At 32.8% G+C, this 72,089-nt stretch overlaps 12 protein-coding genes across 12 annotated transcripts; 2 read left to right on the top strand and 10 right to left on the bottom strand.

Annotated features, from left to right (window-relative positions):
• Positions 1–1,630: 1,630 nt before the first annotated feature.
• Positions 1,631–2,223, bottom strand: HO133_006936 (uncharacterized protein; the record flags this gene model as incomplete). The annotated part of the gene is given in 3 exon segments (XM_037297832.1): positions 1,631–1,783; positions 1,893–2,188; positions 2,205–2,223. The coding sequence occupies 3 exon segments, from the start codon at positions 2,221–2,223 to the stop codon at positions 1,631–1,633; spliced, it is 468 nt and encodes a 155-aa protein (XP_037146855.1).
• An 18,610-nt stretch (positions 2,224–20,833) lies between these two features.
• Positions 20,834–21,265, top strand: HO133_006935 (uncharacterized protein; the record flags this gene model as incomplete). The annotated part of the gene is made up of 3 exons (XM_037297831.1): positions 20,834–20,904; positions 21,025–21,186; positions 21,259–21,265. The coding sequence occupies 3 exons, from the start codon at positions 20,834–20,836 to the stop codon at positions 21,263–21,265; spliced, it is 240 nt and encodes a 79-aa protein (XP_037146854.1).
• Positions 21,266–22,506: 1,241 nt separating this feature from the next.
• On the bottom strand, positions 22,507–23,080 carry HO133_006934 (uncharacterized protein; the record flags this gene model as incomplete). The annotated part of the gene is made up of 2 exons (XM_037297830.1): positions 22,507–22,694; positions 22,939–23,080. 2 exons carry the CDS (start codon positions 23,078–23,080, stop codon positions 22,507–22,509), a joined length of 330 nt encoding a protein of 109 aa, XP_037146853.1.
• A 2,004-nt stretch (positions 23,081–25,084) lies between these two features.
• On the bottom strand, positions 25,085–25,569 carry HO133_006933 (uncharacterized protein; the record flags this gene model as incomplete). The annotated part of the gene is made up of 3 exons (XM_037297829.1): positions 25,085–25,243; positions 25,303–25,365; positions 25,414–25,569. The coding sequence occupies 3 exons, from the start codon at positions 25,567–25,569 to the stop codon at positions 25,085–25,087; spliced, it is 378 nt and encodes a 125-aa protein (XP_037146852.1).
• A 1,895-nt stretch (positions 25,570–27,464) lies between these two features.
• Positions 27,465–28,767, top strand: HO133_006932 (uncharacterized protein; the record flags this gene model as incomplete). The annotated part of the gene is made up of 2 exons (XM_037297828.1): positions 27,465–28,630; positions 28,698–28,767. The coding sequence occupies 2 exons, from the start codon at positions 27,465–27,467 to the stop codon at positions 28,765–28,767; spliced, it is 1,236 nt and encodes a 411-aa protein (XP_037146851.1).
• Positions 28,768–30,244: 1,477 nt separating this feature from the next.
• Positions 30,245–31,736, bottom strand: HO133_006931 (uncharacterized protein; the record flags this gene model as incomplete). Its single annotated transcript, XM_037297827.1, has 2 exons — positions 30,245–30,422; positions 31,123–31,736. The coding sequence occupies 2 exons, from the start codon at positions 31,734–31,736 to the stop codon at positions 30,245–30,247; spliced, it is 792 nt and encodes a 263-aa protein (XP_037146850.1).
• A 2,729-nt stretch (positions 31,737–34,465) lies between these two features.
• On the bottom strand, positions 34,466–35,364 carry HO133_006930 (uncharacterized protein; the record flags this gene model as incomplete). The annotated part of the gene is given in 3 exon segments (XM_037297826.1): positions 34,466–34,863; positions 34,921–35,053; positions 35,071–35,364. 3 exon segments carry the CDS (start codon positions 35,362–35,364, stop codon positions 34,466–34,468), a joined length of 825 nt encoding a protein of 274 aa, XP_037146849.1.
• Positions 35,365–36,607: 1,243 nt separating this feature from the next.
• Positions 36,608–37,580, bottom strand: HO133_006929 (uncharacterized protein; the record flags this gene model as incomplete). The annotated part of the gene is made up of 3 exons (XM_037297825.1): positions 36,608–36,963; positions 37,013–37,249; positions 37,313–37,580. The coding sequence occupies 3 exons, from the start codon at positions 37,578–37,580 to the stop codon at positions 36,608–36,610; spliced, it is 861 nt and encodes a 286-aa protein (XP_037146848.1).
• A 2,230-nt stretch (positions 37,581–39,810) lies between these two features.
• HO133_006928 (uncharacterized protein) lies at positions 39,811–41,171 on the bottom strand (the record flags this gene model as incomplete). Its single annotated transcript, XM_037297824.1, is given in 2 exon segments — positions 39,811–39,874; positions 39,889–41,171. The coding sequence occupies 2 exon segments, from the start codon at positions 41,169–41,171 to the stop codon at positions 39,811–39,813; spliced, it is 1,347 nt and encodes a 448-aa protein (XP_037146847.1).
• A 49-nt stretch (positions 41,172–41,220) lies between these two features.
• HO133_006927 (uncharacterized protein) lies at positions 41,221–42,907 on the bottom strand (the record flags this gene model as incomplete). The annotated part of the gene is made up of 2 exons (XM_037297823.1): positions 41,221–42,485; positions 42,508–42,907. 2 exons carry the CDS (start codon positions 42,905–42,907, stop codon positions 41,221–41,223), a joined length of 1,665 nt encoding a protein of 554 aa, XP_037146846.1.
• An 877-nt stretch (positions 42,908–43,784) lies between these two features.
• Positions 43,785–44,733, bottom strand: HO133_006926 (uncharacterized protein; the record flags this gene model as incomplete). Its single annotated transcript, XM_037297822.1, has 2 exons — positions 43,785–44,609; positions 44,662–44,733. 2 exons carry the CDS (start codon positions 44,731–44,733, stop codon positions 43,785–43,787), a joined length of 897 nt encoding a protein of 298 aa, XP_037146845.1.
• Positions 44,734–47,049: 2,316 nt separating this feature from the next.
• On the bottom strand, positions 47,050–52,961 carry HO133_006925 (uncharacterized protein; the record flags this gene model as incomplete). Its single annotated transcript, XM_037297821.1, has 4 exons — positions 47,050–48,119; positions 48,177–48,626; positions 48,689–51,579; positions 51,652–52,961. The coding sequence occupies 4 exons, from the start codon at positions 52,959–52,961 to the stop codon at positions 47,050–47,052; spliced, it is 5,721 nt and encodes a 1,906-aa protein (XP_037146844.1).
• Positions 52,962–72,089: the final 19,128 nt, after the last annotated feature.

Genomic DNA, 72,089 nt, shown 5'->3' with positions numbered 1-72,089 from the left:
AATATAAAGTTAGATATTAATTATATACTAAATTATAATATAATTAAAATTATAAAGATCTTTAACTTTATTTATAATTAATAATTCTAATAATTATTTCTTTATCTTAATAATATTATTAAAAAAATTATAATACTTATATAATCTTATAATTAAGATTTTAAAAATATATTTAATATAGAATTATAAGATAAGTTTAATATTTAGATTAAATAACGAGTATATAATATCGATAATTACTCGCCTTTTCTTATTATTCTCTTAATTAAATATATTATAATTATAATAAAAGTTAATATCTATATATCTTTCTTAAAATATAATTTAAATATTCTTTTATTTAATTAAAATAATCGAAATATTCTAAATATAATAAAAGAATTTAACTAATTAAAGCTAATTTAGAAAGCGCGATTAAAAGATAAATAATATCTTTTATAAAAACTAATCTACTTAAAGTTATATAGTCTTATATTACTTAATTATTTATTTAAAATTAAAATTAATAAGATTATATTAATTAGACTTTAAGTTATCTAAAAAACTATTTTTAGAAATCTTATTATTATTATAACGAAGCGCTTAATATTAAAATTACTCTTATTAATATTTATAATTTTTTATTTTTTTAATATTAATTTAGATTATTATAATAATATAATTTCTTTTATAATTAATATAAAAATATAATAATAAGCGCTAATTATAATTTTATAGAGATATTATTAAATTTCTAAAGTAATAAAATAGTTATTTAGCTTAAGACGAGCTTTAATTATTAATACTTTTAAATATATTATTTATCTATTTAAATAGACTAATATAAATTTATTAATCTCTTTAATTAAAAATATCTAATAAGAGTAATAAGAGTTTTCGATAATTAAGACTTTTATCTAATTATTTATAGATAAATAGCTATTAATATTATCTATAAATAATATTAAATTATTAAGTTTTTAAATATTCGATAGAGAAGTAATAATCTATATAATAATAATTAAGTAATTATTACTAGTCGAAAAGATATAATATAATATAGAATATTAATCTATTATATTATACTCTAATAAGTAAAGACCTATAAATTAAATTTATAAAGTTAAATTTTTCTAAGTTAAATCGAATTTTAGCTCTAGCTCTAAGTTAAATCGAACTCTAATCGCTTGCTATGCGTTTTTGACCTACTTCTACTACTATAAAATTAATTTAATCTATATAGTATATAGAATTGATCCGTAATAATTGCCTACAAAAAATAGAGAAAGGCTATATTCTTATGGCAAAAATTTCGAAATATCGAAAAGAAATGGAGATAACGTGCTAATTAGTGGTGTGAATCTTATAATATCTTCTGCCGCAGTGAAATTTTTCGAATAAGGAAATAGCTGTAAATATCGGACGGTTTCAATTCGTCCAAATATGCATCGTTCCGAAGTGATGATTTGATGTGGAACCGTGGAGAGCATCTGACGTGGGATCTTGGAGAGCTAAGCCGTGTTCTTAGTGCTGAGGGCCTTGTTGCCGCTTGGTTTCTCCGCAGTGTTCTCCATAGTGTTCTCCGCAGTGTTCTCCGCATTTGCCTGTTGTAGTTCCTCCTCTTACTCCTTAATGTAGTGGGGATGATAGGCTAAGTTGCAGTGGTGTTCTCCGCTTGCTGAGTGATGATTTGATGTGGAACCGTGGAGAGTATATGACGTGGGATCTTGGAGAGCTGAGCCGTGTTCTTGGTGCTGGGGGCCTTGTTGCCGCTTGGTTTCTCCGCAGTGTTCTCCGCATTTGCCTGTTGTAGTTCCTCCTCTTACTCCTCAATGCAGTGGGGATGACAGGCCAAGTTACAGTGGTGTTCTCCGCTTGCTGAGTGATGATTTGATATGAAATGGCCAAGTTACAGTGGTGTTCTCCGCTTGCTGAGTGATGATTTGATGTGGAACCGTGGAGAGCATATAACGTGGGATCTTGGAGAGCTGAGCCGTGTTCTTGGTGCTGGGGGCCTTGTTGCCGCTTGGTTTCTCCGCAGTGTTCTCCGCATTCGCCTGCTGTATTGACTTCTCTTGCACTGGCTGAGTGGATTGGTGTGAGATCGTGGAGAGTAGGCCTGTTGTGTCACTGCTGCTGATGACTGTCTCCGCAATGTTCTCCGCAGTGTTCTCCGCATTCGCCTGTTGTAGATCCTCCTCTTGTTTAACTGAGTGCGAGGGTACCGAGGGTAAATGTGTTCATATTGGTGGAATTGGTAGAATTGGTAGAATGGTGGAAGAAGAATAATTACACAAATAGGTGGAAGGATTATTATTCGATCCCGGACGCGTCTAATATAATTATCATATTTTTAGAAACTTCTTTTTAACGATGTTCAGGATCTAACACGCGTTGAGAGGCTATAAACAGAGTAATAAAGAACGGATAGAGAAGGAAAACGCGTCTTGGGAGGTAGTAAGGGGTGGCCTAAGGGCGTCAGTAGGGGCTATAAGAGGCGGGCAAAAGGGATATACGTGCCTTAGACGTTGAGTAACCTTTGGACGAGGGATACCGAGAACGATTATATTCATATTAATGAATTTGATAGAATTAATAGAGTAATGAAAGAAGAATAATTACACAAATAGGTGGAAGAATTATTATCCGATTCCGGACGCGTCTAATGTAACTACCATAACTATCATATTTGAATATTCATTTAATCCACTAATAGTAGGCCAAACTTTATAATTTTTACAGCGTTAGAAAGCGTAAAGCGAGCTCTATAATTTGAGGAATTATGAAGTAACTGTATGTATCGCAAGCTGAGTACTTTAAAGTATAAAACTTCTATATATAAATTTTTGATAAGAAAGATACGAAAGAGCTATCGAGCTAACTTAGTCGGTCTAACTAAAAAGCGTATAGAATCCGAATTTATAATTAAATGCACATATAAATTTAAGATTTTCAAGCTTAGTCCTATCTTATTCTTTTATATATATTGATATAGTATAAGTTATTAAAATTTATATAATTTCATATCTAATATAATATAGAATCTTAGCGAAATATATTACGATATAATATATTTATAATATTATATTATAAAATAATATATATATAAAATATCTTACTAAGATTTCTATATTTAGAAGTATAAGTAGCTATTCTAGTTATTATTCTAGTTAATTATAACTAAGTTAACTATAACTATTACTATTATAATTATTACTATTATAGCTATTATATAATAATAGACTATTTAAATAATAATAACTATAGTAGTAGTAGCTATTAAAATATTAAGTATATAATATATAGAATAAACGAATTAATTCTCTAAAATCTCTTAGAGACTAGATTCTAAATATAGTATAAAATTAGATAATTAAAGAATACGATAACTAAAATACGCGAGAGCTATATTTCGATAGTAGCTATAATAGTAATAGTTATAATAGTAAGTAATAGCTATAATAGTAGTAGCTATAATAGTAATAGCTATAATAGTAATAGCTATAATAGTAGTAGTTATAATAGTAATAGCTATAGTAGTAATAGCTATAGTAGTATATTAAATAAGAATAAATATAATTAGTCGTTAACTAGAATAATAATTAAAATAGCTACTTTATACTTCTAAATATAGAAATCTTAACGAGATATCTCATATATATATTATTTTATAATATAATATTATAGATATACTATATCGTGAAATATATCGTTAAGATCTCGAACTCATATTAGAAAAATGAAATAATATTCGACTCTATTTATATTATACCCGAGTACGATATAATATTACTTAATATGAAATATTCTATAAAATATATTATATCTTTTCGACTAGTAACTATTCTCTTATCTTCTTATTTAATAAATAATTATAATATAATAATATATCTTATATAGATAATATATTAAATAAGAGTTTTCTTATCTAGCGAAGTAGAAATAGTAAAATTATTTTATAAATTAGAGAAATTATTAATCGAGATAGCTCTATATAAATAACGCTTATCTTATATTATAAATCTATATTATTTATTTCTTCTATTTTACTTATTACTAATTTCTTATAAATATATAATATAAAGTTATCTTAGTAAGTTTAATCGTCTTCTCTATTATAATAAACTATTATAATATTTCATCTATAATATCTATATAACTATTAAAAATAATAAACTTTATTAATTAAAGATAAATTAGAAGATTATTTAAGCTAATATCTATTAAGTAATTATTAATATTTATATTAATAGAGCTATTATAGATAATTAAACTAATAAATAATATATTATTCTCTCTTTCTTCTATTAAGAAAGTCTATAATTTATAAAATAACTTTATTAGAATATTATTATTCTATTTACTAAGTTTAATTATTAGATAAACGAAGAGATTAGAGTTATAGCGACGAATACGTAGAACTTAGAGAAGAAAAGAAAAAAATTCTTTAAAAATTTCATTTTATTATTTTACGTTTTTTTATAATAATATTAAGATCTAAGATTATAAAAGCGAATATATTAAATTTAATAATATTTTTAATTTTTAATTATCTAGTTTACTTTCTTCTTTATATATTACTTTATTTAAAATCTTTTAATAATCTATAATCGCGACGCTAAAATCTATAAATTATATTTATTTTAATATATTTTATTTAATAATAATTTTTATTTATTATAATATACGAAGTTAAATATTTTAATATTATATATTATTATAAATAATATACTTAATTAAATTTAGCTTTACTCTATTTAAAAATTAATATTATTTATTATTATAAATAATATATTTAATTAGATTTAATTTTACGCTATTATTATTATATATAATTTATTTAATTAAATATTATTAATAAATTATTATTATCTATAAATAATATTTATTTAAATAAAAAATAAATTCTCTTTTATTTTATTCTTAATTATTTTAATATAGAATTTTATCTTTAACTTATATTTACTACGCGTTTACTATATATTTAATCTAATTTTATCTCTTATAAAAGTATAGTCTTTCTTTCTCTACTCTCTTTTCTTTATTATAATAACTTATTTTAAAAAGATCTTAGAAGAAAAATATATTTTCGCTCGCGAGACTATAATTAAATTTCGAGTTAAATATTAAATTAAATATAAAATTTAATTTCTATAAGTAGATATAACTATTTTATTATAATTCTTAAATCTTATAAATTTTTTACTCTTTAGAATTATAGTTAAATAATAAGAGATAATTTAAATAAAAAATAATTAGCTTATTAATATTATAAAGAATTTTAATTTATTAAGAGAGTTAGAGAAGAATAGTAATATTATCTTAATTAAAATAAGATTATAATAATAATAATTTTCTCTCTTAACTATATTTAATTTTTTAATTAAATCTTAAAATAAAAATAATATAATTATTTAAAGAATTTTTTTTAAATTTTAATAAACCGCGTAGACTAAGTAGATAAACTTATATTATTTTATTTATTTAGAATCTTATTAAGATTATAAATATTCTAATTATAAATATATATTTATAATTAAAATTAAGCGATAAAGTTCTTTATATTTATCGTTATAATTAAATATTTATATATTTATAGAGAGATTCTTAAATTCGCTTTCTTCTTTATAATTCTCTCTTTTTTTTTAATTTAAGAATTCTTTATCTTCGCTTTTTTCTCTATAATTCTTTCTTTCTTTTTAATTTAAGAATTTCTTATTTATACTTTTTTTAATATAACTCTCTCTTTCTTTTTAATTTAAGAGTTTTTTATATATACTTTTTTTAATATAATTCTTTCTTTTTTTATAATTTAAGAGATTTTTAATATTAAGCGAAGTTAAATTTAATCTTATTAATTTTAATACTTCTAATCTTTTAATAATTAATCTCTTCTCGAAATATTTAAATAAATATAATTATAAATTAAAAAATATATATAATTTCAGCCTTAGACTAAGGCGATATAATTATTTTTTAACTTTTATAAATAAATTTAAAAGATTAAAAATTATATTTAAAAGTATTACTTTTTTTATTAATTTATATAATAATATTATAAAAATTCTTAAAACTAGTTAAAAGACTCGCTATATTTATAATATATTATTATTAAATCTTCTCTCGAAATTTAATTAATATTAAATAGCGAGTAATTTTAATATTATTTTTAAAGATATTCTTTTTCTTTACGAAATAATTAATTATTAAAATTAATATTTTTTTATAAAGTTCTTTTTTAATAATACTCTATATTTTTTATATTAAAATAAGATTATAAAATAAAATAAAATAGTAAATAATTTTAAGATTATTAATTAAAAAGCTCTTTTTATAAATAATAGAAATCTAATTATTATTAATTTTAATAGATCGAAGAAATACTTTTTACGCTAGACTTAAGAGAAAGATCTTATATTTTAGCGCTTTTAGAATATTAATAATATAATATTTAATATTTCGAGTCTAACTATTTATCGATATAAATTTTACTTTATATTTTAATTATTATTTCTATAATAAATTATTTAGAATTAATAGATAATTATTTATAATTTAAAACTATATAAGATAAAATAACTTCGCTTAAATTATAATATCGCCGACGATAACTTAAAAGTTACTATCTATATTTTCTTTTCTTATCTTCTAATAATTAATTTTAATATTATATATCTAAATAATAATAAATAAAATAAATAAATTAATAATATTATTTAATTTACGCTTAAGAATGTTTATAGTTATTATATATAATAGTATTAGCTAAAAAGTTTTATTAATATAAATTATAAGATATATATTAAAAAAGAGTAAAGTATTAATAGTACTAATTATTTAATTAATATTAATTATTCGCTATCTATTAATCTATTAAAATAGTTCTAGAAGTATATACTTTATAAGAGTAATAAATATTCTAAATTCGCGAGTTTAATATTAATTATTATAATTTATAATCTTAAAAGCTTAATTTAATATAATAGTCTTACTTTAATAAAGTATAACTTTTTTAAACTTATAAAATTCTACTATAATATCTATAGTAAGAGTTATTTAAGTTAAAATAACGCGTAATTTAATATTAAAGTTAAAGATATTCTCGCTATTAATAATATTATATTATTATAAAAGATATATTATCTTAAATAATAAATATAAGAGTTTTATAATTTTTAATAGATTATATATTATCTTATAGTCTTATAATATTTCTTTATACTAATACGTAATATAAGTTTAATCTTTATTAAATTAAATTTAAGTAATCTATTATAAAGCGAAAGAAATCTTATTTATAATAAGATCTATAATAATAATAAAGATCTATTTATTATATTATTTAAAAATTATTTTATATTTAATAATAACGATTTTAAAGACTTAGAGTTTTTTTAATCTTATATTAATAAATATTTTAAAGTAAATTAATATAATTAAATTATAATTAATATTTAAGAATTCTATTTAAAATAATCTAATATAATTAAAAAATATAAAAAGAGTAAGTAAAGAGTCGCTATTATATTAAAAGATTTAATAAAAATAAAGTTCTTATTTAATATATAATTAGAATATTATATAGAATAACTATTCTTTATATATTACGAATTTAATATTAATAATTACTACTAGTCGAAAAGATATAATATATTTTATAAGATATTTTATATTAAGTAATATTATATCGTACTCGAGTATAATATAAATAGAATCGAATATCATTTTATTTTTCTAATATAGATTCGAGATCTTAATAGAATATATTACGGTATAATATATCTATAATATTATACTATGAAATAATATATATATAAGATATTTCGTTAGAATTTCTATATTTAGAAGTATAAAGTAGCTATTTTAATTATTATTCTAATTAACGACTAATCGTATCTACTCTCATTCGATATACTATTATAACTATTACTATTATAATTACTACTACTATAACTCTTACTACTATAACTATTACTACTATAACTATTACTATTATAACTATTACTATTATAACTATTACTTACTATTATAACTATTACTATTATAGCTACTATTAAAATGTAATCTCCGCGTATTCTAGTTATCGTATTCTTTAGTTATCTAATTTTATACTATATTTAGAATCTGGCCTTAGAGAGATTTTAAAGAATTAATCCGTTCGTTTTATATATTATATACTTAATATTTTAATAGCTATTACTATTATAACTATTATTATTTAAATAGTCTACTATTATATAATAGCTATAATAATAATAGTTATAATAGTAGTAGTTATAATAGTATTAATTATAATTAACTAGAATAATAACTAGAATAGCTACTTATATATCTAAATATAGAAATTCTAACGAAATATTTTATATATATATTATTTCATAATATAATATTACAGATATATTATATCGTAGTATATCTCGCTAAGATTTTATATTATATTAGATATGAGATTATATAAATCTTAATAACTTATACTATATTAAAGTATAATATAATAGATTAATATTCTATATTATATTATATCTTTTCGACTAGTAAGAATAGTATAGAGATATATAGATTAAATATTAATATAAAATATTAAATCTCTTATTACTTTAAGTCTCTATTAATATATTTCTAATCTTAGATATATTTAATAAATTATCGATATTACTCTTTTAAATAATAGCGATCTTATTTAAAGTAAGATAATTATAAATATATAAATTATAATATTATAGATTTTTATAGAGTAGCTTATAACTTCTTATATTTAAATCAATCTCTAATCTTTTAGATATCGATTTAAGAGTATTAATATAGAGATTAATACTTTTAAAAATTATAGCTATTTTATAATAAAGCGTCTAATTAATATAATTATAATAGTTATATTTAATAAAGTTAATATAAAAAACGCGATTAAAAGAAAGTTATATCGTATTATAAATTAATCTTAAATACTATTTATAATATAGATTTAGTTAAAGATTAATTTTTCGCTTTTTAAAGATATTAAGATAGATATATAAATAGTAATTACTTTCTAGATTTTATATATATAGAGAGTAATTAAATAATTAATAATAATCTATTATAAGATTATAGAGATTATACTATTATATTAAACGCTATAATAATAAAATTCTTTATAATTATTAATAAAATTTAAGATCTCTAGCGTTAAAAAATAAAGAATTTAATTAATAATATACTCGCTAAGATTAATTAAATTATTTATACTTATTTCGACGCTCTTATAACTCTATTCTATATTATTTACTTCTTAATTAATATCTATTTTAAATATATCGACTTTAATCTTTTCGCTATCGTAGTATTATCTAATTATTTTATCTTTTTATAATATTATATCGTAGCTATTATAAATCTAATTTATAAGATTTAAATTATATTATATAAACTCTATAATATATAAATAACGCGCGATATAGTTAATAAGTTTTATTAAAGATTAAGTAAAATCTAAATAAGAGTTAAAAGATAAATTAAAAGAATATAGATTATTAAAATTATTATTAAAGAAGTCTATTAATAAATCTTATAATAGAGAATCTTCTATATTATCTTTCTCTTATTTAAAAGCTTCTTTTTAATAATATTTAAAATATAATACGTATTAAAAGACTTTAAAATAGAGTAATAAAGAATAAATTAAGAAGAAAGACGCGTTTTAAGAGATAGTATTATTAAATTAAAAGAAGTATATAAAAAAAAATATATTTATTTAAGCTCTTTTAAAGAGTTTTTTAACGCGTTTATAAGTAGTAGTAGATAGTTATTAAACTTATTTATAATCTTAATTATTAGTAATAATAAATTTATTAAGAGATAATTTAAGAGTATTAATAGAGGCTTTAAAAGATAAGAAAAAGATATATATATATCTTAGACGTTTAGTAATCTTTAAGCGAGAGATATTAAAAGTAAATATATTTATATTAATAAAATTAATAGAATTAATAAAGAGATAAAAGAATAATAATTATATAAATAGATAAAAGAATTATTCGATTTTAAACGTATTTTATATAATTATATTTAAATACTACTTCGCTTTATAAATAGTAAATTAAACTTTATTATTTTTATAGCGTTAAAAAGCGTAAAGCGAGCTTTATAATTTAAGAAATTATAAAGTAATTATATATATCGCAAGCTAAGTACTTTAAAGTATAAGACTTTTATATATAAATTTTTAATAAGAAAATATAAAAGAACTATTAGATTAATTTAATTAGTTTAATTAAAGAGCGTAGCGAATTTAAATTAATAATTAATTATATATATAAATTTAAGATTTTATAGCTTAGCTCTATCTTATTCTTTTATATATATTAATATAAAGTATTATTAGAGAAGAATTTTATAAAGAAATATTAATTTTAATAATTAATTATTTTATAAAGAAAAAGAGTATTTTTAAAAATAATATTAAGATTACTTACTATTTAATAATAATTAGATTTTAAAAAGAAATTTAATAATAATATATTATAGATATAGCGAGTCTTTTAACTAGTTTTAAGAATTTTTATAATATTATTATATAAATTAATAGAGAGAATAATATCTTTAAATATAATTTCTAATCTTTTAAATTTATTTATAAAAATTAAAAAATAATTATATTACTCTAATTTAAAATTAAGATTATATATATTTTTTAATCTATAATTATATTTATTTAAATATTTTAAAAAAAGATTAATTATTAAAAGATTAAAAATATTAAAATTAATAAAATTAAATTTAACTTTACTTAATATTAAAAGTCTCTTAAATTATAAAAAAAGAAAGAATTATATTAAAAAGAGTATATATAAAAAAAATTTAAATTAAAAAGAAAGAGAGAGTTATATTAAAGAGAGTATAATTAAAAAAAATTTAAATTAAAAAAAAAAGAAAGAGTTATAGAGAAGAGAGTGAAAATAAAGAATTCTTAAATTAAAAAGAAAGAAAGAGTTATAGAAAAGAAAGTAAATTTAAAAATCTCTTTATAAATATATAAATATTTAATTATAATAATAAATATAAAGAACTCTATCGCTTAATCTCGATTATAAATATATATTTATAATTAAAATATTTATAATTTTAATAAAATTCTAAATAAATAGAATATTAGAGATTTATTTATTTAATTTATATAATTTATTAGAATTTAAAAAAAAAAATTAAATAATAATCTAATTAAAAATTAAATAATTATATTATTTTTATTTTAAAATTTAATTAAAAAATTAAATATAATTAAAGAAAGAGATTATTATTATTATAATTTTATTTTAATTAAAATAATATTATTATTTTTCTCTAACTCTTTTAATAAATTAAAATTCTTTATAATATTAATAAGCTAATTATTTTTTATTTAAATTATCTCTTATTATTTAATTATAATTTTAAAAAATAAAAAATTTATAAAATTTAAAAATTATAATAAAATAATTATATCTATTTATAAAAATTAGATTTTATATTTAATTTAATATTTAATTTAAAATTTAATTATAATCTCGCGAGTAAAGATATATTTTTCTTTTAAAATCTTTTTAGAATAAATTATTATAATAAAGAAAAAAGAGAGTAAAGAAAGAAAGATTATACTTTTATAAGAGATAAAATTAAATTAAATATATAGTAAGTATATAGTAAATATAAATTAAAGATAAAATTTTATATTAAAGTAATTAGAGATAAAGTAATAAAGAATTTATTTTTTATTTAAATAAATTTTATTTATAAATAATAATAACTTATTAATAATATTTAATTAAATAAATTATATATAATAATAATAGTATAAAGCTAAATTTAATTAAATATATTATTTATAATAATAAATAATATTAATTTTTTAATAAAATAAGATAAAATTTAATTAAGTATATTATTTATAATAATATATAATATTAAAATATTTAATTTTATATATTATAATAAATAAAAATTATTATTAAATAAAATATATTAAAATAAATATAATTTATAGATTTTAGTATCGCGATTATAGATTATTAAAAGATTTTAAATAAAGTAATATATAAAGAAAAAAGTAGATTAGATAATTAAAAATTAAGAATATTATTAAATTTAATATATTCGCTTTTATAATTTTAAATCTTAATATTATTATAAAAAGATATAAAATAATAAAATAAAAATCTAAAAGATTTTTTTTTTTTTTTTTTTTTTTTTTACGTATTCGTCGCTATAATTCTAATCTCTTTATTTATCTAATTATAGCTAATTAAATCTCTATAGATAGAGATTATCTATTAAATAATATATATTTAAACGAATTAAAATCGTTCGATATCTTATTTTAATAGCTATTTTATTATTCGAAAGCTTTTACTACGGTAAAAGAACTCGTAAGATTTATATTATTAATTAATCTAATATCTTTATTTCTTTCTAATATTTTAAAATCTTACTTATTAATATATATATACTTCTTATTATAAGAATATAATATTTCTCTATTTTTTATAAATAGTTATTATAAGATATCTTAGAGTTACTTATAGAGTTACTAGCGTAAACTTAATATCGTATATATATATATATTTTATAAATATATAGATTAAAAAATATCTTTTATATTATATATATATAAGTTAAATTATAATAATTTCTTAATATATTTTTTCTAATATCGAGATTTAATTCGATTCTCGAAGAGTAAAAATAATTTAATTTAAGATTTACTTAGAATTATCAGATCGAATTTTAAAAACTTTAAATTATTAGAAATTATAGAATAAGTTTTATAATTAAGAAAAAAATATAGTAAAACTTTAATAGAAAAAAGAGAAGTTATAGTAATAATAGATTTCTAAAAAATTAGTTAATTATAAATTAATTTAAATTTAATTAATAAGAAGTTAATTTTAATATTAATAATAATTCTTTTATATTAATTATTATTATTTTTAATTTTTTAATTTATAGAATTTTTATTAATATTACGATTTTTATAATTTTTATAATTTTATAATAAGAGAGATTTATAAATTCAAATCGAGAACGAAGTAAAATAGTTTCGAATTTTATTAAAATTATTATTACTCGACTATTTAAGCTTATATAAGAAGATATTCTTAATAGAGTAAATAAATTATTAATAAATAATTTTTTTATTTGAATTTCTTACGCTTTAATAATTATAAGATTAAATTTAGAAATTTATTTTTTATCTAAAAGCTTAGATTTCGTTCTATAATTTAAAAAAAAATCTTAAAAATTTAATAGAAAATATAAAAGTTATTCTATATATTAATAATATATATTTATTATTTTTTAATTAGAGCTATTCGACTATCGAGCGAACTTTGATAAGTAATATTTAAATTTCTTACGCTTTAATAATTATAAGACTAAATTTAGAAATTATTTCTTTATCTAAAAATCCATATTTCGTTCTATTAATTAAAAAAAAAATCTTAAAATTTTAATAGAAAATAAAAAAGTTATTCTAAAATTAAATAATATATATCGATTTTTTTATTAGAGCTATTTAACTATCTTTTAATAATTATAAATACTAATTTATTTATTCGCGATAATTTAATTAATCTAGTTAAAAGGCGTAATAACTTTAAATTTATAATTAATTATATATATAAATTTAAGATTTTTAAGCTTAGCTCTATCTTATTCTTTTATATATACGAAGAGTAATATTAAAAGTTCTATATATACGCTAAATCTCTTAATATACTTAATATTTTAATAAATCTAATCTTTTTCTTAAATAGCTTTATTTTTCTAGTAATAATACTTTATATAACTACGTATATATTTATTTACTCGCTTTATAGAGTTATAAAATCATATATTATCTTTCTTACGACTTTTCCTATACTCGTTATCGCTTTTAAAATAAATAATCTTTATAATATATCTCGATATTCGCTCTATTTACTTCTAAATCCTTTTTTATATAAACTTATAATTTTAATAATATAATTATTATTTCTCGATATCTTTATAAGTTCTTAATATATCTTTTTAAATAGTTTAACGCTTTATTTATAATTAATAAAACTTAATTATATTAAGATTTAAAGAGTTATTATATTAGAGTATTCGAATAATATCTATTAATATATAAATTACTTTCTAATACTTTAATATATAGACTAAAATCTTATCTTCTATAACTATTATATTAAATCGCTCTTATTTATACTTCTAAGCGAATTTTAAAAGCTTTAAAATAAGAATCTATATTTAATAAGAAGAAGAAGTATAAGAAATATAAGCGTATATATCTTTTTCTAATAGCGATATTAATTAATTCCCCTCTTCTTTCTTTTAATAATAACTTTTTTAATCTTAATAATAAACTTTTACTCGAGTTTCTTATTAAAAAGATTTTATAGACTTATTTATTATATATCGATCTTAAGTTCTTAAGCTTCTTTAATTTTAACTTCTAGAGTATTATTAATTTTAACGAGATTTATAATATATTCTTTCTTTTTAATTATAATTTCGACTTTTTAAATATAATATAACTTCTTCTTATTATATAAGAAATAACTTTAGAATATAAACTTTATAATATTTATAAAATAACGTCGTATAGTAGATTTAATAAAGATTTTATTGGGTTACCGCTATATACGTATTTTTCCCTATCGAGAATTTAAGATTATACTAATTTTATTACTTTAAATTATCTTCTTTTAATATTTTATAATTTAATCTTAATATTATAAAGCGAATTAATATTAAGCTTTTATTATAGCTTTCGTAAAAGAAGGTTTTTTAATAATCTTATAAAGTCGGAAATTATTTTATTTAAATATACGTAGAATTATTATTAATAAGAGTTCTTATTTAATAGTTAATATAAATAAGATTTTTTTATAATCGTAGCGATTTCTTTATATAGCGATTATAATAGTATTTTTAATCTTAAAAATAATAATTAAAAATTATCTAGATTTTAATATATTACTTATATATAATAATAATAATTTCTAAGATTTATTAAGATTAAATTCTCTATTATAAACTTATTTCTATAGACGACTAATAGTAAAGTAAAAGATCTCGATAATAGTAGTAATAATTTTAGTTATAATGCTAGCTTCGGTTAAAGCAAGTATCTAAAATCTAATATTATTATTATAATTAATAGTTTAAGCTTTATTTATAAATATCTTTATATAGAGAATATAGAGAGAATTACTTCTTATAGCTATATTAAAAACTTTATATATAATATAAAGTCTTAAGATTCTCTCTCTTTTCTTATAAACTAGTACGTTTAGTATTAACGTCGTAATTTAATAAATATACTCTTTATATATAACTATAACGTTACTATAACGCGTATATACTTTATATATATCTACTTTATATATATATATCTTATATATATAATATTAACGTCGCTATTAAGTAAAAAGTAGTAATATTAAGAATATTTAAAATATTTAGAATATTTGCTAAGTATACTAAGAGATTTAGCGTATATATAGAACTTTTAATATTACTCTTTATATTAATAAAAGAATAAGATAGAGCTAAGTTTAAAAATCTTAAATTTATATATATAGTTAATTATAAATTTAAAGTTACTACGCTTTTTAATTAAATCGACTAAGTTATCGCGAATAAATAAATTAGCGTTTATAATTATTAAAAAAATATCGCTTATTAAAGTAGTCGAACAGCTCTAATTAAAAAATAGATATATATTATTTAATTTTAGAATAACTTTTTTATTTTCTATTAAAATTTTAGAATTTTAATTTTAAATTATAGAACGAAATATAAGCTTTTAGATAAAAAAAGAAATCTTAAATTTAGTCTTATAGTTATTAAAGTATAGAAAATTCAAATATCGCTTATTAAAGTTCGCTTACTAAAGATCGCTTATCTATTTACTCGATAGTCTTAATTTAAAAAAAAATTATAAATTTAATTCATAGACCTTTACTCGTTATATATATTAAGTTTAATTTAATATTATATTAATCGATAACGATTTATTTTAACGACTACGCTCTAATCGTAGTTATTATATTAATTTAAAATCGTTATCTCTAAAAAGAATTAAAAAATTAAAATTATTAGACTCGAAGAATTTTAAAGTTATATAGTAATATAAAATTAGAAAGATATAAATATTTATATATAGATTTAATAGTAAAATTAATTGTTAAGAAAGTAAAGAAAACTTAAAGAAGGTTACTTACTTAAGCTTCTTCGCTAAAACTTCGCTAAGTATATATTAAGCGTACGTAGACTAAATAATCTAAGATTCTCTTACTTAAAATTTATAAGCTTCTTTTCTAATACTTTAATAGTTACGAACGTTAATTTATTTACTTATAATTAATATATATAAAAGAATAAGATAGAGCTAAGTTAGAAAATCTTTAATTTATATAATTAATTAATTCTAAATTTAATAGATTTACGCTTTTTAATTAGATATCGCGAGTAAATAAATTAGCGTTCGTAATTATTAATATATTCTTTCGCTACTTTTAATTATTTAATAACTTTATAATTTTCTATTAAAAAAAATTAATTTTCTTTTAAATTATAGCTCGTAGCTTACGTATTTTAATAAGAACTTAAATTTAATTTTTAATATTATAATTCTTTAGAGATATAGAATATAAATATTACTTATTAAAGTTTACTTATTAAATTTACTCGAAAGCTCTAAATAAAAAATTAATATATATTATTTAAATTTAAAATAACTTTACTATTTTCTATCAAAATTTCATTTTTTTTTTAAATTATAGAGTATAAATTATATAACTTAATAATTTAATAGCTATAAAAATTAATCTTATAATTATTTAATAATAGAGATCTTAATTATCGCTTATTAAAGTTGACTTATTAAATTTACTCGAAAGCTTTAAATAAAAAAATTAATATATATTATTTAAATTTAAAATAACTTTTCTACTTTCTATTAAAAACTTTTAATTTTTTTTTTTTAAATTATAGAGTATAAGTTATATAATTTAATATTTTAATAGCTTTAAAAATTAGTCTTATAATTATTTAAAGATAAAGAATTTAATTATCGCTTATTAAAGTTTACTTATTAAGCTTACTCGATAGTTTTAATTAGAAATATTAATTATAAATTTAACTTATAAATCTTAACTCGTATTTAATTAAAAAGCGTAGCGAACTTACTAGTCGAAAAGATATAAAAAATTTTAAACTTAGAATTTTTTAACTTTTACTTCTTTTCTTTAAAAATTTATATCTTTATAATCTATTTATAGAATCTTATAATTCTTAAAGCTCTATAACGAGGCTAATCTATTCTATACGAGATAATTTTAAAATACGATAATTTATATATAAAATATCGAGTAAGATTAGAAATATTCTATATCTTTTAAAATAATATCTCGAAAATTATCTAAATTTCATATTAAATATTATATCTTTTCGACTATTAAGCGAACTCGAAATTATAATTAATTATATATATAAAACTAAGATTCTTTAACTTAGTTCTATTTTATTTTATTTTATATATTAATATTATATATATAAGAGTTTTCTTATATTAAAATATAAGAAGTATATTTATTTAAACTTATTATTCTTATTATAAGATAATATACGAGTAAAGATCTATAAATTAAATTCATAATCGTTTTTTTTAATTAGAGCTATTCGAGAGGTCGAGTAAATTTAATAAGCGATCTTTAGTAAGCGATCTTTAGTAAGCGATATTTAAATTCCTTATCTTTAAAGAACTATAAGATTAAATTTTAAGATTTTTTTCTTATCTAAAAGTTTATATCACGTTCTATAATTTAAAAGAAAAATCTCGAAATTTAAATAGAAAATAAAAATGTTATTCTAAAATTAAATAATATGCATATGTTTTTTAATTAGGGCTATCGAACTTTGATAAGCGATATTTGAGATCCTTACCCTTTAATAATTATAAGATTAAATTTTATAACTTTTACGTTTTTAAAAAGCGCAATATTCGCTCTATAACTTAAAAAAATAATCTTAAAATTTTAATAGAAAATAGTAAAGTTATTAAAGGGTTAAAAGTAGAGTAAGAGATTTTAATAGTTACGAACGCTAATTTATTTATTCGCGATAACTTAGTCGATCTAGCTAAAAGGCGTAATAACCTCGAATTTATAATTAACTATATATATAAATTTAAGATTTTCTAATTTAATTCTATCTTATTCTTTTATATATATTAATATAATTTATATATTTTTTTAAAAATATAAATATAGTAAGTAAGTAAATAAATATATTAATAATATATCTTTATTATATATATAAAGATATTTAATAAATTAATAAGTTATTAAGTTATTTTATTTTATTTTAATAACTATAATACGCTTTTCGCTTTAATTAAATATAAAATCTATTTAATAATATTCTATCTATTATAATCTAGATTTATTTTTATAGAGCTAAGTTTTAAATAAGATAATAAGTCTTTTATACTAGTATAAATTATTCTTAATAATAATATTAATATATATATTTAAATATCTATTAATAATATTAAGATAATAATAATCTTTATATAAAATCGATACTTACTTCTTTAATTATATTTTTATCTAAATATTATATATAAGTAACGTCGTTAAGTATATAATTCTAAATTATAGGTAATTGAATATTCGATTTCGAAACCGCTGGCTGCTGTAGGTACTCGCAACATCACTTCAGATAGCGGTAGCAGTGACGTCGTTTACTGTGGTCTTTTTGGTAGCCGGGTAGTTCAGAGCGCGTGTTATTCAAAAAATCTGGCGCGATGGTATCTGCTGAGCGAATGTCTTAGCCAGCTCCGAGATTCTCCCTGAGTCTGCGCACATGAACTTCTTGGATGGCGAAAGAAGTATCACTGTTAGTGACTGTGGGACCTCTGCTAAGCAAAGTAAGCAAGTGCTTCTGACATTCCTCAAAATCATTGAGAAGCCCGTTGGTCTCTTTTTTTCTGCTGACGCAGGGGGTAAAGATCATGGCAAATCTCCTAATTTCTCGGCCATTCTCATTCGGCTGACAGCTGTTGGTCAACGCAGGAATTTAATATCCGTCAGTGCTCTCCCATCGGTGCTTCCCGGTAGAAGCTACTTTTCGATTCGGCCGAGGATTCTGGCAAAGGCGAGCTGAATCGAAAACTGAGTGAAGTTCATGCATTCCTAGTCATTACGTCAGTAAATGTAACACGCCTTCGTTCAGGTGTTGGTTATCGTGGTTGCATCAATCCTTGCCTCGTCATTGACTGCAGTATCGCCACTTCTTGTATAACTGCACACCCACCCGCTTGAAATATGACTAAGTAAACTTCTGCTGAGTTCATCTCAGAGTCGGCCTCAATGACTTTCGTGCAGGTCTAGGCCGTGCTACGGTGATTTGATGGCATGAGGAGCCGTGAGCTGCACCCAGAGTAGTGTTCTGCGACACCATGGAATTTCAGCTTCCGCGATTAGACCGCCTGTTGACCGACGCCCGCCAGTTTTTACCTGTCCTTAATTCACCAAGACTGTACTTGCACGAGCCTGGCCCGGGTCCGAAAGTGCAGCATCCTACTGGATGATTTAAGCGCCCCCCCGAGTAGAAATAAAATATGTGCACACACCCTTTCGGCGATCCTTCAGTGATCAGAAGGACAGTGTGGGAAGACAATCTTCTAGGTCTGCTGCTGCAAGTTTATTCAAAGCCACCTGAGATCAATTAGATTCATCCTGGATGGCTACTTTGGTTGCAACTGGCGGTCGCAGCCCGGTCTCTGGCAGTGCATATCCACCCCAGGGTAAGCGCTGCCTGCACAAGCATAGCAATCATCATTTAAGGCTTCACAATGCTGGATTGTGGTATCTTTTGGCCGCTTCACTGCTTATGCGCGCTTCAACTTGGTATGGCAGTCTCTCCGATATGTGGTTTGACATCCAAATGAAGACTTTTATTGTAGCTCTCTGATCATTCCCGGTCCGCAAAAAGGATCCTTTTGACCTAGTCAAAGATCTAAGTCGACACACGGACGGATTGAACAGCTTTGTTGAGGTTGCATTATCTCCAAGCGGTGAGCTGTCACACTTAACCTCTGCTTCTCTTTCTAGTATTGATCAGTAATAGTGGTGTCCAAGAAACCTTAGAGTACCGTTTAGTCTTTCCTCATGTTAGATGAGTCTATTCCTCCAGCTACTCTAATGAGTACTCCTCCTTATAGAGTCCGAGCTTTCCCGGCCCACGTGTTCTAAGTCGCAGGTTCGAGAACGGACTTTTAGGTTGCTCCCCACTTCGGGACAGCATTTTAGGCTGCTTACTGTACCCGGCTTACTCACCGAGCATCTCCGAAATCGATGTCTCGCACGATTTTTCAGGGACTTCCCCACAGGAAAGGCACATGCCGTCCCCACATTTCTAACATAATCTCCGAGCGTGATCGCCTCTGTCAGCTTAATAGGTCCTCTTTTGGGCTGTTCCCACACCCTTGAATCCACATTATGTGTGTCTAGGCCCTTGTATCCCTGATGTGTAAGAGCGGTAAGTTGTAGGATTGGTGCTTCCAGATCTGTTCGGCAGGCATCCGCATGCAGAAATGAATCCGGAACTCTGAGATGTGAGACCATCCACTACATCCGGTCTAAGACAGTAATGTCCGAAGCTCGCCAGTTTTTCATTTTCCCTCAACCACTCAGGTCTAGATTCTATGTATAGGTAATGATGAGGAAACCGCAGACTGACATAAAAGCATCATACCCGCTCACTTTACACAGCAACACAGACAACTTTCACTTACATATAATCTCCAAAAAGTATCATCGAACACTTTTCGATCAAACGACCTCTCTTCAACATGAAGTTCACTCTTCTCTCCATCCTGGCTGCCTTCAGCGTCACCACAGCCAATGCTGCGGTCACACTTCCGTGAGTACATTTCAAGTCTTCATTACCTTTTCTCCCCTCAGCCTCGAGACATACTCGAATCGCTGAACGTCTCTCAATCTTTGCTTCTTGCAATCAAGGAACAAGGCTAACTCTCCGTAGTTCCACAGTGACCGTGACTTTGACTGAGCCCACCGCTGCCCCTGTCACCATTACGCCCCCCACTCTTCCCCCTGTGACGGCCACCATCACCATTCCGACAGTAAGCGTCATTACTGTCTCAATATGCACTGCTAGCATCCCAACTGTGACCGAGACTGTGACGTGAGTAGCGCTACATTCTGATCCAAAACCCCTCTACGCTTCCGTGTAGTGTTGCTGACGTGAGGCGATTAGGCTTTAATTGGCGGCGCACCGGACTGCTTGGAGTCTGCGATTGCTCAGTAGTAGCAGTTGGGGCCAGGAGATCACCCAGAGGAGCCTGTGGGGGGAATTATTTATTCTAGTCTATTCAACATCAGACCTCAGAATACTAGCCAATAAAAACGCGATTTTTCACGGCGTACAATACTTTCGACCCGTTTGTCAAAGTACAATCCACGCGCTACAGTGTCATCGTTAATTCGTGTGAGTCTTCCAGATCATACTTCGTAGTAAATGTATTGCGAGTTTTTCCTTTGTCTCCGAAGACACTCCTGTGTTCTCTCTCGTGCCCGGAGCTCCTCGACAAACTGAACCTCCGCCCCTTCTCCTGTCTTTTTTTCCGTCAAGGAATAACTTATACCTGTAGCGCAAGGCAGTAGACGCTCCTCGAAAGCACTTCATAGGGAAAAAATGTATAACTCTAGAGCCCAGTTCTTCAGTCAAGGAAATGATATCAGCAGAACGAGTGCGGCATTTCTATAGTGGGCGTCGATAAAAATGCCATTGCGACCCTGTACTCCCTCACTAAAGTTGAGGCTGACTACATGCATCTGGGCTGCAACAGAGGAATTTAGGCACGTCCACCATTTCAATTTGAAGCTTGCAACGGATGTGCGAAGTCTCAGATAAGCGGAGATCCTCCCAACAATGTTAGAGTACAAATTTGACAGGCTCCGGATACTCAAAAGGAGTTTAGCGACAGTGGTCGACGGAAGAGATGCAGGGGACGCACAGATTATTCTGGCGAATCGGGGTTATTGAGAGGCCCGGAAGGAAAGACCGAGAAGGACGATGCGATTGGCGGAAGACGGAAATGTCCACATCGCCTCCACACCTCTCGAGCCGTCACTCATCTAGGCTACAACCACAATATTGGTGACTCTCACAAGATTAAGATCGTCTTCGAGCACGACTTCAAGGATCTTTTTGGTCGTTGGTTCAGCTCACCGAGCGACGAATACCTGATATCGCCTTGGGATGACTGATAAGGTTCCGGGGACTAGTTGTCGAGATCGTACCAAGTAGAGCTTGCAGATGATCTAAGTGGAAAGATTCGTAATCGGGAAGCTGTAGCGTATTCGTCAGAAAGGTTACAATAGATAGAGGAACAAGGACGGTTTAAGAGCTGTTGTAGGTGAGTCAAAATCACAGCTGGAGTTGGAGTTGACAATGATGTCAGAATTGAAGACAATCGGCACGCATTGCATGTTTCGAACTACCTCAGGATTCAAGCTGGATATTCTGGATCTCGTTGTCTATCTCTCCTTCATCCTGTGACCCATTCTCCCTTGCTGCATTCTCCTGCTTGGCCTCCATATATGCATTGTGCTGCGTTAAGAAGTTCTGCAAGTTCTCATCCTCTCTCTTCATCTCCTTCTCAGGGAAAATGCGACCAGGTTCGGGGCGGACTCCTGGATTGTAAAAAGATCAGCAACTTTCATTTGGGAAGAGATGGGGAAGTATCTAAGTACTACTCAAATCACGGCCAACAAAGTCCCATGCGCTTCCATTGCTCTTGTAATGGTCCAAAGTTTTCTCCATCTCCTCTTTGGCCCCAGCCGCATCTCAAGTCGCTTGAGAGCGGAGCGAAGCACCTCCATGTCATGTTCCCTAATTTTGACCCCACATGCCATCGCGTATGCACCAATATACACTGCGAGTTCTCAGAGAGTGATTCGCCCATCTCGCTCTCGTAGTGCATTAAGATCTTCTGAAAGAATCCGTTGTTGAACTTGTCCACGACATATTGGCGGCTGACTGGAGAGCTAATGTCGAGCTTTAGGTCGCCAGTCATCACGATGAATTGTGCGTAAAGCAAGAGAGAGATCGTATTTGCTGCTCTCGTAAGATTTAAGGATACAGGAAGACATCTTGAGTGATGGTTTGCTGATTGGAAAGACCGCGGAAGAGAGTCAGCAATATCGTTTGGGTGAAGTGGGCCAGAGATCCATACTTGCAGCGTAGGGTAGTGTATCGTTGACGGATGTAGAGTCCAAGTTTAGAGAAACTAGTAATGTTCATGAGGTCTTTGGAGCAGTTGGATTATGGATGCTCTTGGGTTCAGAAACTAGGAAATGGCAGTGAAGGTGTAATGGATATAGATACTAAAAGAGGTAGACTGGCAGAAGGCGCAGATCTGTTTCACACTGTGTTGTCGCCCATCCTATAACTTTCTGCCATTTCAGTTGACGCCTAGAAACTTGAGGGCCAATAGGATGAGCTGTTACTCGGTGGGGGGAAAAAGGAAAGTCCAATCGGAGTAAGGTCTCCGACTCCTCATTTGAGGCGAAGGCTCTTCTTCATTTTATTTGGTAGCTCCTTCTAAAACGCTTCGCCGCAGCAAGTGACGACTGGAAAGCTGGAAGCCAATGAAGTGAGTTGTGATTAGATGAGAAATGTCCAGATTTCGGTCGGAATCGGTTCCTTTACTGCTCACGCGCCCAAAACTTATGGTTAACACTTTGGCAAAGGGCGCTAATTCTGTTTCACTTTGCGGTGTCCCCTCCCATTAGTCCTGATCTTGAGGCCAAAGTTCCTTGCTTTATCGGCGTTTACAGTATCCTTGACCCTCTCTCCCAGGCAGTGCGTTCCAAGAGGGTGGCCCACGCCACCTCTTCTTTCCTTTGAGGAAACCCATCTCAAGCCGCCCTTTTCATCGCTTTTACGACGCTTCCGTTCTTCCGTGCTCCCGTATTTCCGTTCTTGTGTGCGTGTTTAGCGCCCGACAAACACCAAACATCCAATAGTAGGTTGCCATGTATAGTACAGGTTATCTCGCACTGCCTGCTTGTTAAGCGATTGGCTTCGCACCGCTTGAGGAATCTTCTGCATAGCACAAGGATCGACATGTTCTTTTCCGTCCTTTGCTATTAGCCTTACACAACCTACGCTTACCAGGCGTATCTCGTATCAGCAAATCCCCAACGGTCTATTCCGTGGCGTCTTGAGAGATGGATTGCGACAGTGATCTGAACCCTTTTTGCCTCGCTCGCAGTGCTGCCGATATGTGTATCTTCCGTTTCCTTGGTCTTGGTCTTGCTCTTGTTTCTTCGCACTGTCGGAAGCCAAAGCATTCCTCAGCTCGCAACTCTCTAGTCAAGTTAAGAGCGGAACCAAGGAATATTACGAGATTGGTGCAACCAATGCGATACTCAGGGGCAGGTTCTAGACTTTGAATAGCAGTTTTCCGACCATAGAGACCATCCTCGCCCCTTTCCCACATCAACACTTCGATTCCAGTCAAAACTAACCATTCCACCCTATTTCCTGCAAGTCTCTATAGCTGGTGGTTTTTTTTAACCCACTAACTGCAGTTGCCATTCAGGGTTACTGCTCAGTTCGCGGCAGCTGGGCGAGAAGGGGCTTTCTGATCACCTGCCAGACTTTGGAAATGCCTAACGCACAGCGTATCCGGGTCCAATCTTGTCGGAAATCTTGTGCCGACCCAGGTGGTGCAAGCCTGTGGAACGCGTAGCTACATGATGAAGTGGGTTCAAAAAACCAAGAATGGCGAAAAGCAGTCCGACGTTTGAGTATGATTGTTCACACTTACACATCAAAGCAAGACAGTATCCGAATGCGACTGACCTCTTTCATAGACTGTTTGCACATGTTACCTGAAGCTTTCTCTGGATGATGATTTGACATCTCGTGAGTGGAAGGGTTATTCTTCGAACACAGTATCGTGGCAGGGCATTCAGATGTTGAGATATTAAATTTGTCTCCATGGGTTGTGTTAGATAACATCCAGACTGTATTCGCAAAATCACCAAGACAATTCGAGAGTAGCGACTCAAATTTACGCAACCGAAGTCGGACTCTTCTGTAAGGTCTCGCTCCCAGTCGAATGTCCTAGGAGATTTGCCTTATCATCACACAACTGTGCCATGTGAATGTCTTTTGAGGAGAGACCTCGGGGCTTATGTGTCGTCCAGTGATAGAACACGGATTTGTAGCTCTGAGGGGAGGTAGTAAGTCTGTTGAATTTCTAGTAAATTGAGCTGAGATAAGTCTTACATTCCTAAGGTCAGGGTGGTGATTGTACAGTTTGGTACCTACCCCGATGAGAAGTATGAAGTCCTGCACGAGTTTGAGCTAAAAAGCACGACGATGAAGGGAACAACTGACCAAGGCTTTGGCATAAGTGGGGAAGTTGAAGGTCTTTTCAAGACCCTGCTGAGTCTCGTCCAGCGCCCACTTAGATTCAAGAAGGGCAGCGGTCTCTGCCATCAGCCGGTTCCCATCCTCGCCTTCTGAAAATCTAGGCTGCACTATACCTGCCATGCTAGAGAAGTGTACTTGAAAGTTGGGGGGTTGTTTGATGCGACGAGCAATCAAATGCAACGCTTGGAATGTCATGAGTAGCCAATTTCGGTCGAGGTTTTTATGTTGTTTTGTATTCACTATTGAATGTTTTGAGGGTGGCAGAGTAGCAGACACGATATGTTCAGTTTATTACAGGAACATGTTGCAAAGTTGGAGAGGACGAGGGTCAAGGGCGATTGTGACGTACGCCAAGGCTTCTGCATTAGTGATCTACAGAGGTACTTTACTCGAGCATCATGAAATGGCAAGTGGCGAGAAGGTTCCTCTATTCGTCTCATGATACAAGCGGTTGGGAAAATCTTTCGCTTCGCAACGGGTCAAAAGACTATTCACTCTACGCTATGGACAAAGGGCCGGGTCTACCAACCCAAGGCATCAATAACATTTCATGCGCCAATCTTCTCATCACCTCCAAACTTCATGATCCTACTGACCATCACCGGATTTATAATAGTATCTCATTGCCTGATAGACTCGAATGAGGACTGAAGAGATCCCGACGATAGTGCTAGGCAGCCAATTTCGACATCCATACTGTACAAGCAGCCGTTCACCGAGACGTTTCCAAAATGCCGCCGCAATTCAAGCCACCTACCCAGTGTACTTGTGAGACACCGCATTTCCTGAATCAGTAAGTTTAACCCAATCTTGAAGCACCAGCGCCCACCTCCCTGCAAGGGTATGTTTGGTCAATACAGGAATCTCCACATGTAGACGCAGGAAAGCCGGCAAGGTTGCAATACTGATAGCCTATGCTAGCGGCGGCGCTACTAGGGCTTTTTCTCTGTTCCATATAATGTAGAGCTCCGCGACGCTTGGAGGATAGGTAACTATAGCCTCAACTGACTCAGGTCTGTCTGCCACATTTGCAAGAATTCCTCTTCCTACCATGCCAAAATGCTAGATCACAACACAAACATCATAGCCAGCCGGGTATTTTCACTCTTTTGTTCATGACAGCGCTCGTGAATATTTTCTTCAGCTCCGCTCGGACACGCGAGACTCTCAGGGATGGTGGAATTTACCAATAGCTCCTGCAGCTGACCTCAAGAATTGCTCGCCCTGCTTTTGCTTTACTACTTGTTTGTAGTATGAAGAAACGCAAATTGTCATCTGCTCCTTCTACTTCGACAAATACAGCAGCCAGCCAAGATTTGATGACGAGACAGGACGCCATACAGGAACCAGTAGACTCCATACTACCGTATCTGCCATCTGAGAGAGATTATTCATTGCTACTCTTATTGCGCTGTCTTGCGTTCTACTGGGATGATTCGTGATTGGGTGATGGGCGGAGTTAAAGTGTTTAAAAGTCATGAGTGAAGTATCTTGCTCAAGCGTGCTCGGTTACCCCAGGGTCTACGAACTAGGAACGCTAAAGTCACAGCACTCAATGCTGGTTTTGGTTATGCCCAAGAGGCTCGACTCACAAAGATGTGTCTTTTGTACAACGCTGGGTTCCGTACTTTCTGTACCCTAGTATCTGCAAAAAAGCGAACCGATGTAACGAGTAGCTGCTGCAGATGTTCAGCAAGACATGAGATTTTCAATGGCCGCAACTTCAGCAGATTTGTCCTCCATCAAAGTTGAAGACGGTGATATAGGAAGACACATTGACAGACCACACTGAAATCATACCATGGATAAGTTCGTACTGTATCGCATTTTCAGCGGTCAACACGTCTTCGCGTCGCCTGTTGATGTGTTGAAGGCTAGTGGCTTGGCAGGACATATATCTTCCACTACTGCGCGGCATCTTTCTTAGTCAATCAACATCAACATCGGCGTGCCACAAATCGCCCGGAACAACGTCCAGTAGCTAAGTGATTCTCACACTGTGAGCTATCAAGGAAATGGCGTACGTCGCGCAGAACTCCGGAGCAGAAGGAAGCGGTTTCGAGTATCCACCCGTGCCCAACGCGTATCCCGATCCGTACTCGACTTTCGACACCATCAACGCGTACAATCTGCATCACGTGCCGGCTCTAAAAGACCGCGCCGAGCCCGAGCCATCTCACGACCATTCTCATGGATACCAAACGGTGGCATTTTCCAACCGAGCACCGCCGAATCAGGTCTTCTATCCATATCCTGGATCTGAAGTCCCTCCGCTGAGAAGAATTGCTCCAGCCCCTTCGCCCACGTCATCTCTGGAAAATGGAGTTCCTTCATCTTCCGCATCCATGGATCCTGCTGCCTCATCTGCAGCCGGTACAAACATCAGCTTCGTTTCATACTCAACTAAGGACGGCTACAAGAAGAGGTCGCGCGGGACTACGGGAAGCATTGTCTGCGATAAATGTGGTTACAAGTTTACAGTTGCTTCTTCCTTGTCTCGACACAACAAGACTTGCCGTGGCAAGAAACGAGTCAATCATTCAACCTCAACACAACGCAAGACCATCAAGCCCAAGAATGTCAGCATGGCGTCAGTCCACATCATCGATGCCTTGCCAATTACCAAGCCCAGAGGTGCTTCTTCGGAAGAGCGAAGCCAGTTTGTGGAGTCCAAAGCCAACCTCCATGCCATGCAGTTCACCAGTACGGTAGTCGATTATGCGAATTCTCACAATGCAAGCTTGATTCCGGTCCCAAATACAACAGACCCTGATTCCCAGAAGCCATTTTTGATTCAGTCTTATGTTCCGCAAGGCCCGGACACGTCTACGGATCACAAAACTTTCTTCTGCGACATCTGTCCCGGAACATTCGCACGTCGAGACATACTGCAAGTACACAAGGCCAGAATCCATGGCTTGACAGAGATTCCTTATATGCCAGAATCAGGAATTATTGATAGACCTCGGTATCTTACTGGTGTGACCTTCGATACAGCCAATAAACACTCACGTCTAGCACTCAAGACCTTCGAAGGCGGAGGACTATCAAGCAGCCCGTGCCAGCCTTGCACCTTGGATGGCCTAGAATGTATTGTCAACCCATTCTCTTCGTCGAAGTGTTCTTACTGCAATCACCGAGACAATGGCAGACCTTGTGGTGCCGCCGGTGTCAAGTATCTGTAAGTCATCAGAGACAATTATGGCATTTTTGTCTTCCTCCTGATCTCTGTTTAGTCAACCTCGAAGGACTGCCGATTATCAGAACGCATTCGTAGCAAACCAGCCAGACTTTCAGGCGGTATACGAAGAACACTGACAGCAAAGATCACGGATCGGGCAGTGTACAGAATTTCGAATCTATTCATGTTTGACAACTGCTAACCACTGTAGCAGTGCCCCAATGCAAGACAACATTCTCTTGGATCCCAACACTTTCCCAAACGCCACTTCAGACGAATATGCACCAGTGCCATGCTGAATGGAATGGGAATGGGAATGGCATGCGTCATTGATGTGGATTGAATGTTGTGGGGCAGGAAACCGTCTTTAACCACTGCTGAATGAGTCAATGATAAGAATGGATGGACGCTCCATTTTCCCAAGAGAAGTCATGTAATCAATGTGGCGTTCTCGCTGACTACCACGTCAATGTTCTCCTAATGCACTTAAGCTTATCGCTCTTTGCGAGAGCGCCTCATAGCAGAGTCTTCAAACGCTCTTTCCGCAATGCCCGCAAACGCAGACATTGTCGCTATCAAGTAGTAAACTGCTCTTTTTTCCGACGTGGGACTGACGGCTTCTCTGACGCTTTCGAAAAGATTACGTTTGAATCGTCGCGAAGAAAGGTTATGAAAGCCCTCACGCTGTGTTTTCTTAGCGTTTTCCGTAAAATGAAGTATTGAACCATGCGAGGTAATACACTTCCAGGACCTCGACATCGGGGTGACCGCCAGGCAAGTCTATAAAAATGCCATTGACTGCCTCGTTGGTGGGAATCCCGGAACCAAACCTCTAATGTCTATCTAGCAATCGCAACAAATGCTGAACCTGTCCCTTTCCGTAAAGTTCCCAGTCCGACTGGTGAACCATCCGCCTCTACCACGAAGGTGCACTCTCGAAAAGAGCTTTGTTTGTACATATACCTCGGGATCCTCGACAACACGTAGATCACGGCCTGGAGTTCCAAGGGATGTTCGGTTCTTTCAGGAAAACTATACCGCTTGACCTCGAGAAGGGTGCCAGACTGAAAGTCGAGTAGCGAGACTACTTGCGGGATAGCCTCTGCTCGAGGATACCCAGCTACAGCTACTAGGCCGGCGTAAAAGGTTATGAAGACGCCGTACTTAGTGATGCGGGGTCCATCAAGATTAATAAAAATATCGAAGGATGGATCCGTTACTCGGCTGGAGGTGTTGATAGCGATTGGGTTGACGAGCGAAAGATTGCTGTTATCAGAAGACCGTGGTGTTTACAAGGACGATGGCCCCAGCGTGTTGTAGCGTCTGATCCGGCTTGCAGTTGAGATGCTTCCCACGATCCCCGGCAGATGAGACCTTGTTCCACTGATATAGATATATCCAACCACTTCTGAGTGCCAAGCGAGATGAATCTTGACAGATGTAAAACTACGTTCCGCCATATGCTTGACCCCATTATACAGACCCCATATTGCGAAGCGAACCTCCACCTTTCCGCCAGGTCTGGTAGCCTGGGATAGGATAGTAACATCTGTGCAACCAGGCCAAGACCAACTGCTTTGGTGAGTATGGTCCTCGAAGGGGTATTGCGAAAGTCTAGCCAGTGTCTTGAGGCCGTTCATATAGGTGGATTTGTCGGAAGAGGTCTTCGCCTGTGTCCTCCACTAAGCCGGTAAATTGCGGATCGATTTCAGGACTAGACTCCAACGTTGTGAGATTCCGGAGACTGAAGGAGCCATTCTGATTGGGAGAGAAATTGAGATACGGTGTCGCACTGGAAGCTACCAAGGTCAGCCCATAGAATCCTAGAGGAAGAGAATACATCGCAGTGCCGCAAGATGTACTGAACCTTCAAAGAGCTGGGGAAGAGCTGGGGAAGTATTTCAATGTATGTGGGTAGAGATAGCGTTGCACGATGTAATGAACGTCGCAATTCGTATAAGGATGATCTTGATATAGGCGATTTGCGATGTCACTCTAGCCAAGAAGGCGCAACCAAGGTGAAAGCTGGGTTTTCTTAGCGAAAGGTCTGCGTCCGTTCAATTGGCGACGACTGGTTACCCTCTGATGAAGAGTCTCTTGCTGTCTGTAGAACGCGTATACTTAGAGATTGCTACTAACACGTGTCCACTCTGAGATCCGATTTGCGACCCATCAGCCCACAGTCCCCACTGTGGCGAAAAATATGTTCTGTCAAAACATCTGCGCCCGTTTAAATCTTTATTTGATTATCACGGTGATGTAAGGTGTTTGTTGATTTCCACGATGGGCACTACCCCTATACCACATGATGTGGAACGGAGGTGGCACGGAGGTGGAAGAGACCTGAAGGTAAACCCATTTCTGGTGCTCGGAGGCGCCAACCGAGATTGCGCGTCAACATTGGGCAGGCGCATACAGCATAGCACCTTGGAAGTGGGATCATCCTGTATGATAGTCACATTCTGCGATTCCAGAAAACTCCCCGGCAGCACCTCTGAATCATAGGGACATCCACCGCGACCGTCGGCAGCGTGAAGGTATAACCCGCCACCGTCACCTCCTGCCCTTCTCTGAATCCCGCGACAGCGATCGTACACTGCAGCGCCACATCGACGGCCGTAGCGCTAGTGTTTGCCAAATAGCCGAAGTAGAAGGAGTGGAGGTCGAAGGACTTGAGGTTTGAGTCCGGATAGAGGATCGTAAGAGAGGGTGTACCGTTGGTCGCTTGTTGTTCGAAAGCTGTCACGATGGGGTTCAGCTGGGAGTGTGCTGGCACGCCGACCGTGGGAGGTTGATTGTCTACGGCCCAGGGGTTTAAGAAAATGTTGACTTCAATGCCGAGGGGGTTGAGGAGAGTCAGGGCAGGCTTGATGATTCTGTCGTCAAACTGGGCGGAGTATTGAAGAGAGCACTCTAGGAAATCTGATGAATGGGACATATAGCTTACGTCGATATCGTAGGTGATTGCTTTCGAGCTGGCCGATGAGGTTTTGGTCGAGGTGGATGATATTTTGGTGAAGACGGTCGTTGGTATTGTTGTTGTCTTCGGTATGCTAGTGGCGGTTTCGGACGAGCTGATCGAGGCCTTAAACTGAGTGGTGGACATACGAGTAGGGTTTGTGCTTGGAGCACCGGTCGTAAATTCAATCAGGGCCATGCATGACACCAAGAGGACTGTGGGGAATTTCGTTTTGCAGAAGAAAATCTTTGAGCAGGATTGTCGCGCTGTTACTCTTGAAAGTACGTGTTGGATGGGGAGTCCATTTTTTATAGCCATTTAGGTCCAGCAGAACGGAACGATATTAATTAGAAGACAGTATACTACAAATTCATGACGCTGTGGACCTTGGTAGATGACGTTCAATAAGAGGTAAGGCTGCACTAACAAATATGAGAGGTTGAATCTCCACATGTCGGTCCTGACGGTAGTTTCGTAGAAGTGGTGAAACAGCAGCACTTCCTACAGACCTCGATAGTGTCGGACAACATTTCCAGCCCATGATATGGTGAAGAAAGGAGGAGCTAAGCTCCACGTCAAAAACCACTAATTGTTTTGGTGTCAGCTCAAAAATGGTCGAGTCCGGCATCTGCACCAGGCCAGGCCTCCAGGCTAGATGTCTGAACCAATGGTCATCTCGGTCGCGAAACCCTGAGCATCGCCGAGACCAAGGCGCCCGTTGGTTTGAATTTCAGTCTGAAGCCTCAGACTAGTCCAGACTGAAGCTATAGAGTCCGTAGTCTGTCCTGGGCCTTTGAAGTGTAACCTCACAATGCCTCGCGGACCTTGAGACTAGAAAAAGTTCAGACTAATGGTGCGCTATACCGTTTCAAACCACTGGACGCCTGTTACCAGTCCGAATCTGTTGCGGTGATGGCCCAAGAACCAGAAGAAATGGAGATACTCGGCAGAGATCGTTTCTCCGCGGAGTCGAGAAGATGGTACTGATCTAGAAACGCCGACAACAGAGGATGGAATTATGGCTTATATGTGCTCGGAAACGGACCTTGTGATTGACTTATCCAATGCACGACTAGTACGTGCATTTGGTGAGATCGCTGTTAGGTTTTAGGGCAAACTGCATGCTGCATCCCAGATACTCTTAGGCGCTTGTTGCCCATGGCGGAAGGGGGAAGGCGCCGATTCCGATGCTGATTCGTGGTGTGCTGCGCCTCAACGGGTACGTATGTAGTGATCGAGATACCATGAGAAGATAGCTCTAGATTGGATGAGATGGTCTTCTACTGATTTTTCTTCCTTCGTGTTCCAAGACATCAAGTTGCTTGAACAATTGTCGTTAGGATTGTAAGGTTGAATATGGCAAGGGCGCCCCAGAGTTGCAACAACTATTCATAAAACCTCCCGAAGCATCCGAGTATAGAAAGTTGTAGACACATTTGGTACAATGTTGGATTATACAGCTCTACGAGCAAAATCATCTTGCCAAAATCGCCGACACAAATGGTATATGCGGGTTACTCTTGTACTTGCCCTTCAGTGTACTTGCTAAAAAGAATTGCGAACCTCCCTTTCATGAGCACGAATCGAGGACTCACAATGAAGGGAATTTGACTTATCACATGAAATATATAACTATCGAAGTGCGACTGGCAGCTAGGTATTGGATATTCTGCGTAGTTCGTACTAGTGCAATTGCCAAGGCAGTCGCGGAAATTGTCGCCACAGCTTGACTGGGGGCTAGTGAGGGAGAGGCACAGCACACTTATGGCAGGATAGCCGAGATTGCCATGCTGGAAGAGCCCCTCTCGTCGCAAGAAGAGCAGTCGCGGAAATTGGTGTTTCCGTTGCCGAGGTTTCGGCACTCAGCAGAACATGTAACCTCGAGGTCGCTCCTACGGCGTGCAAAGACGAGCGCTTCCTACGCTGCACGCACAACTCTGACTGCAAGGGCAAAGGCCGGGTAACAATACCCTGGCAGCCTACAAAAACGCTGCCACAAACGCCAGCACAGTCTCTCCTCCCGCCATCGCAGGCGGTGTGTTCATCGATACGACCAACAATTCTATTTCAACCTCGTCAACGTCATCTACCATCAGTCCCACATCTTCAACAATGGCGTAGGCGGGATAGTGCTAGCAATGATGTGATTGATAGTAGCAGCGAGAGCTCAATAATGTACAATAGAGTGAGTGTGAGTAAATGTGAGTTGTAAGATACCTGGCGTCGTTACCCAACGCCTCCCTGCTGGCGGATTTAATTGCAACATTCAATGTCAACCCCGATTTTCCTCTCTCGTCATGTTCAGACCAAGGCCCGTGATTAATATCGTTCATTACTAGCCAGAATTTCGAAATTCGAAGCGGAACGGTCTACTGTTGTTCCACATCTGCAGAACATGACATCTACGAGAAAGGAAAGGTCCCGAGCAAAGATCGCCTCACGAGAAATAAGCCGGGCAAAACATTCACGTTGGTAATCAACCAGAGAAATAATTCTCTCTTCAGCATTTGGAAAGTTGTGACTGATAATAGCAGAGAAGAACCTAGTCTTCGTTAGCCTAGGCAGCGGCACCTTTAAGTGTCTCTGTCGCTGGGTCGCCCTAACGAGAAAATGTCTTTAACCTCTCAATGCTGCAAAATTAGAGGACTAATGATGAACATATGCTGCACCTTTATCTACAATTAAGACCGCTCGCATGATCTGGCATGAATAACAGAAGTAAACCCCCCTAAACTTAGGAGCCTAGCCGACAGTCCTTACTCGTATCAAACTCAACCCGCTCAATAACACCCACAGCATCGGATAACGCCACATTTGGCGGCCCCTCAGACCCACGTGCCATGACCCTCGAACTTCCACCAACCCTCACCACCTCACTATTGTTCAAACGCTTCGTGCACACTCCCCCTCTCACCAGCAAATCCCCCCGCCTTCCTCTGCTCTACCTCGATCGTATCAAACTGATGCAACACATCACGCCACTTAGGCTCGACGACGCCGATTCCACCGGGAACGTTCAAATCGTAAGCCGCCACGACGGTGTTCTGCGCGAGGTCTTCATATATGTTACTCTGCGAATAAGGATCCGGCACGTGGGAGTCCTTTGCGTATTGCGCGTGCCAATGTCTGGAGGTAGAGAGGGGATTGTCAGGGTAAGCGCCGAGAAGGTCGAGGGAGTGGCCGGTTTCGTGGATGAAGAGGGTCAGGTCGCGGTTGATGCTTTCGAACATTGCAATGTTGCCGGCCCAGTTGTAGGCGCTAGTAAAGTTGGTAGCTGCGAGATGAGTTAGCTTAGCCAGATACAAAGAGAGGTTGGGGGGGAAAGGTTTACGATCAGGTAGGTTGACTATGTGGCGGACCCACTGACGCGCTCGCACTGGAACGCGGCCGAAGAGGTCGATCATATTTTCGAGAGGATCGGGGCTGTCTATGTGCCGGCACAGAAGCCAAGGATCGTTGGGACACTGTCACCATTAATAACCTGATTGCTGATCTCGGAGAACGCGACGTTGACACTGGTACCTACATCTTCGTATTGAACGCTGAAAGTCTCCACGTGAGCCACAGACAGGTTGGCGTTCACCGTCATGGTCTTGCAGTCGGAAGGGATCCAGCCAGGGGTCCACTTTTTGTATGAGCTCTTCACTGGGCCCAAATACTCCAGAAGTCCCTTCTGAAGATAGTCCAAACCGGTCTCAAGCGGAGGTTTGTCAAGACGTTGCGTCAGCGCCAGCGGAACCAGAGAGCCCGCCAACCCGATGAATGTGGCACGCATATCCTCTTTTGGAGAAGGAACGGATCCCGACTGACGGCGGAGGTTTGTAGTAGAGAGAGAGCGGACCAAGTTGAGTGGCTAGAGGAACACAATGGATCATGTGCGAGACGAGGGAGAAAAGAAATGCTGAATCCAAGTAAAGCAGCATGGATGGAGAGCTTTATACGGGAACAGCGCAAGTGCGCTTTCCTTTCACACCGTGTAGCAGGATTAGGCACCGCTAACGGCGAAGGGTGCTCAAACGTGGCCTCGAACAAGCCTGCCAGTCATTCCCAATAACACTCCATCGTTCTATACACTTTGAGTATCACAGCTGGAGATTGCAGTCCGACACATACTGAAACCATCGACGGGCAGTACAAGAGGCACTGAAAAGCGCAGCTTGATCAAAGCTTGCCTATCATTGCAATTGACACTCAATGGTCGGACACACTCCGAGTATAACAGCCGAGGCTACAGTCCAACACGTACTGATACCATCAATGCGCAGTCTCCGTCGCAAGTTCAGCAATTCGGAGGTGGCTGGGTTGTCGAGGCAACTTCGAAACTGAGAAGTCTGCGTACCTGCAGTGGAAACCAGTGGCTGTGGTACCGTGTGGTCACGGAGACAGTTTTAAGTTATCTTAAAATAATATTACTCCAGCCAGTTGACATTGGACAATTTCTTCAGCCTGTCTCGCCCTACCATCAACTTGTCTCTTTTGCTCTGCTTTGCGCAAGGAAGCTGCACTCCCGAGCGTCGGCCCGTGAGAAGACCATGGGCAAATGGTGATCTGATTGTAGTCGGAGTCCAATAAGAATGTCTAGGCCACCATCTCAATAGCCGAATTTCCTTGCCAGCTCAAGCCAGTGAGACATACTAGGCATCAAACATGTGTGGGATGACTTTGGTATAAATAGCTGAAATGAGGAGGCGCCGGCGGCCGCAGGTGGCGAAAGTAAACGATTCGGCATCAACCGCGCGTTTCTTTTCTGGTGACACTTCAAAACCAAACAGGTTTTAAGCTGTATGAAGCAACATGAAACTCGCCCAGTCAAATGCTGTTCTTAAATACGTTTAGCGCAGGATGCGAAGACTGCTGACATTGGTAAAGGCACAGGATACAGGAGGAAAACCGCAAAGGACCACAAGCGCTATGCGATGTCTCAGTAGATTCAACTATGAGCTTAAGCCTTGCCTCCACAACTTTGAGCGACAAAGTTGCAATCATCGTAGACTAGATGCCCGACAGCTTCTTCCCGATCACAAGAGCGTCTTTCTGAGGTCCCTCAGAGTACTCCTGACTGCACCACCAGCTCCTTTTGTTCCATTTGCGCGTCCGCGCTCTAAATTTGGTGGAACTTGCACATCATCCCACCAATGCGGAAACTCACCTTTGCCTCCCTGACCACTCTCCTGATCCTCGTTCGCCTTCCAGACATAAAAGAACCTGTTGGCGAGGACCCCCCAGAATGGCGAGCCATGAGGCAGCCTACCGGCAGCGGCATCTATCCAATCTAAGAGCACTCTTGAGATCACCTTACTCTGGGCGCCCGGTTCGTAGTCAGTGAGCCGTTCGTTTGAATACACCATGGCCGTAATGAAGGTCGTTCTCGTTGCTATCTCGGTCAGTGTGAGATTACGAGAGAGCGGCGCCGGAAAAATTACGTATGTCTAGACTTTCTGGGAACCCAGTGCCCGGCTGCACTATCCAGTCGAGGGTCTGCCGAATAGACCTGGTCCCAACACCTCCCCATGGTGTCTGTTGTGATTCTTCTCTGGCTCCAACACACTCCTCGATAATCCGTCCCACCATATCGCGAATAGTATTGCCGGAAATGTAGACCGCAAAGTTAACCTCTTCCGTGGGTTTTCCCGATGCAGACACTTTGATGCTACACTTTTCTACGAGAATGATCTCTATCAGTATCTGGGTCTTCAAGTCAATTACAACGGACCTTAACTAACCATCGCCTCTTTTAATTGGAAGTTGCGATTGGAATTTCCCTGCGGGACTCGACTCGGGATTGGTAAACCATGGGGACTGGTTGCTGCCACGAGGTAAGAGATCCCAAGTACTTCGACATTTATCTCCGTCGAGCGGGCGCTCTTCCGAGAGGAAACTGGAGCAGCGGACAACATCAGGCGCAATTGGAGCTGGGAAAACGGAAAGACCTCCATGATACGCTGACGCGTTGGTTGCAAGTGAGAAGTTTGATGGTAGTAAGAGCGACATGTTGTAGTAGTTTGATGAACCGATCGGAGCTATGACCATCGTCATGTGCAAACTTGGTCTACTAAATGGAAGAGCTGAAGACATGCGCTCAACAGGAGGGTGTCGGCAAGCGGCTTGAAGCGGGCACCTAGTCGTTTGTCGCTTGTTTCTGAAACCTTCATTAGCGGCGCGATCTGACTCAATACATGCCAAGGACTTGGTCCTGTCATCTTGGAGCGTTATTGCCCACTTGACTCCTTGAGTTTCTGTGTCCAGATGTAAGTAATTGCACTGCCTCAAGTAAACAGCTTATCGGTCAGGCTAAGCGTCTCCTTTGCAACATTTGAACAAGGTACAGGCCCATACAAGTGTAGGTATTCACACACTGGATGATATACAGTGTTCATACGTTGAAACATAGGTTTGGATCTAGGTCGAGTTGTGCGACCTCAGGGCATGGATTTGGGGTCCTACGAAAAAAAAAATTAACTCGCATCGTATCGTTCTTCGTTCGCCATGAGGGATGCACAAAAGACATACCTTAATCGACAAGTGGCCACCGTTTGAACGTGAATAATTTATCTCGCTAGGCTGGCAGGTGGTGCTGCTGGTTACCGATAATAGCACCAGTGTCTTGATAACAGCAAAATGTCTTTCCTTTTTTACTCTTAGCCCCTTGTTTCTTGCAAACCTATTTCATCCGAAGTCCTCCCTTGCTTTTATCCACTCGACGTATATCTTTGCAAGTAGTGTTCGTCGAAACGAAGAAACCAGCCCGACAGAGAATGTCTGCCATGAACGGCGAATCTGGCCCTAGTCAGCCCAGAAGAAAGACTGGAACCCCAACTTGATTCTAGTGTTCAAGTGACTTGTCATGATTCGCCGCAAAACCTAAGATTACAGACTGACGAGGACTCACTAGGGTACTATTGACGATGATGCTCGTCACACATGATACATCGGATCACTGTGTCACACTGCGGTTGCCAAGATGCTGCAAAACATGTAGGAGCTCGATTACCAAGCAGATGGCCAGAATGGAACAGCACCGGATCTTTCCACTCATGCCATAGTCTGGGATGTAGCGCAAGATCTTTACATCAAGGGCTTGAAAATTGAAGCCGCAGACGAATTCATATTGGGTCTCTCAAAATTCAATATATACTATAGGTAAACTTGCTTCACCTTGGCGCACTTCAAAAAACTCGTGACGAATTAGGGGAAATCCTGGGGCGTGACATCCGATTCCATCAGCTTCCTCCGCAACCAAGTGTTGACGTAGATCCAGCAGAACATGCAGGAGGGGCTGAAGGAGAGGGTTCTCAAGAAATCCCCCCAAATTCCGGACTTTTACGCGCTGTTGAAGACCGAGCGAAGTAGATAGAGCACCTCGACACGGAGAGTGGAGCCTAATCATTGTTGAGATTTGCTGCAGCACCTGTGTTGTAGCTACCCCGCAGGTGGCAAATAGGGGGTATAAGTAGCCTTCCCTCAGCACTCTCATAGCTACTTAATCAATCAATCCTTCATACCATTTCCAACAATCGTTGGGGAAGGACAGTGAAGCTTTAGTCAGCAACAGGGACCAAGTAGATGGGTTCATATTTGAGAAAACCATGGAGCACTTATAGGTTGACTGAGGATGGAAATATGTTGGCTCATCAAACCAAAAGTACAGGGCAACGTGGAGACTACTGAAGCATGTGAGCTTTCCAGTAATGCTAAGTGAAACAACAACCCATCATTTCCACCGAAAAATCCAAATACTATGTGATTGTCCCACTTATGAAAAGCACATACGGCACACAGAAACAAAGCACACATAGAATATGAACAAATGATTAGGCCGTCTCAATGCCAAGAATTACAGGTCTGAATAGAGGCCTGATAAGACGTCGTATTCCTGAAAACATCAACGTCATATACACAAAAAGGGGCCACACAGGATGTAAATAAATGATTGGGCCGTCTCACGTCGCGAATAGCAAGCCTATATAGAGGCCTGAACAGGCATCTTCTCGTACTCCAGCGTAAAAGAACTCCGGTGTTTATGGCATAAACCTGGAGCGAGATGTCTATATTCAGGCGTGAGCGGGCGGGACAATGGTATACAATGGCTTTGGAAGAGTCGAATTCGAATGAGAAGCCATCTGCCGATAGAGATACGATATGTGTATAGCTCGCACTGAACGCGTATCTCCTGCTTTAAACACGGTGTATAAGCTGCTGAAACGGTACAGATTCTCAAAGGCTAGAAGAGCAACATGGTATTGTTCGTCAAAACGCCCTTGAGAGCTGGGTCACCTCCGCCTAATCTGCTGTACCTTACTCACAATCCAGATCAATGATCTCAGGCCCAACATGCCCCGCTACCTTGTTCGCCCCTGTCTCAACCGCACCACTTGTTCCCTTCCCCTGCGCCAGATTGCCAAAAGGGCATCTCTCACCGCTCTCTTCCCTACCATCCTGCATGATACCTCCGAGCCCCACAACATCCTCCCATCCCTCCCCCAGCAACCCTCTCAACTTTTCAATTCCGATCTCCTCAACAGTCTTCCATGCAACCTCACATCTCTGCTTCCATTCCTTCATCGCATTCTCCCACTCCATCCCCGTCTTTTTCACAACGAGAGTGTATGGCGTCCGACGCTTTATGGTTTCCGTGCTGCAATAACTTTGTCTCAAGCGCTCTTCTATGTGATCGCGACGCTTGCCATTGAGCGAGAAGTGCACTTGGGCCCTTTGTTGATTATTAAGAAAGGCGTCGAGTTTTACACAGTCATCGCAATAGAGGCTACAGCCACGAGGTTGGCGCTCCAAGCCTGTAGGCTTTTTGGGGGCGGGTTGGACGTAGGTGTTGATGTAGGACGAGAGAACTGTGCGAAAGAGACGCGTATAGCTGTGAGGGTTTGCGATCTTGGATGCTCGTTCGACGGGCGGCGGAAGCTGTTTAATTAGTGGTAGAAGAACACCCTCGAAAGTCACGGTATTCGCGTTGGGAGCGTGCGAGATAATTTTATCGGCGAGCTGATCGATTTCACGAGAGAGACCCAGCTTTTCACAGCTGTGGAATAGACTCGCCAGTTTCTCTGCGGTCATGGCTCTCGGGCTTTGGTCTTCTGCGGCCTGAGATACGTGCCCATTGTAATCGAAGCGCCTTCGTTTAGCGTACTCATTCAGCAGCTGTTCGTGTCCAACTTCTCGGTACTGAATTTGGAGGTCTGAAATCACATCGCCAAGAATGTCTTGGAAGAGGTTCTGGACGATCTCAAGGCGAAGCTTATCGGCCTCGCTGGCTCGAAAAAGCCCTGTTAGGAATGCAACAATGAATTCTATATTAGAGGTGTGTTTCTTGACCAGTGGAAGGACCACTTGAAACGTGTACTTTTCGCCATATTCTTTAGAGGATTGTATCAGGGTCTGAGCATCAGCCGCCGTCACGACGATCGTCTCACTCTCTGTCGCCGTCATGCTCATGGCCATTTCACGCTCAATGTCCTGCATGTTGTGCATAGTAGCAGCAGTGCTCCCCGTAGCCCCTCGGTAGCTGCTGATGAACAGCTCCACGGCCCTCATACGTTCGGAGATGTTGGGAATGCGGAGTATCGCCATTTTTATTCTTGCGGGAAGTTAGCAAAGTACCAGAGGATGTGATATTTATTTACCCATTCTGCCAAAGGCTTACATCACGATCAGTGAGACCTTTACCCAGCTTCGGAAAGAGGTCGATAGGCAGCATTCGCGATGCCACCCTCGCGACCTCTTCTAGTAGATCTGGCCTATTGAGCCTCAAAGTAGCCTCACCAACGAAAGCCAGCTCCTCGTCAGAAACACGTGAGAGACCCTTGATTTCGGATTCTTCCTTACGCCAACTGAAGCTGTAGGAATCCTCCACAGATCCTTTTCGCGGCTTTTGCGGCGTCTTCTTCGCATCGATAACCATCTCACAGAACTTCTTCAGTTCCTCTCGTGACGCAATGGACAACGCCTCATCTTGCATCTCACTTAGAAGCGTGGCTATATACTCTCTAACATTGATTTCCCTAGCAACTGACACAAAGTTAAGACGGCGAGTCCTGGGAAGTATCACAGCGCAAGTCCTGTGATAGAAATGCGTGGCAGTGCATCCCTCATTGCCAGTCAAGCCATCACATTCCTCCTCATCCGGTTCAATACCCGTGAAGTCGGCATTCTCGAGGATTTCTTCTTCTTCCAAATCGATATCCTCTGCTAATTGCTGGCCATCAGACTGGAAGACAGTCAGGAGTTTCCAATTTGATTCAAGTTCATTGAGAAATTCATGATAGTCCGCATCGTTTAGGTGATCTGCCCAATCGGGATCATCCTCGTTTTCGTCGACAGTTCCAGACTGACTGTACTCAAACTGCGCGAAGAAGAGACAGAAGCCTTGATCTTGACAAGCTTCCGACAAGTAGCGGGTTCGAAGTTGATCTTTTCCTTTGAGATGGTCGAGACAGATGTTGGCTTCGGAGTACTCATGCTCGAGTATGTACACCATCTTTTCGTAGACATAGTCAGAATGAGACTTGATCTCGCGATCTTGCTTGCTCCAAAGTGCCAAGACCTTGTCCAGGTTCTGCTTGTGATCGCTCAAGATTGAAGCTACTCGGCTCGAACCGGATGCTTGGTGTATCAAGTTGTACGTCAAGACGAGTCGATACCCAGACTCTACTTTCGACACAGAGTGATTCACGTCAGCGTACCAGGCAAGGTAAGCGCAGCCAAAATCACATAGACCCTGCGTTTCAAGGGTCTGCTCCTCGTCTCTGAGTTGAACAATGACACGGCCACCAGTATGCTCAGAAGGTAGTGCGATCACAAGAGTGGCGAACATCCCTGGGGCTTTTTCGGTACTGCTAGTGCTCAGTATAATCACAGATGTCGACAGGGTTGGCAGCATACTCTCTGTGTTTGTTGAAGAACGCACCTGGTTCATACAGCAGCAACTTGTGCAACTCAGCACGAATACTGGAAGCGCCATCAACGACGCCAAGTTCCTGAGCGACTTTCCCAACAACCTCGTGTAGTGTCGATGGCCAGGCGGGATTACGCAGCTCGAATTGGCTAGGGTTCAGCTCCAATGTCTTGCGTACTGTCGGATCAACAAAGGTCTCACTGCCTTTGCCAAAAGGCGCCTCATGGCTTGCACGACTGAGGTCTGCAGCGTCTCGTTCAGAGAGTGGAAGCCCAACTTTTCCGATTCCCTTGACGAACAAGCCTGGATTACTGGCACCATTCAGTGGCCCAGAGGTTGCAAATTTGCCACTGTCGATAACCTGGAGATAGTTGCAGAGGTCCCCCTTGATGTCTAGCGAGTTACCAGCCATGTCAGAGCCAGCGACGCGTCGCAAGAACAGACAATTGGGTGAATCAATCAGAGCGAGTGCTATTGGTACGGTAGATTATGGGCAGAGACGGCCCCTAAGCAGATCAAAGTGAAAAGCAGCTTGCTGTATATACTTGAAGCGGTTGTGTGTAAGTGGCATGCGTGCACTCGCGTGGAAGACGCGACTTGCCTCGTGCTAAGCTCGCTAAACCCTTTTCGGATTAGCACTTTCCGCATATTCCGAAATCTCCAGGCTTAGCGAAACTTGAAATTCAAGGCAACGCGACGGTTCGGATGCTGCCATGAATTGACTGATGTATCCAGCAATATCCTCCAGGCCAGTAGCGGCATCTACTCGTCTGCTACAACCTCGGTATATTATTACTTGCCTAGAGCGACATAGTATTCTAACCCATTTCCCTTTATCGTGTACATGATATATGTCACCGCGAATTGATATCTCGATTTCAACAGAGATAGCAAATGTTGTGCTTGATATGATGCATTAGTCTTCAGGGATTGTTATCACGACTATGAAGGCGTCAAACCCACGCTACGCGAATTGGCCTCCAGATCATCACGCCCACCACGTTCAGCCACCGTGTCTCATTTGAAGTTCTCATCATATCATGTCTGCACTATCCTAAGAGAAAAGGTTCCCCTCGGGGATGCCTTTCAAGACCATCCGCCACGTCAACCACATCTATGCCATATCGAATGCTCTCATCACGTTCGCTCTATCCAGTAAAGAAAAGAAAAATCTTTGAGGATCCGCCTCAAGTCTATCGATGTGTCGCAGCCACGCCGCATGGTTTTGTCCCACATCCACCACGTTCAGCCATCAGGTCGAATCACTTGGTCTTGGGCGTCTTGTGTGCCTAGGCGATCCCGGTCGCCTCGGTCTCGGTAGCGGTCTTGGACTTTTTAGCGGCCCCCGACTCGACGGACGTCGTGAAGGCTTGACAGCACGACAAGCTGGGATCGTTGGGGTTGCCAGGCTCCAACTGAACTTTGGCTCGTGAAGAGATCTTGAATCCGAAACCTGGACGCCCAAGATATTCATGGGATGGACGAATCTTGTACTGTCCGGCCTCCAGCCCTTCCTTCCCACACAGACAGTGTATATCGCGCCACCACCGGTAATAGTAGCCTTCCTCTGCCTTTGTCACCACGTTTCCATCGATGTCGACATCCCCCTCCGACTGGTAGGCTTTCGCGGCGAGACCAAGACCCACTCTCGTCGCGCGAACCATCCCATTCAAATCGAACTCCGCCGGCCAATTTTCATGCAGTGTCTTTTGACCGCACTGAGTAAGAACCAAAGCGACTGCCAGATCATCAAGGCGGACGCCTTTTCCTGGAATATCCTTCGCTTCCTGGACGCCTGGATTCGAGTACAATGTATAATTATCGTATTGGCGGAAGGACTTGAACGGTCCGTCGACGGATGCACCAGTGTTGCGTCTTTCGGGATCATATAATTCGTAGCGGGCTGTGTTATACTGAAGATACCCGGGGGTAGGTGTTCGTGGCAATCCAATTTCGCGCTTGCGCTTCTTCGATGCGGACCCCGTGGGCATCTTCGACCCGTCGTCACAATCTTGTGGATGTTTTCCTTCACCGGTTGCTTTATTCTGGGTCATGCGCGGGTGCTCTGGAACCTCATCGGTGCGATCGTGCTCAAATGCGTTTTCCTCGACACCCTATAATCGTGTTATTACACATGATGAAAGAGACGATGAATCGAAGTCGTACTGTGCTCTTTCCGTCGTATGCACCATCTTTGCGATCTCCCATAGCCTCAATCATAGGCTCTGGCTCGGTCATGATGATTGAGTTGTGGGTGAAGAGGATGAGGTGACGCCAAAGTGGTAGGTAGGGAAACGTCAGTCAGAGATAAAAAAGAGAAATCGGTAGTCCAAGATTTATTGTTGAAAGTTGAAAGTTTGAAGGCGGAAGCTGGGGGGTGGGGGGTGGGGCCTTTTGAATATCTGGTGGTATGACTTGATGCGATTAGAGTGAAGCGCAGTGTCATCAAAGGAGTAGATAGGAATATGTCAGTCAATGCTAGAACAGAGGAATCATGTAGTCCAAGAAATGTTTTTGAAAACTGAAGTTTTTGAAGGCGGGGCCGGACCGTGGGAAAGGGTTTAGATAGCCGGCAATACGACTCGATATGAGAGTTAGAGTGAAGTGCCTAGTTGAATTGTGAGCTTAGATGCCCAAGTTTGAGGTTCGTCTAATTCAAATGTGAGCTTAGGTGTCCAGATTTGAGGTTGGTTTAATTCAAATGTGAGCTTAGGTGTCCAAGCTTGAGTTTGATATAAAGGTGAGCTTACTTGTTTGGATCTGAAAGGTTGAACTATGACGCTGCTGTCATGGACGAGGTGGGGGACGACTCTCGATGATCATTTGAAGCCACCTCCCCCTGGGGCCCAAAGTGCCTTTCTAGTTCCCTTACTTACTCCATGGTAAGCCATAACGTACAACGCGGCTAAGTTGATGCGGATGGCGCGAGGGCCGTCATAGCTATTATCGCTATTTTTGTACTTGTTGCTGTTGTTGTATTGTTGTTATTGTTGCTGGCATTCACATTAGCTCTAATTATTGCGAGCGGGGTTTTTATTTCGTCCTTCCCCCTCTAATATACTTCTCCGCCTCTAAACGCCTAAGTTCTTCTTTGATATCTATCATTCTCATTCCTCTCACTCTGTGTATCTAGTACGCCTTATTACCCTCCATTATGTCAGCATCTTCAATGTCTCCTGAGGCGTTATCGTCTATGGAGATGGCGCGAGCCTGAAATATACCACCCAACATAGTTCCACACGTCCAACCTCGCCTTCGCTATTCTCTCCTCTCTCCATCTCGCCCAAGTAGCCCACATACTCGAGCTTCCAATCCTGAACAAAGAGCTCGAACAGCAAGCCAACCACAACCACCAGCACCAACATAGTCGTGTCCCCTCCACGAGTCAAAACTAGCCTTTAGCAAGAAATTATCACCGGGTCACCGCACCTACCTAGAAACACCCCCCCCAAAACACATATACAGTCACCGCCGACTTCAGATCGTGACCCACGGCCTCCGAATTGCCATAATCATCGCTCAAATCACACCCGCTAGCTCAATCACGGCAGGCTCGAACACCCTGCCCAGCTCTCGCCGCTCGCCGTGAAGTTTCCCCCGCACAGCCTGACCCGAACACCGAAGACCAAGGAAACCGAACGGATGCCCGCGCCCCGCCCGGCTCACCGACGCCTTGGCTTCGTGACTGGGGCAGTGCCTCGGCGTCAGAGACACCCTGAGCGGTTTCGATTACAAGGAGTCGATGCTCGGAAACCTATGTGTCAGATACGTGATGGCAAACGGGTTCAATAGCATGCACGCACACCTTTTGAGTAAAGAACTTGGATGTGACTCTTTCTCCTTTTTCGCGACGCTAATACCTTGCCTAAAACTTACTCGGTTACTCTTTACGCGGTGCCGTGGTGGCCTTGATTTGTGCATAAGCATGGCAAACCCAAACCCGAATGCAAGAAACCATGATGTCGATATTGAGCCATACACGCACTCAGTAGTCCTCGAAGATGTCAAAAACGGTGAATTCGATACTGAGGAGGAAAATGACCAGATCATCGGCGTCGTTGAGCCGCGGCACACACGGTCCACATCTACAACCCATTGGAGCAACGCATATGACAAGCATTCCCTTCTGTCTCCCGCGTTCTGTTGATGGAAATATACTCACGGCATAAAGTGCATGATCTGGATCAATTCATGACACGAGTGCAAAAGGAGCGGGAAGAGGTTGCGTGAGGGTTCCGCTGTTTTGCCGAGGACACTCGAACCAAATCAGGTGGCTCACGGCTTGCCGTCCGTACATCCCACAAGTCTTTTAAGTCCTGTGATACTGTAAGGAAAAGAAAGGTGATAGCGAAGGCTGCTTCAAACTCAGAGTATGCGGCCTCTAATGTAATGTCATTTCGGGCTTCCAGATAGATGAAACGAAGTAATCTGCCAAACATTCATGAGCTCAACATGTCATCCACCAAGCTTTACCTTGCATCATGCAACACACCGTATACAAACTTTCAATCAGGTCTAGCAGAAGGGTCCAACCATAATATGCCGTCAACTCCTCTACTCGACTTCCTTGTACGTGAGTAGCTTCGGACCCTCCAAGAACCTCCCAACAATTAGCCACCTTCTAACCTCCGGGTGGTGTTTCGCAGCAAGAAGTGCGCTGTAACACTGCCCGTCTTTCTCATATGATGTCTTTGCACCTCTCGCGACAAGCAATCTGACTGCCGCAAGGCGACCGGTCGCGCAGGCCCCCATCAACGCAGTGCCATACTCGGATCCCTCGACCTCAAGTTGGGCACCCGCGTCAAGCAACAGGTTTATACTATCAAGTTTTGCCAGCGCAGCTGCAGTGTGTAGTGGTGTGCGTGAATATAGATCGGGATGGTTCAGGAGTCTGGGCAGAAGGCCGGTCGGTAGTCGCCGTAATAACTGTCTAACGTCAGTTGCGGAGCGACAACCAACAGCTGTGCTCAAGGTGTTTCCTGTTCGAGACTCATAGGCTTCGACCGGGAGCGCCAGGTTCAACAACAATGTCATTGGAAAGCTTGATGTGCGACTCATGGCTTGATCGAAGAATGATATACCCAGTGTGTCCTCTGCACCTAGATCGTGTCCAGTCGCTGTGTTCAGCAGAAACACAAGCACATCCTTTGATCCAGAACTTGCAGCGAGGTGTAGAGCGTTTTGACCATAACGATTTCGTAGTTGGATGTCTGCACCACCTTGCAGCAATGCTCGAATTGAATCAACTTGGTTGTGGATAGCAGCAGTCATGCATGGACTTTCGAGACTCGTATTCACGGCGTTCAGGTTTGCTCCTGAGTCAAGGAGGAGTCTTACTATGGCCATCTGGCCATTAGATGCGGCATGATGCAATGGTGTCGCGTATTCCCCGTCCACGCAGTCAATAGACGCTCCGTAGTCCAACAACATCAGTACAACATCTGAATTTCCCTCGCTTGCGGCGATGTGTAGTGGCTTTGCTGTTAAGAGCGATTCGGGAAACGATCCACTACGCGCAGCGTACCAAGACCAACGGAGCAGCTCGCCCCGCACCTGCATGTTGATCATCCAACCAAGAGTTTCCTGCAACGTGCCACGCCCATCGCAAAAGCTTCTTCCTTTTCCTGTGTCGGTGCTCTTGTTACCATACTAAAGGAGCCGAGACGAGGATAAGTGCATACCTTGACTAGCGTGCTCTAACATCAGCTTGACACACTCAGTATTGTTTTCAAGTACAGCATAGTGTAGAAAATGTATCGGATCGTGATTAGCATATATCTCGCTCGGAGCTTTCTCAAGTAGCAATCGAAGCAGCTGCACGGAGCCCCGAGCTGCGGCGTAATGGAATGCAGTGAACCCTCGAGTTGAACAAAATTCACATGCACTACCTGCAGTTGAGGCTCCTTTAAAGACCAGGTATTTGGAAATGGCATGTTGTCCTTTACGGAGAGAGTAAAGAAGAGGTGTGCATCCCATGCACCACTTAAAACCAGATCGGAGATCTACTCCATTCTTAACGAGGCGCGTGCAAAGTTCAAGGTCTCCTATATCTATAGCTATCTTCAATGCTTCCAATGCTCCGTGGGTTTTGCCTGGTCTCTGACTGTGTGGGTGAGTGTTTGCGTCCTCGTCTGCGGAAACACCGAATTAGATTATTCGCATAAGTTCCGTTGGGCAGATTCGCAAGACCCACTTTGTTCATGAACATAGTCCATAATGATCTTTGCAAGGCTCTCGTGACCATACTTCCTCGCTACCAACTCGGGGTCCAGTCCAAGGCTGTTTGCCAGCCCCAAGTCTGAACCATGTCCTATGAATTCAACAATGACTTCTTCATCACCCTCTTTCGCAGCCCAATGAATTGCACTATTTCCAAACGCATCAACAACACTAGCGTCTGCCTTGTTCGACAACAAAAGAGACACGTTTCGGGATGCTCGTGCCCATACGGCCACACTCAACGGCGTTTCTCCACGGTGTGTGCAAGCGTCAATGTTCGACATGAGATCTTCGTTCAGCAAGTATTCGAGAACGCTGCTGTCCTTGAATTGGGCGGCGATATGAAGCGCAGTGACATTTTTACGTCGGGAGCCCATGATTGTAGCAGTTGTCTTACTGTTCCAATCTATACCCGTTTCTCTCAATTGAACAAGAATATTTTTGTGATCATTGAAGCAAGCACAATGAACTGCGTTGAGCCCTGAATCATTGATGCACGGATCAGCTTGATGGAGTAGCAAGGTGCTTAAAAGAGCATCATTCCCACTTCCTGCTGCAGCCATGAGCGCAGTTCTACCGTTCGAAGAAGGAATATTACAGTTGAGACCAAGTTCCAGGAGACCCAAGACGATCTCATTGGCACTACAAAAAGAGTGTGTGCAAGCTAAGTATATCAGCTCAGAGCCCAACCGTAGGTCTGAGGCGAGTCTAGGGTTCCCCAGCAGCTTCCTTAGCAGTGCTCGGCTAGCAGCAAAAAGGTGATCAAGTTGATCTGAAGACAAAGAACTCTCCCTGATGATCCTCACGAGATCATGAAGGGGTGTGAATCCGTCATTGCGAGCTTTGTGGGAGTCCACACCGTATTCAAGCAGAACATGTACAATTTCTGGAAGCGTTTCGCTGTTCCCACTGATGGCATAATGCAATGCGTTCGACTCATCGAGGGTCACCGCACATGGATCAATAGTCTGTCCAATGAGGAACTTAACACCTTCCAAGCTGCCAGACTTGGCAGTATAGTGTAGTGCAGAGCATCCATCTGAAGTCGTCTCGGTAAGGCTACTGCCGGCCCGGAGAAGTAAGCTCATGGCTTCTTTAGACCCATTCGCTGAAGCGCAGAGGAAAGCCGTCCTTCCATCATTCGCTTCGAGACCAGTCGTTAATGCTGAAACGACCGGCATACTCAGCAGAATGCTCAGTGCTTGAGCGTTGCCTCCTTGAGCAGCTAAATGCACTACGGTCATGCCTTCTAAGTCCCGAAGACTAGTATCTGCATCCTGCTGCAAGAGAAACTGAAGACAACGAACCTCTTTTCCCTGGACGGAATGATGTAATGCGGTCCTTCCTCGGCTATCCGGTCTGCTCGAATTGGCTCCTCGATCCATCAATATTTGCGCAACCTCGAGCTGATCGGTCCTTGCTGCATGGTGAAGGGCTGTGAATCCCGTACCTTCATCTGCTGCATCAACATCAAGCTTCTGATTGTCCAGTAAGCGTGTTACGATCTCCACTTGCCCAAATTCAGCAGCAGTACGCAAGACATCCTCGTAGTGCGTGTTTTGACAGGGCAGATCATTATCCTCATGCATTATGCGAGTCGCGTTGGACGAGGTCTTCGCTCTCAAAGCCAATTTAAGCAAACGACTGTGGTTCTTTCGCACCACGTTATCGTTGCTTGTATGTTCTACCAATTTGCAGATATCTTCAGATCGCGCATGGTTTTCAAGTATGTCCAGGCAGCCACTGTCAAGTAATCCACCCCTATCAAGCAGCCTCTCAGCAAGATCCCATCGCCCAGTAATCAAGGCCATGAAGAGAGGTGACAGCTTCTCAGTGCCCAGATCATAACAGCAGTTTGGATCCGCCCCACATTCTAGAAGGAGGTCAACAGTGTCACCAGTGGTGTCATCGGACGGAACAACCCTTGGTCCTCGTCCCAATTGTTTCAGGGGTTTCTTGAAACTCCATTGCCAAGTGTCAAGACTCAGAATCGCGAAGTGAAGTGGTGTACCAGAACTAGTGTTTCGGTTGACGTCACATCCACTCTTGATAAGCCAGTTACACGATTTGGTGAGGCCGTACATGGCGGCGTAATGCAGCGCGGTTGCTTCAGCAAACATAGAGCTGATGATACTCGGTGTTTCCTTATATTGAGACACCCGTGCAGGATGTTTGGCAGTCATATCGTGCATCCATGAGACTAATGTATTCGGTTTAGAGGGGCTGAACAGCTTCTGCACCAGTCGAAAAAGTTCAGGGTCATCCAAGTTCTTGCGAGCAACGTGATGCCATCCGTCAATAGCATAGTATCGAAACGGGTACTCATGAAAACGACGATCCACTACATGCTGGCTAAACGGACCGCCTTGGTCGAAGTCTTCAAAGTTCAGGTATGTAAGGCACACCTTTGCAAGTATGAGCTTGTCGCTTTTAGGATCGATTCGATACGCCCCAAATGAAATACCTCGTCTGGGATCAATTTGCCAGAGGAATTCCTGGACCGTAAAGTGAGCTAACTCCAGCGTTCTACCGTTCGCCGATTTTCGTACAAGGCTGCTGCACCAGTACAAGATCTCGAACAAGTCAGGTATAGCCCGAGAATTCCGCCTTGTGCTGCCGAAGTCAATAGATACGGCTTCACACAAACCTTCGGTGGTGAAGTCGTATGTTGTGTCAACATATGTAATCCAACGTAACGCCCTTCGAACAAGCTTCTGCGTTTCTGGGTTACTTTGGTTCACCCGATCTAAGATCCTCTCATACGTCGAGGTCAGGTCGGGTGGCAAAGATCCTAGTGCTACGCGGCGGGCGGCATCGTTCGGTAACTCACACAAGTAGTCCATCTGACAAGTCACCCAGCGAAACCTTGCTCAGTCGCCCTGTCAGTAAAATCCCGACATCCTATAACATGTGTGGGTAACGAAATGTAGAACATACATGCCTTCTGCGCCTTCCACCAGCCTTTCCAAGATGTGTTCTTTGAGTGACTGATCCTTGATCCTGAGCCTTTTTTTACGCGTTCTGAGATCAATCTCAGCCCCAACGTAGAGCCTAAGATCGCTACTCCTGGCGGCAATCGAAACCTTTGTGTAATTTTCCAGACGCTCGCGAATTTCTATCTCGTCCCTGCTCAGGAATATTGTCTTGACGGTAGTATCCTCACCATCATTGAGGGCGGTAAGAGAGTCAACCACTACGGGCGCATTCGTCCCACATTCGTCAAGCCCGTCGACAATGATCATAGCACAATCGAAGGCTAACGCCACTTCCCTTACAAGACTCCACAGAACTTCAGAGTCATACCTAAAATTCGCTTGATGCTCTGGATTATGAGTCTCGTAGAAATCTCGAAGCTTCGCAAAGCTCTCTTCGTCCTGCTTAGCGAACTGCTGAGCCAATGAACCTAGTATGTTCGACAAGTCTTGCTTGGCTGAATCTTTGTAGTCGCAGTAAAAAAAGGCAATTGCGATGCTGGGGCTGCTCATTCGCAAGGCTTCCTCGATCACAGAGGAGGCCAAAACGGTCTTGCCCGCGCCTGGAATTCCGTAGAACCAAAGTCTGGCGTTTTTGGTTTCCCACCATTGTCTGAATTCTTGACCTTCTGTCAACCAAAGACCTGTGCCAGGGCTCCGCAGCTTTCGGCTCATGTCGTGATTGCTGCGAGAATCGACCTTCGCAAAAGATTTCAAGATTTCTTGTCTCTCTTTGTTGATGGCGATGCGCGTTTCAGCTTCGTGTCTCTCCTTGAGCTCGGTCCTCATTCCCTCAATTGTATCGAGAAATTGGTCTTGTCTGGATAGCGCCTTGAGGAGACCGGACATACAGTCAACGTTCAATGCTAGCCCCAATGTTGTCTTGTGACGCTCAACTTCTGAGATTAGGTCTTTCACCTCTGAAGATGTAAATGGCCATCTTAACTTTCTCTTGAGGGTCTCTAGTCGCTGATCGCCTAGCGAAGATGTGTCATCTCTATCCAAAATAGATTTCACATGTTCTAGCGTTTGATAGCATGAGTGGATGTGATGTACCCGTGTAGTTGATTCGAATGTCTCGTCTTCAAGCTGACGAGAGACCAGTTGCAGATTGCTGAGGATTCCGTAGAGGGCGCCTATCTCCGCAGACAAGGCTGATATCTCTTCCGATGCTTTTTTGACAGCTTTCACGTACTTGAAGGTCCGACGAAAGACTATATCAGCGAGGGTAATCAGGCCAGAGATACTAGCGGAGACGGATAGAGGATCTGTCATCCTTTGTGATATTGTTAGTCTAATGCTCAGCTATGGAGCATAGAATGGAGAAGACGGAGAGCGAAAGATGAAGATATTCGAGAGCAAGGCTACGGAGCTGATGTTCCGCCTCGGCCTGTATTCAAAACCGTCTGGAATGCTTGGCACCGGAGATCTTTCACATCACACACCCAAATTCGTGTGGCATAGGAATCTCTCCGCGAATTTATTCAATGACACTGCTATCGTTATTATAGGTCTCAAATAAAAAAATAAAGCTATACTAAAGTCTTAGCAGCATTAAGAGTCTAATTCTATATTACTCGACTATATATATCTAATATAGAGCTCTATCTTAGACGTATCGATTTTAACTAGAGATATTAGAATATAATATTATTACTCTTTACCCTAGTCTTATTACTTCTTATCTTTATTCTTACTCTTATCTTTATTCTTTTAAATAGCGTTATTTATTATCTTAATTATATTCTATTCAAATTATCTTAATTATATTCTATTTAATTATTTTTAGAACTTTAACTCGAGCTACTCGTTTTTACTTTTATTTATATATTACTCTTATTTATACGCTTTAAAATTCGATAAATTTAACGTAATATTAAAATGTCTATCTCTTATTAAATTTATATAATTAGTATATATATATTAGAAAAGAGACTTAAGAGTTCTAAGTGAGAGAATCTTAAATTATTTAGTTTATATACGTCTAATATACGCTTAGCGAAGTTTTAGCGAAGTCTTAGCGAATAAGCTTAAGTAAGTAATTCCTCTTAAGTTTTCTTTACTTTCTTAAAAATTGGTTTTATTATTAAATCGATATATGAATATATCTATCTTTCTAATTTTATATTATTATATAACTCTAAAACTCTTTAAGTTTAATAATTCTAATTCTTTAACTCTTTTTAAAGATAGTAATTTAAAATTAATATAATAATTACTATTAGAGTATAGTCTTAATATTTATAAAATAGATTATTATTAATTAATATAATATCGAATTAAAATATTATTATAATATAATTAAATATATTAGAGCGTATTATAAATTTAAATAAAGAGATCTTTTTATTAGCTATAGATAATAATTTAATAAAGAAATCGAGTAGTAGTAATAATAATAATACTATTATCTATAGTTAAGAAAGTATCTTAAATAAAAAGTAAGATATTAATAAATAGATTAATAAATTTATTTATACTCTAAATAATAAAGTAGAGTATATTACTCGTTATTAAGATATATTTATATAAGAATATCGCCTTTAATCTTTAAAAGTAAAGATTATTTTATTTAAATAAGATAAAACGCTTATAGATTATAGTTATAATAGCGATAATAATAGATTAAGATTATTAATAACTTTAGAAATAAAGAGAATTATAAATAATATTAGTCTCGAATATAATAATATCGTTTAATAATCTCGAAAAATAATTTAATTAGAGAGATTATTAATCTATTATAAGAAGAGTATTTAAGAATATTAAGCTTTAATATAAGAGATAAATAAAGCGTTTCATCTAACCTCGAAAAACTTTCTTATTAAAAAGAATAAGATTCTTTAAGCTTATTAATTTTTTAATAATAATTAGAAAAAATTATAAATTAATAAGAAGAATAGATTTCTAAATTATAATTATATATAGTAGAAGTTTATTAATTTTTTATTAAATTAAATTAAAGACTTAGTAAATCGCGAATTTAATATTATTTAAGTATATATAAATATTAATTAAAGATAAAATTAAACTATATATTAATTTAATAATTATCTTCAATTATTAAAAGTCTAAATAAATCTTTATACTAAGAATTAATAAATATATTACTTATTTATAAAGCTTTATATAAATCTTCGCTATTAATTAGCTAATATTTAAATTATATTAATTAAATAAAATAAGCTTTTAACGTTTATAATTTTATTAAAGAATAATAATAGAAAGTAAAGATTTTTTAGAGAATATAAAGTAAGTAGTATTTCTAATCTATAAGAGAGCTAATAACGAGAAAATTAATATTCTTAATATAAAAAATCGCAATTATCGCGAAGATAAAACGACTTTAATTTAAGAGATAAATAATTTTAAGATTATAAGTTTAAGAATAAATTTAAGAATAATAAGTCTTATCTAAATAGTATAAAATATTATAATTATAGAGAAAAAGAATATTACGCTAATATTTATATTAAATCGAAAAAATAGAAAATAGAAAATTTAATAATATATCGATTAATTTAATTAATAATTATAAGTAAAGGCCTATGAATTAAATTTATAGAGTTGAATTTTTCTAAGTTAAATCGAATTTTAGCCCTAGCCCTAAGTTAAATCGAACTCTAATCGCTTACTATACGTTTTTAACCTATATATAAATATATATATACGAAGAGAGGCGCGCTAAGATCTTATTAGAAAGGTATATTAAGTATAGAGAATTAATTCATAATAATTATCTATAAAAAATAGAGAAAGAGTATTAAAATATTAGAAAGAAATGAAGATAACATATTAATTAGTAATATGAATCTCACATTATCTTCTATCGTAGTGAAATCTTTCAAATAATAAAATAGCTATTAGAGTAAGATATCGAATAATTTTAATTTATTTAAATATATATCGTTCGATATTTCTTCTATAGAGGCTTAATTAACTATAATTATTATAGTAGATTCTTCTCTTATAACATTATTATTAGTATATATAAAAGAATAAGATAGAGCTAAGCTTGAAAATCTTGAATTTATATATATAGTTAATTATCAATTTAAGATTACTATGCTCTTTAGTTAAATCGACTAAGTTAGCCCGCTAGCCCTTCTAAGCTTTCTTATTAAAAATTTATATATAGAAGTTTTATACTCTAGAATAATCAGCTTTCTACGAATATTATTACTTTATAATTTCGTAAATTATAAAGCTTAATTTACGCTTTCTAACGATATAAAAATTATAAAGTTTAATCTACTATTAATAAATTAAATAGATATTTAAATATAATAGTTATAATAGTTATACTAGACGCGTTCAAGATCGAATAATAATCCTTTCATCTATTTATATAACTATTCTTCTTTTACTATTCTATTAATTTACTAATTAATTTATTAATATAAATATATTCATTCTCGATATATTACTAAATACTTTAGATATATATATCTCTTTTACTCGCCTCTTAGAGCCCCTACTAACATCTCTAAATTATCTCTTAACGAATTTATTATTACTAATAATCGAGGCTATAAGCGAGCTTAATAGCTATTTACTACTACTTATAAACGTATTAGAAAATTCTTAAAAGGAGTCTAAACGAATTTATAGTTATTATTCTTCTCTATATACTTCTCTTAAACTAGCGATAATATCTTTTAACCTAGCAATACTATCTCTTAAAATACGTCTTTCTTTTTAATTTATTCTTTATTATTCTATTTTAATTATATTTTTTAATTACTTAATTAATACTATCTACTTTATTAGCTTAGTAATTTACTTAATTAGATTATTAGCTAATTACTTAATTATTTACTTAATTAATTACTTAGCTAGTTACTTAATCTAATACTCTATAAAAAAAGAAGTAAGAGAAGAAACTATAATAGATAAATATAAAGAATACTACGAAGAATACTATAGAGAATATTACGAAGAAATTAAGTAATAATAAAATTCTTAGCACTAAGAATACGGCTTAGCTCTCTAAGATCTCATATTAAATTATTACTTAGTAAGCGAAGAATATTACTATAATTTAGTCTATTATTTCTACTATATTAAGAAATAAGAGAAGAAACTATAATAGATAAATACGGAGAATACTACGGAGAATACTATAAAGAATATTACGGAGAAATTAAGTAATAATAAAGCTTCTAGTACTAAGAATATAGCTTAGCTCTTTAAGATCTCATATTATATACTCTCTATAATTCTATATTAAATTATTATTTAATAAGCGAAGAATATTATTATAATTTAGTCTATTATCTCTACTATATTAAGAAGTAAAAGAAGAAATTATAATAGATAAATACGGAGAATACTATAAAGAATACTATAAAGAATACTATAAAGAAACTAAGCGATAATAAAGCTCTTAATACTAAGAATATAACTTAACTCTTTAAGATCCCACGTTATATACTCTCTATAATTCTATATTAAATTATTACTTAATAAGCGGAGAATACTACTATAACTTAGTTTATTATTTCTACTATATTAAAGAGTAAGAGAAGAAACTATAATAGATAAATATAAAGAATATTACGGAGAAATTAAGCGATAATAAGATTATTATCGTTAAGAATACGACTTAACTCTTTAAGATCTTATATTATATACTCTTTATAGTTCTATATTAAATTATTACTTCGAAACGATATATATTTAAATGAATTAAAATCGTTTAATATCTATAACTATTTTATTATTCGAAAAATTTTACTACGATAGAAGATATTATAGGATTTATACCACTAATTAACATATTATCTCTATTTCTTTTTAATATTTTAATACTTCTTACTATAAGAATATAGTCTTTCTCTATTTTTTATAAATAATTATTATATCTTTCTAATTAGGCCTTAGCGCGTCTCTCTCTATATATATATATCTATATATTATATAGATTAAATTAATTTAATAGTAGTAAAAGTAGATTAAAAACGTATAGTAAGCGATTAGAGTTTAATTTAACTTAGAACTAAGACTAAAATTCGATTTAACTTAGAAAAATTCAACTTCATAAATTTAATTTATAGATCTTTACTTATAATAATATATTATATTAATATAATAGAAATAATAAACTAAGTTATAATAATATTCTTCGCTTATTAAATAATAATTTAATATAAAATTATAAAGAGTATATAATATAAGATTTTAAAGAGTTAAGTCGTATTTCTAATAATAATAATCTTATTATCGCTTAATTTCTCCGTAGTATTCTTTATAGTATTCTTTATAATATTCTTTATATTTATCTATTATAATTTCTTCTCTTACTTTTTAATATAATAAAGATAATAAATTAAATTATAATAATATTCTTCGCTTATTAAATAATAATTTAATATAAAATCGTAGAGAGTATATAACGTAAGATCTTAAAGAGCTAAGTCGTATTCTTAATACTAGAAGTCTTATTATCGCTTACTATATTAATTTCTCTTATATTAACTAAATAAATTAATATAAGATTATAGAGAGTAAATCTATTATATTATTACTGCTAATAACTATCTTTATAATATTCTCCGTAATATTCTCCGTATTCGTTTATTATAGATTCTTCTCTTATTTAACTAAGTACGAGAATATTAAGAGTAAATATATTTATATTAATAGAATTAATAGAATTAATAGAATAATAAAAGAAGAATAATTATATAAATAGGTGAAAGAATTATTATTTAATCTCAAACGCGTTTAATATAATTATAATATTTAAATATTAATTTAACTTATCTATCGCTAACTTAAAAGAAGTATATAAAAGAGAACGTATTTATTTAAGCTCTTTTTAAAGATTTTTTAACGCGTTTATAAGTAGTAGTAAATAGCTATTAGACTCGCTTACGACCTCGATTATTAATAATAATAAATTCGTCTAAAAATAATTTAAGAGTATTAATAGAAGCTCTAAGAGGTAAGTAAAAGGAGTATATATATCTGAATTAAACGCGTTTAGTATAATTATAATATTTAAATATTAGTTTAATCTATCTATCGCTAACTTAAAAGAAGTATATAAAGAAAGATATATTCGTTTAAACTCTTTTTAAGAGCTTTTTAATATATTTATAAATAGTAGTAGATAATTATTAGACTACGGCCTTAATTGCTAGTAGTAGCGAATTTATTAAGAGATAATCTAAGAGTATTAATAAGAGATTTAAAAGATAGACGAAAGAGATATATATCTTAGATACTTAGTAATATTTAAGTAAGAAATATCGAGAGTGAATATATTTATAATTAGTAAATTAGTAGAATTATAGAAGAAATATAATTATATAAATAGTAAAAGAATTATTATTCGATCTCGAACGCGTTTAATATAATTACTATAACTATTATATTTAAATATTTATTTAATTTATTAATAGTAGATTAAAGTTTATAATTTTTATAGCGTTAGAAAGCGTAAAGCGAGCTTTATAATTTAAGGAATTATAAAGTAACTATATATATCGTAAGCTAAGTACTTTAAAATATAAAACTTCTATATATAAATTTTTAATAAGAGAGATATAAAAGAACTATCGGGCTAACTTAGTCGATCTAATTAGAAAGCGTATAGAACTCGAATTAATAATTGACTATATATATAAATTTAAGATTTTTAAGCTTAGTTCTATCTTATTCTATTATATATACTAATAAGCTTTATATAATCGACTTAGCGAAAAAAGAGAAATTCTTATCGAAGACTTCGTAATAATAAGAGTAAAAATAAAAGTAATATCTATTCTATCGTTAATTTATAAAGATAGAATACTTTTAAATAGTTAAAGCGAGTTATAAACTTTTATCGAAATTTATTTTAATAATAATATAAAGATAAATATAATAAGTTAGCGTTTTATAATTAAGTAGAATCTAATTAAGATTAATAGTTTCTTATTAAAATCTATATAGATAAATAAAAAATTAACTTATTATTATAGTATCTACTTAGTTATCTATCGCTTATAAGATAGTTAAAAGCGTATTAAGCGCTATAAATATATTTTCTATATTATTAATAAGAAAGATTTCTTAATAATTTTAGATCTTTTAATCTTAATTAATAAGCGAATTAAGATAGCGTTTTATATATATTATAGATACTTCGAGTATTTAATAATACTCTTTAACTTAACTAACGTTTTAGTAATCTTTTAAACTTATATTAATAAAACTTTAATTAAACTAGTTAATTAGTTTTATATAATATATTTAAATAATATTCTTATATACTCTAAGATAAAGAAGAAGTATTTAGATTATATAAAGTAGATACTTAATTAATTTAAATAGTATAGCCTTTATATAAGTCTAAAGAAATATAAATTTATTATTATTAAAGTAAAATTTCTTAGCTTTATAATATTTATTACTAATATTACTATAGATAAATATAGAATAACTATAATTTAAGAGTAATTAAAACTAAAAGACTACTATAATATATAAGTCTTTCTAGAATTTATAAATTTCTATTAAAGATTTATTTACTACTATTTCTAAATTATAAACTCTTTAATAGAACTTTTTAAAAGAAGCGAAAAAGATATTAAGTTAGAATTATTTCTATAGTTTAATACTATAGAATATTTATTTAAAATTAAAAAGCGCCTTTATAATCGCGTCTCTTCTTAAATATTTTAATTCTTAGCTTTTAATTCGAATTAAAATTAATATCTTATTATTCGCTATAGCGAGTATATTAATTTAACTATATATAAATAAATAATAATATTTAATTATTTTTTAAATAAGAAAAATAATTAATATAGAGTATAGTTATAAAATATATAATTAAGAACTTCTTATAATTATTATAATATTTAAGTATTAACGCTATTATCTAAGAAATTTATTTTATTTTATTAAGATTCTTATTAATTATAATAATTTAAAGTATTTTATAAAATAATCGATATTAAATAGTAAATAAGCTTATTAAATAATAAAGCTCTCTTTATATAATTTCTTAATTTCATATAAATTAGATAAGATAAATCTTATTAATATACTCTTAAGATACTTTAATTATAAAGACGAAAACGAATTAATTAATAGATTTTTTTCTACGTTATAGTAGAAACTAGCTAGAATTAAAAGTCTTTTAAATTCTATTTTAATTATTATTAAGATAACTTATAGAGATAATATAAACTATATATATAAAAAATATAGTTTTAATAGTAAATACTTTATTATATTAAATAATCTAAATATAGATAAAAGTCTTTTAGATACTAATTCTCGAGAAGAAATATTTATAAAAAAGATAATATTTAAGAATTTAATAACTATCGTAATATAAGAAACCTATTTAAATATAATATATTCTTTAAGATTTAGAGAATTTTAGTCTTTAATAAGAGAGAGCTTAAGCGAGATATTTATTTAATATACTTATAACGTAGTTAATAAATAATTCTATTTTATTATTAAAACTATTAATTATAAATAACTCGTTTTATATCTAATTATTAAAATATTAATAATTAATAAAATAATATATAATATAAATAATAAGCTTATTTATAAATTTATAAAGATACTTTAATAAGAGAATATTTTTATTAAATAGTATAAAGCTAATAAAATATTAGATAAGCGAATATAAAGTATCGATAATTAGACTTAGAATAGTTAAAGACTATTAAAATATAATAATAAATTATATATTCTTAAAGAAGACTTAATTTAAAAAGAGCTATTAAAACGCTATTATAATAACTTTATAGCTAGATATTTTAATATTAATAAAATATTTAAGCTAATAAATAGAAAATACTATTAAAATAATATTCGCGTAGATATTAAGAAGTATATTAATATATATAATATCTATTAATATATAAAGATAAAATAATATTATCTTTATTAATAAGATAATAAAAGAAAATTATAATAAACTTTATTATAAATCTTTCTTCTAATAAATATAAAGATTATATTTATAATTTAATCTTTATAATAATTAATTAATATACTAAAATATTAAGATATATATCTATTAATAAGATAATTAATATTATATAATTAGAGAAGTTATTTATAAAGAAAATTATTCTTTAATATAAAATATTAGAAGATATTATTATAGATCGAGAATCTATCTTTATAAATACGTTTTAATTAGAAATTTACTATTAATTATATATAAAACGTAGACTAAGTACTATCTTTTATTTATAAATTAATAAATAAATAAAGTAATAAAATTAAACTTTAGAATATTATCTAAGAGTATACTATTTAAAGCGATAAGATAACTAGATAAAGCTTTTATTAATCGCGAAGTTTATATACTATTAAAGCGAGTATAAAATAATTAACTATAATCTATTCTTCGCTATATATAAATATTAATTAAAATTTAAATTAATTATTAAAAATAGCGCTATCGAGAAAGAAGTATTTATTACGAGCGTATTTTTAATATACTACTTAGCTCTATAACCTAGTATCTTAACGAAGATATTCTCTATTATATTATATCTCCTTTTCATATATATAATTCGATAGTCTTATTATTCTATTCTATCTTACTTATATAATATATCTCTATACTAACCTTAATATTATAATAAGACTTCTTTATATCTTCTTACTCGACGAAGAGAAACTTAAATAAATAAGATATAACTAGGTTTTTAGTTATATACTCGAGAATAGCGAAGTAATTAATAATAGCTATTAAAGATTTACTCTCTTTTATTCGAATTAGTAAATAAATATAAAAAGAAACGCGCTAATAAGAGCTTTATTAAGATATTAAGTTAAGATACTAAGATACGAACTTAAGATATTATATTTCTAAAAAAGTCTATTATACGAGTAAATCGATTCTAAAGAGTATTTAATAAGATAGCGAAATAGCTTCGTAATAGTAACGAGGAATAAATAAGCGCTAAATTATTCGTACTATAAGCGAATTAGAAAGAAATTAATAGATAATATTATCTTACTATAGTAAGTCTACTATAATAGCGATGAAAATAGACTTAATAATACGATTACGATTTAATCTCTTTATTAAGTATATCGATAATATATATAATAAGCCTACTATTAAATAACATTTAATATATTTAATTCTTTCTCTATCTCTCTATTAAATCTTACGAATCGATAAGTACTTAAGTTATAAAAGTAGTTTATATTAGTTAGATTATTAGCTATTAAATACTCGCTATAATAGTTTAAAATAAATAGATTTACGAGATATCGGCAGTTAAAGCGATAGGCTTATAAAGCGAATAGATATAATAGATAGTATTACGAAGTAAGATAACTATAAGTTAAGATAAAGAAAATAGAGCGGAGAATAGATTTTTAATAATAAGAGTATAAGAGATATAGAGTAAATCTATAGTATAGCTCTTAAGTTAGACTATCAACGAGTATTAAAGATAAATTTATAATATATATATACGTTAAATTTTCTTTAATTCTATCGATAAACTTAATAATAAGAGTATAGAAAACGTAGGGTATATTTATAGTAAAGCTTTTAGGCCGAGCTACTAGTAGATATTAAAGATAAAAAAAGTAAAGAATTATAATAAGTAGACTAAGTAAGAAGAAGAACTCGAAGAATCTTATTAGTACGTAGATAAGATATAGCTAATATTTCTAGAATCTCTATAGTATTAATAGTAGAGATAGATGGCATAGTTAAGACCAGCATACGATCCGATAAAATCTCGAATATAATATTTTTAAACGAATTGAAACTATTCGATGTTTTTAACTACTATCGCTATATCTCGATAAATCCTCTTTAGTTAGAACGAGTAAGGACTATATATATTTAAAGATATAAGATAAGTAATAAGTCTATATCTTCGATCTATTAGTTATAAAGACTATAACTATTTAAGAGAGAGAAGTACTATTACGAGCGTATTCTTGATATATTACTTAGCTCTATAACCTAGTATCTTAACGAAGATATCCTCTATTATATTATATCTTCTTTTCATATATATAATTCGATAGTCTTATTATTCTATTCTATTTTACTTATATAACGTATCTCTATACTAATTCTAATAGTATCTATAATAAAAGAATATATTAAAGAAATCGATATAATTTAATAAGAGCTTATTAGACGCTAATAAAGCGTATAAAAAACGTAATTAAAGTTTTATAATAGAAAGTATAAATCGTAAAGATTTAATTATAATAATCTTATTATATTTTCTATAAAGAATTTAAAATAAAAGAGATTAAGTAAAAAGCTTTCTAATAAGCTAATTAATTTATTTTATATTTAGAAGTATATTAAAACGTAAGCGTATCGACTATAGCTATCGCCTATCTATTAAATTTACTTTATTTTCTATATATTATTATTAAAACTATATAAATAAAGATTAAGAGATTTAGATATTTCTAAATATTTTATTTCTAAATTAATAGAAGATAATAAAGAGTATTTAATAAAATTTATATATAAAAAGCGTATAAGAAAGAATAAGATAAAATATCTTATTTAATAGAAAGATTATTCTAAGAAGTACGATAAATAGTTTAATAAAGAAATTATAGAAAATATATAAGATCTAATTAACGAGTTTAGTAAATAGAGCTTATAAATATAAAAAACCTAGAATATAGATATCGAAAAGGGGCTTAAAAATTAACGATTTTAAAAAATATCTAAAAATAAAGAATTTAGCTATAGAGAGTTAAATCTCGAATATTATAATAAAAAATAGTATTAAAAGAGTTAATAAAAAGTATTAATATTTAAAGATAATAGAGAAAAGATTATATTATTAGAAGTAATAGATATTGTAATATAAGATATATATACGCAAAATAGCGAGCTAATTAAATTTTTTAAAGCTCTTATCGAAGATATTATTAATAGCGCTATTACTATCGAGATTACTTCTTAAATCGCTTTTATTAATAAACTCTATCTTATTATTCTCTTTCTCTTTCTCTTTCTCTTTCTCTTTCTTCTTCTTCTCTTCTTCTTTATCTTTCTCTTTCTTATTATTTCTACTATTATTTATCTTATCTCTATTATTATTACTTTTAAAGTCTAAATTTAATTCGAGAAGCGCGAAAGATATATTTATTAATGAAAAATTAGTTTAAAGTATATTTAATATATATATAAAGAATAAGAAATAAATATAAAAAGTATAAATATATATAATAAAGCGTATAACGTCGTAGATATTTATAAGAATATTAAGAATCTTTTAAAGAATCTTCGCTTTATTAAGCGAAGTCGCTTTATTATCTAACTTCTTTTTTATTTTTAATTAATTTTTAATATATTAAATTATTATTAAAGTCGTATTAAAGTATTTATAAATAGTTTTAAATCGCGTAATAGATATAAAATTAGAAATATCGAGAATAAGAAGATAATAAATATTATAAGTATATTATAAGTAAATACGAATTATAGCATTAACGTCGATAATAATATATTTATTTATTAAGATCTTTTAAGTAAATTAGTAGACGCTATAAATATATCTATTATATATTATTTATATAAAAATTTATTATAATATAATTATCGCGAAGGCGAGCGTAATAATAGTATTTAGTAATTATATTATTATTATTATTAAATATAATATTATATTAGCGAGAAGTATATTTAAAGACTTATCGAGTATAATAATAATAGATATTTTTATTTAATATTGATAGAGATCTAACGCTATAAAGAGTAAGTATTATAAATTATAATTATTAATATATAAGAAATATATATATAATTATAGAGTCTTTAGAAAACTTATAACGATAGTTATAACGTTTATAAAATCTATTTATTAAATATATATTTACTATATATTTATTATAGAAAGTATAAATTATTAAAAGTAGTAAAAGAGTATTAATAAAATAAATTTTTTTTAAAGAAAAAGTAAATATTATTATAATCGTATATTAATTATATATATTATATACTTAAATTATAATATTAATAATTACTCTATATATTATTATAACTATATTTAATTTATAAAAGTATATCTAATATTATCTATCGACGTTATATACTTTTCATATATTTATAATATATTATATTTATACTATACTATTATAAGAAACTCTTTCTCTTCTTTTTCTATAAGATTTAAAAGATTTTAATAAGTCTTTTAATAATAATAAAATATTCTTTTTATACTTAGATTCGAGAATAAATTTTTAAAGAGAGAAGATAATTATTAGAAAAGAGGCTTAAGAATTCTAAATAAGAGAACTTTAGATTACTTAGTTTATATATATCTAATATATACTTAGCGAAGTCTTAGCGAAGTCTTAGCGAATAAGCTTAAATAAGCGATTTCTCTCGAGTTTTCTTTATTTTTTTAAGAATTAATTTTACTACTAGATCGATATACGAATATATCTATCTTTCTAATTTTATATTACTATATAACTCTAAGACTCTTTAAGTCTAATAATATAAAAGAATAAGATAAAGCTAAATTAGAAAATCTTGAATTTATATATATAGTTAATTATAAATTTAATAGATCTACGCTTTTTAATTAGATATCGCGAGTAAATAAACTAGCGTTCGTAACTATTAAAAAATAATAAATATATATTATTAACATATAGAATAACTTTTTTATTTTCTATTAAATTTTTAAGATTTTTTTTTTAAATTATAGAATAAAATCTGGGCTTTTAGATAAAAAAAGAGTTCTTAAATTTAGTCTTATAGTTATTAAAGCGTAAGGAATTCAAATATCGCTTACTAAAGTTCGCTCGACAGTCGAATAGCCTTAATTAGATAAAGATTATTTGGTTTTAGAATAACTTTTTTATTTTCTATTAAAATTTTAAGATTTTTTTTTAAGTTATAGAATAAAATATAGACTTTTAGATAAAAAAAATTTACTAAACTTAGTCTTATAGATATTTCAAAAATAACGAATTTAAATATCGTCTATTAAAAGTTCGCTTATTAAATTTACTTAACAACTCTAATTAAAATAATAAAAATTATAAATTTAATTTATAGACCTTTATGTTATGGACTAAGTTATAATGTAAAAAGAAGATAATTTCTTACTATCTAGAAATCTACTTTAGTAGAGAATACTCGGAGACGCTAATATATATTTAGTCTAAGCTCTTTAAGCCTCTTAAATCTAATAAGAATAACTCTATTAGAGACTTCTATAAAAAACTTTTATAATATTATATTAGATATTAATAAAGAAAAAATAAGTTAACGTTCTCATTAAGATAATAATAGAAATAGATATTTTATTAGTATAGTAAATATATAAATTAGATATATAGTAAGTAGTAAAAGTCTTTTACTTTAGACTTTAGAAGTTTTCTTTATTAATTTAAAAAACGATTTAACGTAGATTATTATTTAATTAGCAAAGTCTTACACGATTTTTCTTTTTCTCTTTTAAACGTAGACTATAATACTTACGTAGGCTATTATACTTACGTAATTCTAGTATTCTTATCTATCTTTTATCTAGTAGATAGAATAAATATTAGCTTATATTTATAATTATTTATTAGCTCTATTATATTAGATAAGTTCTCGATTATATATTATATATTATATTTATAATCTTAGTTCTTTTAATATAATAAGTATTTAAACTTTTTATATATAATTCGTTTATTTATAATTATTCTAACTTCGAAGTTATTTTCTTCGTTATAGACGAATAGCGATTCTATATTAACTCTTCTCTTATATAAATTTAAAGCTCTAATTATAATAGTAATAATTAGCTCTAGCTAGGCGATTAATATAATTAAATAAATCTATATAATTAATAATAGCTTTAATTAATACGCTAAATAACTAGTCTTTACTAGAATCTTAAAAAAATCGATATATTATTACGAGAGTTTTCTATTTAAAAGACTTGAAATCGAGTATTTATAGTATAATCTAAAAAAGATATTATTCTCTTTCTTAAGATTTAGCGCTAAATACTTCGTATTATATCTTACTTTTATAATAATAAATAAAAATATTATAATATTATTCGCCTCTTTTCTTTTAACTAGATAAAGCTTATAAAAGACTTTTATAGATACTAAGAAATTCGTAAGTAATATATTTATAATATTATTAATCTTGAAATTATAATACAGTTCGTTAAATATTAGATTTATAATATTACTTAGAGAGTTATTAAAAGTAGTTTAAATATATAATAAGATTTTATTCTATTTATTATTAGAATTTATAGTAAAATAGAAATATAATACTATCTCTATTATTTGATTAATTTACTCGAATTAATCGTCCATCTATAGATAATAGACTATAGACGTTAGAAATTTAACGTATAGTCTATTAAAGATCTTCTTCTAGAAAGTAGATATAAAATATAGATCGCGATTATTAATAATATATCTTAATACGTCTTAATTATACTATAGTAATATATAAAGTATTATCTCGATCTATTAAGTAGTAGTCTAAGTCTTCTTTTTCGATATTAGAAGATTTCTTTTAATAGTCTTATATATAATAATAAGTAGATAGTTATATCTTACTTTAATAAGAGATAAAATAATAATAAAGTTTATAGCTATAGTATAGAAAAGAATAGCTGAAGTAGTAATTGAAATAAGAGACTTATATAGCTTATATCTCTTAATCTAGTTAAGTTAATATTTAAAATAATATACTATATAGATTTATAAGCGCTTAAATAAATATCTAATAAATATTATATAAAATAATTAATTATAGTATTTATAGTAATTTTTATAGTTAAATAGATCGTAAGTTTACTCGAATATCTCTTACTCTATAGAAGATGAAACGTTAAGACGCTATTTATTCTCGTTATTAATATAATAGATAAGATCTTCTCTTAATATAAATGAAATTTTAGAGATACGCTTTATAGACTCTATTTAAATAGTATTTATAGCTATTAAAGTAATAGTAATATTCTCTATTAAAGGCTTTAATATCTATAGTAGTTTTTTCTAATAAGAATTCTTAATATAATCTTACTTTAATCGCTATTTGAAATTATCTAATATTTCTATAAGAGTAGTATAATAAATTACTATTAATTCGATAGGTGTAATACTTAAGAGCTTCGGCTAGTATTTCGTACTCTTATATAATATATCGAGTACTCTCTTAAATTTTATAGATTGCGTAGTGAAAGTCTATGATAGACGCGATAGTACGTTAGATATAATATTAAATTTACTTATCTTATAATAGAGCTTAAGATTAAATATTAAAAGATATTAAGATATATAAATTAGACGGAGATTAAGTTTATTAATATTAGTAATATTAAGCGTAGTTTATTTAGAAATAGAAATTATAGCTAAATAGTTAGTATAGACTATTATAAGTAACTTTAAGCTAGATTTAATTATATATTAAATCTTTTTTACGATCTATATTATATTAGTAAATTCTAATTTTATAAGTTAGTAGTTATATTTAGCTATATTTAAGTATTAATTTAAGAATATAATTAGTTAAATATTTATATACGCTATTTTATTTAAGCTTTTAGAGATTTAATTCTATTTATAATAATATATTATAGTAGTAAATTCGAAGTTTTTAAAGATATCTAGATTTATGAATAAAGATTTTATAAAGTTATAATATACTAGAAAAGAGAGACTAGTAAAGACTTACTAAAGTTTATAAAAGATTTTTACTTTTATTTTAATAGAGATATAGAATAGTACTCTAATAGTAGATTATTTATATAATAAACTCTTAACACTAGCTTCTAAGCCCTTAATGAGAATAGTTTTTTATTTTTATAGCGGATTAGTAAGCTACGCGTAACGAGGAATCGAAGAATAAAGCTATTTTATAAATTTAAGAAAGATTTCGAGATTGCGTAGTATTTCTAAAAATCGTAGATTAATAATTATATGAATCTTCTTTTAAGATATAGATATATTTAATTCGTTAACTTAATAGTCTAATAGAGTAATTAATAAATAGTTAATAAATAATTTAGTAGATAATAGACTTACTCGCTTATTATAAAAGAGCTCGAAGATTTAATAAAGATAATTAAGATATTTTTATAACGTGTATAAGAAGATAATAATATTATTTATAAATGCTTTCGTAAAGGCTCTAAATTGTCGTAGTATAGTATTTATTTATCTTTGAATATATAGCGAGGAATTTTTATATCCTATTAAGGTGATGATAGATTCTTTCTATTCTTTATAATTAACTATTATAAACTTATAGCGATTATTACGCGCTATAAGAAATTAATAAAACTAACTTATAGCGTTTATAGTTAATAGATATATATATTCTAGTAGTAATATTATAATTTCTAATTATAACGATAGTAAGTAAGAATCGATTTCTATTATCTTATTAAGCTCGCGTATATCTATTATAATATATCCCTTATAATCGTTAGAAGTATCTTTCTAAATTATAAAAACTAAATAACTATATAATATAGATTATTTAAACTATATTATTTTCCTCTAATCGTATAGCTTATTAAATATAGTATCGATAATTTTCTTATTTTTTTATTCTATCGAATATATCTTAGTAAGTTTAAATATTATATTAAACTTTAAGAAAATAAATATCTATTTCTTCTTTAGTATATTTATTATTTAATCTTAATCGATAAAAAGATTTTAATACTTATTAAGTAAATGTATTAAAGATTTCGCTACTTTAAACTTCTTATAAATTATTATTTTATTTAATATAATATATTCTAAGAATAGATCGATAATAATAGCTATATTATTAAATAAGATATTTATAATAAACTTTCGTAGATTAATCTGAAGATTAAGTACTATTATTATTATTATAGTAGTTATTATTATAATAATATCGTATATTAACTTAGTCTTTTAATTTCTTTATTTAATAATAGTAAGATTAGTATAGTATACTTTAATAGAGAAGTATTTATCTTATTTATATTCGTCTAGTATATCTAATTATATCTTACGAGAAATAATAATAAATAGATTAATGTTATTCTTTATTTAAATTATTTAAAAAGATACGTTTATTATATAGATATAGACTTTTTTAATATAGTTTAATAATATTAAATATTATAATTTAAAGAGTAAGTCTCTATCTATTAATAGCTCGCTAGTATAAGTTATTAATATTTATATTATAGTATAAAGAGATAGAATTATATAAGACGATAACTTTATAATTTACTTAATAAACTTAGAGCGAGTATATAAATCTATAGATATAGTTATATCCCGATAATTATCTATCTTAATAAATTAAATAGTAAAATTAATAATTATTTATTCTAGTATTAAAATATCGACTTCGATTAATATATTAATTTTAAAATTATCGATGATATAAATCTCTTAAGTAATCTAAGTAAAGGTACGCGTGTTATTTAAAAGTATATCTTTTATATAGAAGATAAGAATAGTATACTCGTTAGAATAATAAATCTTAGATTCTAGATTTTAAATTGAAATTTTAGTAATTATCTTTTTAACTTTAGTAGAAGTAGAAATAAAAGTTTAATTAGCTATAGTTATAATATAGCTAATATTAATATAAGACTTCTTCTTTTTATTTATTAGCTTTTAATTAATATAAATAATAATATAGTAATAGTTTCGAAAGACGTATTCGATCTCTAATATAGATTTAGATATTAAGGGAATAATAAGAGACTCTATAGTAGACTTTTTAGACTCGAAGATTAGAGCGTCTATAATAAGATTCTTATTAATACTTATAAAAGAAGTAATACTTATAAAAGACTTTTTTTAGTACTTTTCTTAAAGGTGATTAAAAAGCTTATTATGAGAGGTAGTCTTATATTAATAGTATTTATACTAGTAATCTATAATAGACGTTATCTTTAAGAAATAGCCTTCGATAAGATCTTTATAATTATCTTAAGCGAAGTTATTATATACTTTATAATTATAATAACTCTTAAAGTCTTCTATTAATGCTATTTCGAGTGCTTTAGATTAATATAAAGTATAGTTAATATAAGTATCTTAGCTAATTCTATAGTCTTATAATAAATCTAACTTATTCTTATTATCTTTCTTAATCGCTATTTGATACGCTCGCTATAGACGTAATTAAAATCTATTTTAATTCTAATTCTAGTAGTTACCGCTATTTAAATAAAGCGATTAATAATTAAGTAATCTCGAATCTAACGCGTTTCCTTCTACTATTAAAGATATTATAATTTATAATTTTATTAATAGCGCTAATAGCAAGATATAGACGTCTTCTTAAGTATTTTAATATATCTATAAATGTTATTAATTACTTTAATAGCCTTAATAAATCGAAGGGCGTTAATTACTTTAGTAAGTATTTTTATATATAAAAGACTTTTATAGGCGTAAATATTACTAATTATT

This window comes from Letharia lupina, assembly GCF_014066315.1.
Source record: "Letharia lupina isolate WasteWater1 chromosome Unknown contig_29, whole genome shotgun sequence".
In the NCBI taxonomy this organism is placed as follows: domain Eukaryota; kingdom Fungi; phylum Ascomycota; class Lecanoromycetes; order Lecanorales; family Parmeliaceae; genus Letharia; species Letharia lupina.
The sequence above is the reverse complement of the archived record's forward strand: the minus strand, read 5'-3'. Positions and strand labels throughout refer to the sequence as shown.